This window comes from Elephas maximus, chromosome 3 (assembly GCF_024166365.1).
Source record: "Elephas maximus indicus isolate mEleMax1 chromosome 3, mEleMax1 primary haplotype, whole genome shotgun sequence".
In the NCBI taxonomy this organism is placed as follows: domain Eukaryota; kingdom Metazoa; phylum Chordata; class Mammalia; order Proboscidea; family Elephantidae; genus Elephas; species Elephas maximus.
The window spans coordinates 155,948,142-156,020,230 of NC_064821.1; the positions used below are offsets into that span (position 1 = coordinate 155,948,142).

The window sequence follows — 72,089 nt, forward strand, 5'->3', positions numbered from 1 at the left end:
GGTGGCCTCTCATCCCTCCACCTGCCTCCCCATTCTGGGAATGTTATCATTTTCTACTGCACCTGCCCAGCCTAAGCCCAGTCCTCTCTAACAGGACCAGTGTTGGTGCTTTACAGGTCTCCTTTTGCTAATCCTCTCTCTTGTGGTCCTAGGAGAGTTAGAAGTATTGAATTATCCCCAGATGACAGGATATTCAGCCTAGGTATTGTGAGACCATCATGCTGAAAGTAAACCCAGCAGTCCCAGGTCATTTTTTATTGTACTCATTAAGAAAATAAAAAGAAAATCCTTGGTCCAGGTCTTTTGTAAATGTGGAAAGTGATGCTCAAATTATTTTGAAATCAGTAACACATGTGATTAAACCCTCATTTGCAAAGGCACTGACAAGAATCCATGTGGAAAAGCCACTGTTTTAAAGGTGGTCTGCTGAAGCCTGTGCACCGCTCTGTTCGCCTGTAGCTATGACGTAGTAACTCCTCCCAAATTAGTCTTCTTCCTTTAAATAACCATAAAAAAGACCAAATATATGAGGCTCCAGTTTACAGACGTTGGACAGAAGCAGTGCAAGAGTGTGATCACTGAGAGAGGGTTTGGGAGAATTCCTGATGGTGGTACAGCAAGCTGAAATCCCAGCAGAGCATGGTGTTCACATGAGGAGGCAGAGACCAGAGTAAGGAAAGATTAGAGCACCAGAAGGGAGAAAACCATTTAGAGGTCAATTTTCAGAATTCCATATGGGGGTCCTCTACAGGCTATTTGCTGAGTCCTGGGCTGCTCATGTGCAGGAAAGTACTACCCAGGCTCGCCAGAGGACAGATGCTACAGGGTGGAGAACTGAACAGAGGTCCTAGAGATCAGTACCAGGTAATGTTGGAATTCAAGCTTTGTTAACTCTTTACCACTGAGCATCCAGCTGAGACTCTCTCCAGAAGACTGTACTTGAAGAGCACAACCCATACCCTAATATAAGGTTTACTTATATGACAGGCCCTAACAAAGTGCAAACCAACCCCTGAGAAGAGCTGCAGAGGAGTCACAGTTTGGAGGTGGAGTTCCAACAAGGTGAGGGTTTTGGTAAACACCTTGAACTTTCCACAGATTCATCTTAAAGCCTAAATCCAGTCTTCTACAAATGTAAGGTAATCAGCCAGTAATCAAAATGCTTGTTGTTGTCGTCGTGTGCCATCAAATCAATTCCAACTCATAGTGACCCTATATGACAGAATAGAACTGCCCATAAGGTATCCTAGAACAAAAATTGATACTCTGGAGAAAGATATCAGAACACACTACAATGTATCATTCAAAGTATCTAATAATTAAAAAATACTATACATTCAAAGAAACATGTGACTCATATTCAAAGCAAAAATAAGTCAATAGAAACCAACTCTCAGCTCAAAAATGTCCCAGATGTTAGATTTAGCAGACTTCAAAGCAGGTATTGCACACACACACACACAGAAAACATGATTTCAATGAGTGACCTGATAGATAATGGAGCTTTGAAAACCATCAAAAGAAACCAAATGGAAATTCTAGGACTGCTCAAAGGGCTCATAAAGTGGCCTAGCAGTGGTGATAGAAATTATGCATGGGCTCAGTGACATGGGCTTCCACTCACCAAGGCTAATCTAGCTACAGCCACTACTGAGTGCCCAAAACCAACAGTGGAAAACAACTCTGAGTCCCTGATATGACACCAGTGCCCAATGGAGGTGGGACTATCAGCCAGCCACATGATGGCAGGTTGAGGACATACGACCCATGATGGTTACTATTATGTGTCAACTTGATTAGGTTATGATTCTCAGTGGTTTGGCTATGCTGGACATACTGCTTTTTCATAATGTAATATATTGTATTCACTTCCATGATGTGATCTCATGTGATTGGCCAATTAGTTGTAAGAGTTTTTTGAGGGGTGTGGCCTGTATCCACTGTAATGGATGTTCCAGCAAAACTTACCGACCTCCCCCAAAATTGGCTGATAACAGGAGGTGGTCTTTCTAGGTTGGCCAGCCCCCATCTGAGTTGCTTTATTAGCATAAACCTTCAGGTGTGGTCTGGAGGCCTATAGTAAACAAACCTGTTGTCCATTCCGACTCACAGCGACCCTATAGGACACAGTAGAACTGTCCCATAGAGTTTCCAAGGAGTGCCTGCTGGATCCAAATTGCTGACCTTTTGGTTAGCAGCCTTAGCACTTAAACACTACACCACCAGGGCTTCATAGTAAACAAAGGAATCTCAATTACTTAGCAAATTCCAAGAGTTTAGAGTTATCTCGAGAAGCCCTGGTGGGACAGTGGGTAAGTGCTGGGCTGCTAACCCAAAGGTCAGTGGTTTCAATCCACTAGCACTCTACTGGAGAAAGTTGTGTCAATCTGCTTCCCTAAGGACTTACATCCTCGGAAAATCTATTGGGCAGGTCTGCCCTGTACTACATAAATGTATGTATGAGTTGGAATTGACTTGACAGCAATAGTTTGCCGTTTTGTTTTGGTTTTGGGTTTAGAGTTATCTCTTAGAAACCAAGGACAAAGATAAAATTCCTTGGATAAAGTTAAATTCTTTACACTACATTTTAGAAAACATCTAAAAAACAATGAATGACATATTGAGAAATTGCAATGTGATGGACGTGGCCAAGCTCTTAGAAAACAGACTGTGGCTGTATAAGTGTCAGACCTCTGACTTTACAGCCTCAAGAGCATGTGATCAATTATGAGTCACAGCAGATGAGGTTAGTTTGGTTTGTCTAAGTGTGTAAATGTTAAGCATTGTTAATTGTTTTATTGTAAATCTGACAAATAGATGCTTGTTGTAAGAAAACTTACCAAAAAAAAAGAAGTGTATAAAGAAGAAAATGAAAGTTATCCTGCCTCCTGAACCCACTTCCAGATAAACCACTGCTGACACACCTTTCTATACTCTACATAGGAAGCTGTGGTGGCTTTGGAGTGTAATGGGAGCTGTTTGCCCAAGGAACACACAAAGTCCCAAGTCCTGCCCTGACAATCATCTGCCCTCCCTGGGCAATGAGAAATGGGTGAAGGCAGAGAAAAGGAAATAACACTATTGTTTGCAGAAATTTCACCTTGGGACAGGAAACTCTGGCAAATGAGGCAGAGTTTGTGGTTTATGATGGAGACTTAAAGAGCTGTGCTATTGCCCTAAACCCAAAGTGAATTTTACCTCATTTCCTGAGATGTGAATGATTTTTTGCGATCCATCCAGCTGAAAGTGACCCTATATTACAGAGTAGAACTGCTCCCATAAGGTTTCCAAGGAGCGATTGTTGAATTCAAACTTCCAGCCTTTTCAGTTACCAGCCAAACTCTTAAGCACTGGGCCACCAGGGCTCTGAATGAAATGATGGAAGTCAATAAAAGGAGAGAGGCAGAGAGAAAGCAAGACCTGTGAGCCCACTCACACACGTCAACGGTATTCAAGTCCTGTCTGACAGAGGACTGCCTTGAGATTAGTCTGTGGAAACTATGGATGCTAAATTAGTATTTACACACCTCTATTGAAATCCTAGGAAACTCTACGGGCAGTTCTACTCTGTCCTATAAGGTGCTATGAGTCGGAATCGACTCGACGGCACTGGGTCTGGGCTATTGAGATGAGCCGTAAACAACTTGATGGCAACGGGTTTGTTGTTTTTGGTTTTTATTGAGATAGTCATATATATCAGTTGGAATCAACTTGACAGTAGTGTTATTGGGTCTGGGTTTTCACTGCAATACTCATAGGTAGGAGACAAAATCCCCTGGACAGCAATGGAAATCAGGCCTGGTGTTGGGATGCAGTCGTCAACTTCTGAGGGGGTTCCACGGTGTAATGGTGAGCACTCTGGACTCTGAATACAGAGGGTTTAATTAAAGCTTTTTTTTTTTTTTAACTGTTTAGTGAATAAAACTCCTTACCCCCTTTTCCATGTCCCCCTCCTGATGGTCATTTAGGAGCCAGAAAGGTTTCAGACTGGAAGGCAAGAAGCAGGAGGGGAGCCACAGGCTCCGCAGAGCACTGAGCTGCTCCAGATATCCCTCTTGCTCCCCGTGGCCTTTTAGGCCTCGCAGCCTGTCCCTTCATCCTCTTCTCTCCTCCTCAGAAACTGAGATTCCGGAAACCCTCAGAAAATAGCTGAGTAAGGAGGAAAGACAGGAAAAAACAAAGGGGAGAATAGGAAAAAAAAAAAAAAAACATGATAAAGTAGGGAGGGGAAGGCAGAGGAACTGGGCATTCACAGCAGCAGTTTCAGTTGCTGGGTGTGGACCACCGTGCTCCTCACTCAGGAGCGATCCCATCCCTTCCTGACCCACCCGAAAACCCAAACCCGGTTCCACCGATAAACCTCAAAGCAGCTTTCCTGGCATTTGTTCTTGCGAAGTTTCCTTTCACTGTGGAAGGGTGAGGTGGATTAAATCGATTGGCAACTGAGTGGAAGCCAAGTGAAGCGCCTTGTTGGCTCCCTTGGTGTTGACTAGCAGTTGATGCAGGCACCAACTCAGATGCACTCCTTTTTTCACCTTGCAGGTTGTCTGCAGGGGGTAGACTGGAAAATCAAGGCATAACAATGTTTCTTTAAAGAGAGAAATAGCCAGATAATTGGTTATATGGGTTGAAAGTGGTTTTCTCTGGAGAACAGAAAATGTAGAAAGGGATCAGGGAACTGCAGTTTTTCATAACAAACTTTTGGGCGTATATTACTTTGATAAAAATACATACTAAAAAAAGGTCATCGAAAAAGAGGAAGACCCTCAACAGAACAGATTAACACAGTGGCTACAACAATGGGCACAAGCATAATGATTGTGAGGATGGCGCAGAACTGGGCAGTGTTTCACTCTGTTTTAAGTAGGGCTGCTATGAGTCAGAACCGACTCAGTGGCACCTAACAACAGCAACAATGAAAAGAAAAATAATTTCATTATGTAGAATGTTTTTAAAGTTCGTCATTTGTATTTGAATTGAAACTTAGATGTGGTCATATGTATCACTCTTTAAAGGTTCTGGGGTTTGTGTCATCTGTAGAATTTGTTAGACGGCAAGGCTTCCCAGCTCGGGACTAAGCCCTGCATGACCAGGAATGACCAGGAGAGGCTCAGAGGTTCCACGTGAGCAAGTTTATTAGGGACAGAAAGAAAGTAAAAGGCTCCCGATGGAGAGAGGGAGAGGGATTTCTACCTAGCTAGCCTCCAGTCTTTTTTTAGCCTCCAGTCTCTCAATGAAGAAAGGATTCCCTGGGGCTTATAAAAGTTTTTTGGGGGAGGGGAGAAGGCATTATCTTTATTCATTAGATGGGCTAAGATTTCCAGGAGAAGGGGAGGGATTATGAAAATCAAATGCACAGGAAGTGAGAATTCAAGATGGACTTCCTCACAGAGGTTGCTGGAATCAAGATGGAGTCTGTCACAAAGGCTGCCAGGAAGTCCAACAGGACTTATTTGAATCTCTATTTTTTATTTCTCTCCTCATGAAGCTCATGCTTTCTTCCATTTTTCTGAACCTATACAGTGTGTTTATAATAGCTGTTTTAATATCTTGTCTACGGATTCTGTCATCTGTTATTTCTGTTAATTGATTTTTCTCATGCTTATGGATCATATTTTCCTACATCAGGGTTACTAAAAAGTTTTTTTTCATATACTCCTTTAAATATTTTAGGACTTTGCTCTGGGATGCTGTGAAGTGACTTGCAAACAATTTCATTCTTTCCAGGCTTGCTTTTAAGCTTTGTTGGGGCAAGTTCAGAACATTCTAGGCTAATGTGGACAGGGTATTGAGGCATTACCCTTCTGAAGACTCTCATTCCTGCCACATGTGTTAGATGCTCTTTCCATTCAGCCTGGTGGAAACACACGCTGTTACTGCCTTAGTCTGAGCTCTGTCATATACTTTCTGTGGTACAGTGCCTCCAAAGAGCTATTTCACATATTTTGTCTTGTCTTCTAGTGGTTTAAGGTAGAACAGTAAATACCATTTTCTCTAACACCAACATGGCTCAAAGCAGAAACCTGTATGCTTTTCTTATATTTCACAATTAAGGGGGAAAAAAAACCTATCTTCGATGTTATTTCCTATCTCCCATACCTAATATGCAAAGTGTGGTGGCATAGTGCTGAAGTGCTAAGTCTCCTCACAAAACAGGTCCACAATTCAAATCCACCAGGCACTCCCTGGAAACTTTATGCGCCACTTCTGTTCTGTCCTATAGGGTCCCATTTCTTCTCAATCAATGCCCTCACTTTAACTTCAGACACCATTCAAAGTTGGGAATTCATTGGCATTGTAATTCAGCCACTCTTACAATAAGATTCTGTGTTAGATTTCCGGCTATATCAGCTCTGTTACTACAAGAAATAAGGCTTTCTTTCAGGGCACAAGTTGCAACTTTGAGGTGTTTTATATGGCACTTGAACTGTAACTCTGAAGCCCTGAGCTCCTCTCTCTTATCACTTTGTCTAATGTAAGGAGGACCAACCAACCAGCTTCCGTACTTCTCATTCTGACAAAACTGTAGAAAATTTTGAAACGTGTGATCACCCAGAGGCTCGCTTCTCACCAATACATGATGTATTTCTCTTGATATTTGGCATATTAAAATTGCCACCTCATGCCGTGGATTAGCATCACACTCTTTACTATTGGAGGTAGAGTTGTCAGCACTTTTAGGACTAGCCAGACTTGAGAATGAATTTAGAAAACTCATCCTTATGATTCTGTTGCTATGGAGCCACTCTCAGTACCAAATGTCTCAGGCCGGACACTCAAGAGAAGCAAAACCAGCGAAGCATGTGTATGCGTGAGTGTGTGTGAGTGTATGCATACATAACTGTGTGTGTGTGTGTGTGCATATATATATACATATATATATATATATATATATATATATATAGCTATATATGGGTATAAAGAGAGAAGTTTATCTCAAGGAAATTGCACACATGGTTGTACGGGATAGCAAGTCCCAAGTCCATGGGTCAGACATCAGGCTGGAGGCTTCTCCCATCTCATGTACCTGCAAGGGGTTGTGAACCCAAGATTGGCAGGTAAGGTGGCAGGCTTCTAGCTAAAGTCCCAAGAACTGGACGTCAGACGATGACCAGCTAGATGCAGGATCCAGAGCAAGCAAGCAAGATTTGGCAAAACACCTATATATATATTGGATGCAGGCCACACCCCTAAAGAAAATCCCCTTACCACTGATTGGCTTATCATGTCAGATCACATCATGCAGGATGACTACATCACTATTTAACTGCCAGATTACTTCATTACATGATTGTCAAACCACTGAGAATCATGGCCCAGCCAAGCTGACACACAGTCTTAACTGCCACACATTACCAACCCAGTGATTACCTTAATAATTTTCCCAATCGGTAACTAAAATAACCTATAAATAATTTTATCTACTCCTATAAAAATGTTAAGTCCTGTTTCAATACACATTAATATAGTTTTCCTTCCTAGGAAAGGTAAATCTTATGATAGTCAAAGTCAAATAGATGTTCATATTCTAAACTTGCCTCACTCTAGTTTCACTGATGATCAACCCTGATGACAACCCTTCTAAAATATTTTTTGCTTATGAAAATGAACTAATAACACACCTAAGTACTTATACTATTATGGTGTAAATTCCAAATATTCTGCTATAAAATAATATTTACTAAGAGGTCATCCTACTCAGATAACTTTGGTGGGAATACACCATTTAGGTAAAACCCTAAGAGAATTGATTTTTGACTGTATAAACAGGTTCTTCCTTGAGGGGATCTAACTCTCTGTTGTTCAAAGAGCTCTGTGCTTGTAAATTTGTTGAGGGTCTGTGACTGTCTATTGCTGTGATTCAAGTCAGACTATGTTCACCAGACTTAGTGTGTTTCTGCTTATGCAAATCAAGTAAGACTTTAATAGGTTGCCCATCTATTGCATTTCTAGAGACACCAACCAAGGAGTTAATGCCAAAGAGCTTTGAGGGACAGACCATTCTGATTACTGCTTCAGCTCTGTAGTCAACGTAGTAACTGAGGTCACCTTGTCCTTTAAGGTTAAATGTTGTGACTTGACCCTTCCAATCCCATCTTCCCATCATCCCCATTCATTTCAATGATCTCAGTTCCATGGTAGCAGTTCCCACTGTCTTTCATCAAATGACCACCACAGAGTTCTTTGAGGATGTGAAAACAGTTCTGTAGGATCTATTTCTCACAGCCTTGTTGAAGGCAGTGTCTTCTGACCTATCCAGGGGATAAAAGTAGGGGCGAATGAGCATGTCTGTGGAGTGTACAATTAATTTTTACTCAAAGGATTTGGACTTTTTCCCTGGTTTCTGAGAGAGAATCTCTAAACACCTGAGATTTTCCCAGGGATTGGAGTCTTTGTAATTTCTGGAGGGGCTCCAGGTCACACCTGAGACTTTATGCTCAAGGAGCAAGAGGGACCTCTTTGAGAGGATAAAGTGGAGAAGTCCCCAAGAGGCTGGTTTAGAGGGGTATTGCCAAAAGAAAGGAGTTACCAAAGGATCCTGAGATATCTGCAAGTTACTCTGAAATGGGGTAGAAAATACATACATTTGGAGAGATGGACAAAGCTAATGTGGAAAATGTTCATTGGTAAATGCGTGAAGCATAAATTCACTACTCTTTCAACTTTATGTTTGCAATTGTTTTGAAAAAGGAGATTTGGAGCTCTTGTCACAGGTTCTACTTTGTTCTCTGGAGGTGAACATTCTGAAAGCGAAAGGTTAAGTTTCTAAGATGAGAACCACAGGAGCGGTGAAGGTTCCTGGTGGCCCAGAGCAGGATACAGCTGTTGGGAGCCGGAAGCCGCTGTACGGTTGTTCATCGCCTCTCACCTCTCCAAGCCTGGGCAATTCTGGGACTCTTCTGCATCAAACAAGGCGGAGGAGAGAGGGCGCAAAACAACTTGCCCTGACCGGGAATTGAACCCTGGCCGCGGCGGTGAAAGCGCCAAATCCTAGCCACTAGACAACCTGGGAACTCCGGGACTGGGGTAATCCCTTGCCTCCAGATAGTACATCTGTTCTCACCAAAGTCGGGGAAGCCAGGACGCCTACCTCGTCGGATGCTGCCCTCTCCTCCGGCCATCGTCCCCCAAGGCCCTTTCCTCCTTGTCTTCTCCAAAACGCCAGTCAGCCTGCAGCACGCCGAGGGCTGTCAGGTCTCCGCAAGTTTCGGAGTCAACTGGCTCTTCCTCGCTGCCGCACTTGAGACCTGACATAGAGATGCGCCTTTGCGCGGCGGCAGCGTGTGAAGAGACGGTGGCTGGGGTCCAGCGGAGGGCACTAGACTGCAGGGAGGAGGTGCGTAGGGTGCAAAGAGGGCCGAGCATGAGCGCCCAAGAACTCCAACATCAAAAAGGGTTCAGATGGATGCAAAAACGGAGACAGCCTGGATGAGTAACTCCTTGAACCAGGACCCCGGGACCCCTTATTGAACTCCAGATTTCCCCCCAAAATTCCGCTGCCCCTGCCTTTTTCCCATCTTTGTTGATTTCCTTCCATATGCTCAGGCAAAAAGTGTGAGCTCTCCTTGGCGAAGGTCTTTTCCTCACACTCCACATCTAATTACTAGGGAATTTTCGTGTTCTCCATGGTAGTACAGTGGTTGAGAGCTCAGGCTGCTATGTAAAGAGTCCGTAGTTGGAATCCACCAGCCCATCTTTGGAAACACTTTAGGGCTGTTCTACTGTGCTCCCTGTGAGTCTGAATAGACTCGACCGCAGTAGACCTTTTGGTTTTTTGTCCGTCAAATGTGGACGTTGGTCTATACAGTTCCTCCCTTTCCTGAGCTATGAATTTGGACGAAGGACTCTCCTGATAAAGGTGGGAGATCAGTTTAAGGCGTGGCCCTCCGCTCGCTCAGAACTTAGGGTTCGAGACCCTTAATTGCAAGGCCTGGGGTTGGGCTGCCTTTGCCCCTTTTATTTGGCTCTGTCCCTCAAAATCAGCCTGTTCCTGCCCTGTCTTGGGAAGTAGGGGACATGCCTGAGACCCCTTGCTCGACTGGCCTCTCCGGATCAAGAAACCACCTCCCTTCCTGTTCTGTCTGCAGACAAGCTTCAGAAAGCGCTTTTTTTCCGTTTCTTGAACTGGGCCCTACCCAGGTGTGCGATATGCGGGGGCGCACGCCGTGAGTTTGTGGTTCTCCAGTAGCCAGCTCTTCTCTGCCTCTGTAAAGAATCCAATGCAGGTCTTCAAGGCTGGCTTCGCCTGTGTTGCTTGTTAGATATTTTCAAAGAGCCAAGTGCCCTAAGACGCATGTTTCAGCCTTTGGTAAGGTACAGCAAAAACATGAAGGTGTGATTAAAGTAGTGGACTGAAATTGAGTGGCACAGAACAAGAGATTCCACAAGTGTCAGAGGAGGGACAGGGCGGAGGAGCTGAGGGAAAAGGGCTTCTGAGGAAAGAGTGCAGGTCAAGCCCCAGGGAAAGTGCAGGGTAGGGCCTGGAGGGAGGCTTCTAGTGTTCCTGGGTGGACCGGACGTGTGGATCATTTTGAGTGTGTGCGTGTGTGATAAAATACATAACAAAACACTTGCTATTTCAACCACTTATGTGCACAATTCAGTGACAGTAATTACATTCGCCATGTTGCGGAACCATCACCACTATCCGTTTCTAATTTTTTTCCACATCCTTAACAGAAATTCAGTGCCCCTTAAGCAATCTTTCCTGCCTTTTCCCTCCCACCCGCCCCTGGTAACTACTAATAAACTTTGGTCTCTACCCATTTGCTATTTTAGAGATTCCAAGTAAGTGGGATCATAAAATGTTTGTCCTTTTGTATCTGGCTTCTTTCATACAGCATAATTTTTCTAGGTTCTTCCATGTCTTAACATGTATCACGACTTCCTGTTTATGGCTGAATAATATTCCATTGTATGGATATGCCATATTTTGTTTATCCATTCATCTGCTGATGGACACTTGGGTTGTTTACACCTTTTGGATAATGTGAATAATGCTACAGTGAACACTGGTGTACAAATATCTGTTTGCATTCTTGCTTTCAATTTTGGGGGGCATATGCCTTTTTTTCTATGCCTAGATGGCATTTTTTTTTAGTAGTGGAGGTGTTGGGTCATCTGGGAATTCGATGGTTAACTCTTGAGGAACTGCCAAACGGATTTGCAGAGGCTGTACCACTTTACAATCCCTTCAGCAATGGGTGCGGGTTCCAATTTTCCACATCCTCAGCAATGCATGTTTTCTGGTTTTCTGCCAAACGTTTGATCACTCGGCTACTAACTGAAAGGTTTGTGTTTGGAACCCACGCAGAGGCGCTTCGTTGCCATCCAGTCGATTCTGACTCATAGCGACCCTATAGGACAGAATAGAACCGCCCCATAGGGTTTCCAAGGCTGTGATCTTTACAGAAGCAGGTTGCCACATCTTTCTCCCGCACAGCGGCTCCTGGATTCTAATTGCTGACCTTTCAGTTAGCAGTCAAGCGCTTTAACCACTGCAGCACCAAATTACAGCCTTGAAACCCTATGGGGAAGTTCTGCACTGCACTCATGTGGTCTCTTGAGTCCTAACCAACTCCATGGCAACTACCAGTAAGTGGGGGGATGAATAACATTGCACATCTTTTCATGGAACCAGCGCCATTAAAGGGGCCACCGAGGCGCTGGTCCGAAGCCCCGGGGTGAGAGCCTTCACAGCTCCTGGGCTGTGGGGAGCTGGAGAGCCCGAGAGGAGCTTAGTTCTGAAAATGGAAACTCTAATGAGCTGTCCAAGTCCTAGCTTAACGGATAGGCGCAGAAAACTACATTATGTCCTAACTGAAGCAGCAGACCCCTTTGCCTGAGGGATTGTTGGTGCTTTCCCGAGGGCTTTCTCCAGCACTTTGCTGCTGGCAGTCGAATTTCAAATGTAGTTGAATTTCCTGTGCTGGAAGCCAAAGTACTTGAAAACTGCAGGTCCTACAATTTTCATGGACAAGTTCTTAGGTTAGCTCACTCGTCTGGTTCCCGTAGTGCAGTGCTTATCACCTTCACCTTACGCGCGAAAGGTCCCTGCTTAGAAACCGGGCGAAAACAGGTTTTCTTTTGCGGATAGACAAGTGTTCCAAAATAGCCTTGTAAGGAAAATAATAATAATAACATTGCAAGAAGACTTCCAATTACTCAGCATCTTGAGCCAGACCTCATTTCTCTGCTCTAAATCAGATGGCAGACCAGAACACAATTCTCATCTGGTTCTTGGGAGGCGGGGCACCAAACGAGACATGCTTTTTGTTAGTTTTAGTTCCTGAGAGTTCTAATGGTTCTCTTTATTCTCTTCGATCACCTGAACCTTCTCCACCGGCTGACACTGAAAAAGAAAAGGGCCTCAGAAAGCACCGAGCGACCCCTTCGGGCAAAGGAGACTGAGCCTCCCGATATTCCCTGGCTTAGGGTTCCTCGCCTACCCTCGAAACAAGGACAGTGGGGCCCCACACGTTTGCTTTGAGTTCTCACACCAAAAGCAAACGAAAGTGGCAGGAACAAGAGAAAGAGATGACAAAGAGCATTAAAGCTAAGCCTTGAGAGAAATGACCAGTCAAGGCAAATGCAGTGAGCCTTGGTTCGCTTGGTGCTTACTGAGGCCCTTTCCAGGACTTTGCTGCTGGCAGGGGAATTTCGAACTGGGATTGAATTTCGTCCACTGAAAGACACAAAGGTTAAAGAAGAGCAGCATAGAGTTTTCCCGGGTGTTTCTGTAGTGTAGTGGTTATCACGTTCTCCTCACACGCGAAAGGTCCCCGGTTCCAAAACCGGGCTGAAACAGTTGGTCTTTGCTCCTCAAATCGGAGTGCTACTTTTTCTCATTACTTTAGATCTAGAATCAGACTCAAGTCCCAGTAAGTCCCAGAGGGAAATGCACAAACTGTGATGACCCATAGGAAGGTGCAATACAAGCAGAAGTACTGCAAGATTGATGCCACTTTATATGAACCTAAATCCTGGGGTGTATCTATGGAAATGGATCCTAAGGGGGTAGAAGCAGGGCGGAAGGAACATAATGTTGGATACGGCTAGGTTTACTTATTGACATAGGTGCACTAGATAGAAATTCTGGAGCCACTGTGTTTTGAGCAGTTGCCAGCAATTCTAAATTGTTCACTTGAAGCAGTTGACTGAAAACTTGCACCCAAAGGTGGCCTACAGTACATGAACTTGAAATGCCAGAGCGTCTTTGATGCATTTATTGTAGAGGAAAATACCGAAAGCCTTAGGGGGATTAAAAAGCTACAGGAAATTTATCACGTAAGACATGTTCATTCACCCATATCTACAGCCCCAGGTACGGTCAGGAAGACATTACCTTTAACAAGTATGTGAGAAATACATTTAAGGGACCTGTCCTTGCATCCTCAAAGCATTCTGTGGTGGCGATTTTATGAAGGATAGTGGGAACCCTGCCATTGACCTGGGATTTCTCAAATTAATGGGAGTCTTAGTGAGGGTTGCTAAAGAAACAGAACGAGGGATTATAAATAGATAGCTATATAACTAATGGTGATTACAACTTTATTTGTAATTATAAAACCATAGAACCAATTTAATTTCCAAAGTACATGGCGAGGGCTAAATACATAATGCTAAAACCAAACCTGTTCTGTCGAGTCGATTCGGACTCATAGCGAAATATAGGACACAGAACTGCCCCACAGGGTTTCCAAGGAGCGCCTGGTGGATTCAAACTGCTGACCTTTTGGTTAGCAGCCATAGCACTGAACCACTACACCAACCCAAACCAAAAACCCAGGGCGGTCAAGTCCATTCCGACTCATAGCGACCCTATAGGGCAGAGTAGAGCTGCCCCATAGAGTTTCCAAGGCGCACCTGGCGGATTCGAACTGCCGACTCTTTTCTTAGCAGTCGTAGCACTTAAACACGACGCCACCAGGGATTCCAACCACTACACCACCGGGGCTTAAATAAATAACACTTCAAATAAATAATATGGAGGGGGGAAACTTCTTAGTCAAAAACAACTCCCATGATTCTTTCAGTCATTTCCGAGTTCTCAGTTTCCAAGCAAAGAGGATAGAATGGAGACTACCATTTCTCTCTGCCTTTCCCTAGTAAGATTTATGGAGCAGAAACGCTGGGAATATCTTAACACGTGCAAAACCTGGGGACCGTCCTTGGGTGGGCTCAAACCACCAACCTTTCGGTTAACAGGCGAACGCGCTAACCAACTGCGCCACAGAGACCACTAGTAACCACACCTGTTTGTACAAGGAGTGAACACCTCTGAACCACTGGACAGAGCCAGCGGCTTTCTGCAGTAAGACCTGCACAAACCCTCGGAAAATCCGGCAGGTTGGGGTGACAAATGGTGTTGTTGATCGCGTTAAAATCAGTGCGTTGGGTGAGTCTGAAGCTAGGAGGGCAGCCGAATGGCCTTCGCCCCTCCTTGCTCCTCCTCCGCCTCAGGTGCCTGCGACCCCCGGAGACCCCGGGTCTGCAACCCCTGCCTGACCCCAGTAGGGTCCAAGACACTGCTGCTCCGCCTTCGCCCGCCCGCACGCACCATGGAAGTCCCTCGCTCGCCTCGTTTGCGGTAGGTGGGGCCGGAGCGCGGAAAATGAGTGCGGAAAGGGGAGCGGTGAAGAGGGGCGAAGGAAAGCAGGGAGGCGTGGGCGAGAACAAGACCTCCAGGAGGCAGGTGCAGAGACTCGGGCCAGGTGCTGGGGAGGAGAGAAAGAAAGGTTTCTATCTTGTACCACAATGGGGAGGGAGGAGCTGAGAGATGGCAAGAAGTGAGAGAAAAGCAGAGCACCTGTGGCTGTTCAAGAACAAAACAGTGTGAATGCTTTTACGTCAATAAAGTTTAAAGACCAGTGAGCGCTGACGGGTTTGCGGTGCGCCGTGATCGTATAGTGGTTAGCACTCTGCGTTGTGGCCGCAGCAACCTCGGTTCGAATCCGAGTCACGGTAGTATCTGCTGCTAATTTTGTCACTCACTGGCGCGCTTCGTTTGGTTTGCAGTTCATTCCCGCACGGGCATCGCTCCCTATCTGCGCCTAGAAGGCAGCGGGCCTTACAGCTAGAGGTCAGAAGGGAAGGGACCCTGAGAGCGTGCATACCTGGAGCCAGGTCTAAGGGAAAACTTGAGTGCGCCCCACATCCGGGCAAAAGGTGAAATGCCTCTCACTCAGCCTAACAAGTACTTTCCACTGTTGAGATGATGTGGTCATAACCGTTTTCCTGGTAAAGGTACTTCAAATACCAGCTGGGCTTTTGTACACGAAACCAGAATAAACTTTTAATGCGTGTACAGTAAAATCCAAACCTCCTGCCATAGTCCGTTTGCCGGCCATGTCCCTCACCGCTTGTCCCTCCGTTTTTATGCTAACAGTACATTATTGAAGTGTATTAGTATCACTTATTAATGAAGATCAAAGACCACAGCCTCCAGTGTGGATTACACCTCAACAACAACAACAACAAAAAAAAAAACACAAAAATCCTCACAACTGGACCAATGAGCAACATCATGATAAACAGAGAAAAGATTGAAGTTGTCAAGGATTTCATTTTACTTGGATCCACAATCAACAGCCATGGAAGCAGCAGTCAATAAATCAAAAGACGCGCTGCATTGATTGGGTACATCTGCGGCAAAGGACCTCTTTAAAGTGTTGAAGAGCAAAGATGTCACCTTGAAGACTAAGGTGCGCCTGACCCAAGCCATGGTATTTTCAATTGCATCATATGCATGTGACAGCTGGACAATGCATAAGGAAGACCAAAGAACTGATGCCTTTGAATTGTGGTGTTGGCAAAGAATATTGAATATATCATGGACTGCCAGAAGAACGAATAACTCTGTCTTGGAAAAAGTACAACCGGAATGCTCCTAAGAAGCAAGGATGGCGTGACTGCATCTTACATACTTTGGACATGTTATCAGGAGGGATCAGTATCTCGAGAAGGACATCATGCTTGGCAAAGTACAGGGTCAGCAGAAAAGAGGAAGACCCTAAACAAGGTGGATTGACACACTGGCTGCAACAACGGGCTCAAGCATACCGATTGTAAGGATGGTGCAGGACCGGGCAGTGTATCCTTCTGTTGTGCATAGAGTCAGTACGAGTCAGAGCCGACTCGACAGCACCTAACAACAATAATACAGAAATCTTTAGTGAACAATTACTGAATTTTGACAAATGTAATCAAGTTACAGAAAGTTTCCATCATCCCACCAAGGTCCAAGGAGCTCCTTTCTGGGTAATCCCCATCCCCTACCCCCTCCTGGTTTAATTAATCACTCTTCTGAGGTCTCTCACCAGAGATTAGTTTTGCCTGTTCTTGAAATGCACATGAATGAATGCACATTTTTTGTGACTGATTCTATTTCTTTTTTCCACACATTATGTTTTCAAGATATGTCTATGTTGTTCGTCTATCACTTCTTCATTGTAGTATTGTTGATGTTATTCCAATGTGTGAGTAAACCACAGTCGATGGACATTTGGGCTATTTCCAGTTTCGGCTATTGTGAAAACGCTCCTATGAGTATGCTCACCTGAGTCTTTGTGTGGACATGTGCATCCATTTCCGTTTAAGTACTGGAACTCCTGGATCAAAGGATAGGTACCAGTTAAACCTTGATAGAAGATGCCAAAGGGTCCCCTATGATGGTTTCTCACCAGCAAAGCTGGTTGCAGTTGTTCCACATTCTTGTCAGCACTTGGTGTTCTCTGCCTTTTAAATGCACCATTCTGATGGGTTTGTAAGGGTACATTTTCATGGTTTAAATTTGTGTTTCCCTAATGAGTAATGACATGGGTCTTGTTTTCCTAAGCCTTTTGGCCATTTAGAAATCCTCCTTTGTGGAGAAAGTTTATTCAATATTTTGCACACTGTTATTTGAGTTGACTTTTTATTACCGATCTCTAAAAGTTCTGTATACAAGATTTGAGTCACTTTGCAGATAATCATGCTGTAAATATTTTCTCCCAGTCCATCGTTTGCCTTTTCACTTTCTTGGGTGGTTTTTCATGAACAGAAGCTTTTAATATCAATGAAATCTAATGTATCTTTAAAAAACTTTTTTTCTTTTTATATAAGGCCTATTGTGTTCTCTAAGAAAAATCTTTTTACCCCAGGATGGTGAATGTATTCTCCCCAATTTTCTTCTAGGGACTTTACCATTGTTGTTTTAATTTTTGAATCTCTGACATCTCAGATTCCTCTCCTGATCACAATAAGCTTGTCTTGGCCTCACAGGAATCTTCTCTATATTGCAAAAACATTCACAATAGTTACCTGCTTTGCTCTCTGACAGCTACAGGAGCCAAGTGTCCCTCCATCTCCCCCTTATTACCCCTCCATCTCTGACATTCTCTCTCTCCTTTCCTGTAGCTGAGAAACCCCGAAAAAACTGAAACAGAGAATTGGAGAGGCCTAGTCTAATCTGTGTTCAAGAATGCAGGCTCTGGGTTAGAAATCTGATTCAGCCCTTGTATGGCCTGGAAAAGTGTGTTAAACTTCATGTGCCTCAGCATTTTCATCCTTTGAAAGTTAAGTTTTAACAAACAAAGAAAAAGCAAAAACGAACAAACGAACAAAAACCACCAGTTGGGAAGATCGTGCCCTTTCTTCTAGCAGTTGCTGTTCTTGGTGCAGTGCTTACCATGTTGCATTCAAGTGTTCCCACTCTGGGAAAGGCGAGGACTTGCCTGCTCACTGGAAGCCAGGACACAGTGCTTGGCATTGTTCTGCTTTGGTTCAAACTGGAGACAGGGATACAACTGGACTAGATCACCTGTCCCCCTGCCCTCAGCTACTGAGAGCCCAGTTCTAGAGGACTCTGACTTCACTGTAGCTTTAAAAAAAAAGTAGCTTTAGATCAGGAAATTTCATAACTTGTTTTTTTCCCTTTCCTTCCTTCTTTGATCTGTCTCCTGCACCTCTTCCCCTGCCCACCCAGAGGAAAGGATTCACTGCTATTCTATCCTGGTGTCCCTTTGATGTTCTTTTGGACAGGATGAAGGGGCCAGTTGTCCTTCCCCTACAGGAGCAGAAAGAGCAGCCGGCCCCAGGGGAACCACAGCTCACCCAGTGCGCCCTTTCGCATCACACGTGTGTGCTTGGCAGGGTTCAGAATACAGCTCAGCCTTAAGCTTCTCTGCAGGTTGAACCAGAAGGGTGTGGGGGTTCCAGATCGCCAAGGCAAGATAACTGGGACCTCCTAAAAATCAAACACCTATGCTCATCCAAAGACTTCACCAAAAGAGTAAGATGATTACCTACAGACTGGGAAAAAGTTTTCAGATGTCTAAAATCTTCGTGGTACTGCGAAAACTCAACTACAAAAAGACAAATAACCCAAAGAAAAAATGGGCAAAAAATATGAACAGGCATCACTAAAGAAGACATTCAGGTAGCTAACAGATACATGAAGAAATGCTCAGGATCATTCGCCAGTAGAGAAATGCAAATCAAAACTACAGTGAGATTCCATCGCACTCCAACTAGGCTGACATTCATCCAAAACACACAAAATAATAAATGTTGGAGAGGTTGTGGAGAGACTGGAACGCTTAAACACTGCTGGTGGGAATGGAAAATGGTACAAGCACTGTGGAAATCAATTTGGTGCTTCCTTAAAAAACTAGAAATAGAACGACCATAGGATCCAACATTCCCACTCCTTGGAATATATCCTAGAGAAATAAAACCTTTACATGAACAGATATATGCACACCCATGTTCACTGCAGCACTGGAAGCAACCAAGGTGCCCATAAATGGATGAATGGATAAACTATGGTATATTTACATAGTGGAATACTACGCATTGACAAAGAACAGCGATGGATCTGTGAAACATTTCATAACATGGATGAATCTGGAAGCCATTTTTCTGAGTGACATTAGTCAGTTGCAAGAGAACAAATATTGTATAAGAGCACTATTATAAGAACAGAGAAAAATATTCTTTGATTCTTACTAAAGGAGGAGGGAGGAAGGGAGGGAGGGAGGGAGAGAGGTATTCACTAATTAGATAGTAGGTAAGAACTACTTTAGGTGAAGGGAAAGACAACACACAATACAGGCGAGGTCAGCACAACTAGACTAAACCAAAAGCAAAGACGTTTCCTGAATAAACTGAATGCTTCTAAGGCCAGCGTAGCAGGGGTAGGAGTTTGGAAACCATGGTTTCAGGGGACATCTAAGTCAATTGGCGTAATAAAGTCTATTAAGAAAACATTCTGCATCCTACTTTGGAGAGCAGCTTCTGAGGTCTTAAACGCTAGCAAGCAGCCTTCTAAGATTCATCAATTGGTCTCAACCCACCTGGACCAAAGGAGAATGAAGAATACCAAGGACACAAGGTAATTATGAGCCCAAGAGACAGAAAGAGCCACACAAACCAGAGACTACATCAGCCTGAGACCAGAAGAACTAGGTGGTGCCTGGCTTCAACGGATGACTGCCCTGACAGGGAACACAACAGAGAGACCCTGAGGGACTAGGAGAGCAGTGGGATGCAGACCCCAAATTCTTGTAAAAAGACCAGACTTAATGGTCTGACTGAGACTAGAAGGACCCCAGAGTTCATGGTCCCCAGACCTTCTGTTAGCCCAAGACAGGAACCATTCCTGACGACAACTCTTCAGACAGGGATTGGACTGGACAATGGGTTGGAGAGGGATGCTGCTGAGGAGTGAGCTTCTTGGATCAGGTGGACACTTGAGGCTCTGTTGGCATCTCCTGCCCGGAGGGGAGATGAGAGGGTGGAGGGGGTTAGAACCTGGCGAAATGGACACAAAAAGAGAGTGGAGGGAGAGAGTGGGATGTCTCACTAGGGGGAGAGTAACTGGGAGTGTGTAGCAAGTTGTATATGGGTTTATGTGTGAGATACTGACTTGATTTGTAAACTTTCACTTAAACCACAATAAAAATTATTTAAAAAAAAAAAGTAAATTCTGGTTTCGTGTACAAAAGCCCAGCTGGTATTTGAAATACCTTTACCAGGAAAACGGTTATGACCACATCATATCAACAGTGGAAGGTGCTGAGTGAGAGGCATTTCACCTTTTGCCCGGATATGGGGCGCACGCAAGGCTTCCCTTAGACCAGGCTCCAGGTATGCTCACTGTCAGGATTCCTGTTCTTCTGACCCCTAGCTGGAAGGTTTACTGCCTTCTATCCGCAGGTGGGGAGCCAGGCAGTGCGGGAATGAAATGCAAACCAAGCTATAAGAAGCGCGCTGGGACCTGACAAAACACGTGCCAGAAACTGCGGTGACTTGGATTCGAACCGAGGGTACTGCGGCACAACGGGGAGTATTCACCACTATACCATCACGGCGCACCGGAAGCCTACTAGCGCTTGCTGTTTTCTTAACTGTGTTGACAGAAAAACATTCACACTGTTCTGTCGTTTTGTTCTTGAACAGCCACAGGTGCGCCGCTTTTCTCCCATTTCCTGCCGTCTCTCAGCTCCTCCTTCCCCGTTGTGCTACACCCTAAAAACCTTTCTCTTCTCCCAAGGACCTCGCCTGAGTCTCTGCACAGGCCTCCTGGAGGTCTGGTTCTCCTCCACGCCGCCCAGCTTTCCTTCGCTCCTCTTCACCAATCCCCTTTCCCCGTTTATTTTCCGCGCTCCCGCCACACCGACCGCAACCGAGGCGAGAGGGTGGCGTCCACGGCGCGGGCCGGCGGGCGAAGGCGGAGCAGCGCTGTCGTGGACCCCACTGGGCTCAGGCGGGGGTTGCAGACCCAGGGGTCTCCGGGGGTCGCTGGCATCTGAGGCGGACGAGGGGCAAGGAGCGGCGAAGGCCATTCGGCTGCCCTCCTAGCTTCAGACTCACCCAAACGCACTGCTTTCAACGCGACGAACAACAGGATTTGTCGCCTCAACGTGCCGCGTTTTTCGCGGTTTTGCGCCTTTGAGTCCGCAGAAAGCGTCTGGCACCGCCTAGAGCTTTACAGACGTTCACCCCTTGTTGAGAAGAAAACATTAATCTGTGGTCTCTGTGGCGAAATCGGTTAGCGCGTTTGGCTGTTAACTGAAAGGTTGGTGTTTCGAGCCCACCCAGGGACGCACCTTAAATTTTATGTGTTAAGATGTCCCCAGAGCTTCTGCTCCTTACATCTTACTATATAAAGGCAGAGAGCAACTTAGTTAGCCTTCTATCCTCTTTGCTTGGAAACTGAGAACTCATTAATGATTGAAAGTGAGGAATCATCGGAGTTGCTTTTTGTTTTGTTTTTACAAAGAATGTAACCAATATCATTTAATGGTACATGGTTGAACTGGTGTATGTTTTGCTGTGTATATTCTCAACAACAAAATAAATAAAATTATATTAAAAATTGGAATTTGATATTTAAAACACATTTCTGTTAGCATGAAAATGAAATATTAGGTATAAATCTAACAAAAATATGTAGCAGATCTATATGAGGAAAACTACAAAACTTTGGTGAAACAAATACAAGGAAATCTAAATAAATGGAGAGTTATTCCATGTTTATTCTTAAAAGGAAGACTTAATATTATTAATACGACAATTTTCCCCAATTTGATCTACAGATTCAATACAATTCCAATCAAAATCCCAGCAAATTATTATTTTTTAAAATAATTTTTATTGCGCTTTAAGTGAAAGTTTACAAATCAAGTCAGTCTGTCACATATAAGCTTATATACACCTTACTCCATACTCCCACTTACTCTCCCCCTAATGAGTCAGCCCGCTCCCTCCTTCCAGCCTCTCCTTTTGTGCCGGTTTTGCCAGTTTCTAACCCTCTCTACCCTCCCATCTCCCCTCCAGACAGGAGACACCAACACAGCCTCAAGTGTCCACCTGATACAAGTAGCTCACTCTTCGTCAGCATCTCTCTCCAACCCATTGCCCAGTCCCTTCGATGTCTGATGAGTTGTCTTCAGGAATGGTTCCTGTCCTGGGCCAACAGAATGTTGGGGACCATGACCACCGGGATTCTTCTAGTCTCAGTCAGACCGTTAAGTCTGGTCTTTTTATGAGAATTTGGGGTCTGCATCCCACTGTTCTCCTGCCCCCTCAGGGGTTCTCTGTTGTGCTCCCTGTCAGGGCAGTCATCAGTTGTGGCTGGGCACCATCTAGTTCTTCTGGTCTCGGGATGATGTAAGTCTCTGGTTCATGTGGCCCTTTCTGTCTCTTGGGCTCATAGTTATCGTGTGACCTTGGTGTTCTTCATTCTCCTTTGATCCAGGTGGGTTGAGACCAATTGATGCATCTTAGATGGCCGCTTGTTAGCATTTAAGACCCCAGACGCCACACTTCAAAGTGGGGTGCAGAATCTTTTCATAATAGAATTATTTTTGCCAGTTGAGTTAGAAGTCCTCTTAAGCCGTAGTCCCCAAACCTCCGCCCTTGCTCCGCTGACCTTCGAAGCATTCAGTTTATCCCGGAAACTTCTTTGCTTTTGGTCAAGTCCACTTGAGCTGACCTTCGCTGTATTGAGTATTGTCCTTCCCTTCACCTAAAGTAGTCCTTATCTACTAACTAATCAGTAAATTACCCTCTCCCACCCTCCCTCCCCCACCTCGTAACCACAAAAGAATGTGTTCTTCTCAGTTTATACTATTTCTCAAGATCTTATAATAGTGGTCTTATACAATATTTGTCCTTCTGCATCTGACTAATTTCACTCAGCATAATGCCTTCCAGGTTCCTCCATGTTATGAAATGTTTCACACATTCGTCACTGTTCTTTATCAACGTGTAGTGTTCCATTGTGTGAATATACCACAATTTATGTAACCATTCATCCGTCGATGGACACCTTGGTTGCTTCCAGCTCTTTGCTATTGTAAACAGAGCTGCAAGAAACATGGGTGTGCATATATCTGTTCATGTAAAGGCTCTTATTTCTCTAGAGTATATTCCGAGGAGTGGGATTTCTGGGTTGTATGGTAGTTCTATTTCTGTTTAAGATAATGCCAGATAGATTTCCAAAGTGGTTGTACCATTTTACATTCCCACCAGCAGTGTATAAGAGTTCTAATCTCTCCGCAGCCTTGCCAACATTTATTATTTTGTGTTTTTTGGATTAATGCCAGCCCTGTTGCAGTGAGATGGAATCTCATCGTAGTTTTAATTTGCATTTCTCTAATGGCTAATGATCGAGACCATTTCCTCATGTATCTGTTGGCTGCCTGAATATCTTCTTTAGTGAAATGTGTGTTCATATCCTTTGCCCACTTTTTGACTGGGTTGTTTGTCTTTTTGCGGTTGAATTGTAACAGAATCATATAGATTTTAGGGATCAGGCGCTGGCCGGAGATGTCACAGTTGAAAATTTTTTCCCAATCTGTAGGTGGTCTTTTTACTGTTTTGGTGAAGTCTTTAGATGAGCATAGGTGTTTGATTTTTAGGAGCTCCCAGTTATCTGGTTTCTCTTTGTCATTTTTGGTAATGTTTTGTATTCTGTTTATGCCTTGTATTAGGGCTCCTAAGGTTGTCCCTATTTTTTCTTCCATGATCTTTATTGTTTTAGTCTTTATGTTTAGGTCTTTGATCCACTTGGAGTTAGTTTTTGTGCATGGTGTGAGGTATGGATCCTGTTTCATTTTTTTGCAAAGGGATATCCAGTTATGCCAGCACCATTTGTTAAAAAGATTATCTTTTCCCCAATTAACTGACACTGGGCCCTTGTCAAATATCAGCTGCTCATATGTGGATAGATTTATATCCGGGTTCTCAATTCTGTTCCATTGGTCTATGTGCCTGTTGTACCCGTACCAGGCTGTTTTGACTACTGCGGCTGTATAATATGTTCTAAAATCAGGTAGAGTGAGGCCTCCCACTTTCTTCTTCTTTTTCAGGAATGCTTTACTTCTCCGGGGCTTCTTTCCCTTCCATATGAAGTTGGTGATTTGTTTCTCCATCACATTAAAAAATGTCATTGGAATTTGGATCAGAAGTGCATTGTATGCATAGGTGACTTTTGGTAGAATAGACATTTTTACTATGTTAAGTCTTCCTGTCCATGATCAAGGTATGTTTTTCCACTTATGTAGGTCCTTTTTAGTTTCTTGCACTAGTACTTTGTAGTTTTCTTTGTATAGGTCTTTTACATCTTTGGTAAGATTTATTCCTAAGTATTTTATCTTCTTGGGGGCTACTGTGAATGGTATTGATTTGGTGATTTCCTCCTCGATGTTCTTTTTGTTGATGTAGAGGAATCCAAGTGATTTTTGTATGTTTATTTTATAACCTGAGACTCTGCCAAACTCTTCTATTAGTTTCAGTAGTTTTCTGGAGGATTCCTTAGGGTTTTCTGTGTATAAGATCATGTCATCTGCAAATAGAGATAATTTTACTTCTTCCTTGCCAATCTGGATGCTCTTTATTTCTGTGTCTAGCCTAATTGCTCTGGCTAGGACCTCTAGCACAATGTTGAATAAGAGCGGTGATAAAGGGCATCCTTGTCTGGTTCCCGTTCTCAAGGGGAATGCTTTCAGGCTCTCTCCATTTAGAGTGATGTTGGCTGTTGGCTTTGTATAGATGCCCTTTATTATGTTGAGGTATTTTCCTTCAATTCCTATTTTGCTGAGAGTTTTTATCATGAATGTGTGTCAAATGCCTTTTCTGCATCAATTGATAAGATCATGTGGTTTTTGTCTTTTGTTTTATTTATATGGTGGATTACATTAATGGTTTTTCTAATACTAAACCAGCCTTGCATACCTGCTATAAATCCCTCTTGGTCGTGGTGAATTATTTTTTCGATATGTTGTTGAATTCTATTCGCTAGAATTTTGTTGAGGATTTTTGCATTTATGTTCATGAGGGAAATAGGTGTGTAATTTTCTTTTTTTGTAATATCTTTACCTGGTTTTGGTATCAGGGAGATGGTGGCTTCATAGAATAGGTTAGGTAGTATTCTGTCATTTTCTATGCTTTGAAATACCTTTAGTAGGAGTGGTGTTATCTGTTCTGTGAAAGTTTGGTAGAAATCTGCAGTATAGCCATTCGGGCCAGGGCTTTTTTTTGTTGGGAGTTTTTTGATTACCGTTTCAATCTCTTTTTTTGTTGTGGGTCTATTTAGTTGTTCTCCTTCTGATTGTGTTAGTTTAGGTAGGTAGTGTTTTTCCAGGAATTCATCCATTTCTTCTAGGTTTGCAAATTTGTTCGAGTACAATTTTTCGTAATAATCTGATAGGATTCTTTTAATTTCAGTTGGGTCTGTTGTGATGTGGCCCTTCTCGTTTCTTATTTGGGTTATTTGTTTCCTTTCCTGTATTTCTTTAGTCAGTCTAGCCAATGGTTTCTCAATTTTGTTAATTTTTTCAAAGAACCAGCTTTTGGCTTTGTTAATTCTTTCAATTGTTTTTCTGTTCTCTAATTCATTTAGTTCAGCTCTAATTTTTATTATTTGTTTTCTTCTGGTGCTTGATGGGTTCTTTTGTTGTTCACTTTCTATTTGTTCAAGTTGTAGGGACAGTTCTCTGATATTGGCTCTTTCTTCTTTATGTATGTGTGCATTTATCGATATAAATTGGCCTCTGAGTACTGCTTTTGCTGTGTCCCAGAGGTTTTGATAGGAAGTATTTTCATTCTCTTTGCATTCTATGAATTTCCTTATTCCCTCCTTAATGTCTTCTATAACCCAGTCTTTTTTCAGGAGGGTATTGTTCAGTTTTCAAGTATTTGATTTCTTTTCCCTAGTTTTTCTGTTATTGATTTCTACTTTTATGGCTTTGTGGTCTGAGAAGATGCTTTGTAATATTTCGATGTTTTGGATTCTGCAAAGGTTTGTTTTATGACCTAATATGTGGTCTATTCTAGAGAATGTTCCATGTGCGCTAGAAAAAAAAGTATACTTTGCAGCAGTTGGGTGGAGAGTTCTGTATAAGTCAATGAGGTCAAGTTGGTTGATTGTTGTAATTAGGTCTTCCGTGTCTCTATTGAGCTTCTACTGGATGTCCTGTCCTTCTCCGAAAGTGGTGTGTTGAAGTCTCCTACTATAATCTGGAGGTGTCTATCTCACTTTTCAGTTCTGTTAAAATTTGATTTATGTATCTTGCAGCCCTGTCATTGGGTGCATAAATATTTAATATGGTTATAGCTTCCTGATCAATTGTCCCTTTTATCATTATGTAGTGTCCTTCTTTATCCTTTGTGGTGGATTTAAGTCTAAAGTCTATTTTGTCAGAAATTAATATTGCTACTCCTCTTCTTTTTTGCTTATTGTTTGCTTGATATATTTTTTTCCATCCTTTGAGTTTTAGTTTGTTTGTGTCTCTAAGTCTAAGTTGTGTCTCTTGTAGGCAGCATTATAGACAGATCGTGTTTCTTTATCCAGTCCAAGACTCTCTGTCTCTTTATTGGTGCATTTAGTCCATTTACATTCAGCGTAACTATAGATAAGTAAGTGTTTAGTGTTCTCATTTTGATGGCTTTTTATGTGTGTTGTTGACAATTTCATTTTTCCACTTACTTTTTTATGCTGAGACGTTTTTCTTTGTAAATTGTGAGATCCTCATTTTCATAGTATTTGACTTTATGTTTGTTGAGTCGTTACGTTTTTCTTGGCTTTTATTTTGAGTTATGGAGTTGTTATATCTCTTTGTGGTTACCTTAATATTTACCCGTATTGTTCTAAGTAAAAACCTAACTTGTATCATCCTATTTCACCTTGTTTTCCTCTGCATATGGCAGTTCTGTGCCTCCTGTATTTAGTCCCTCTTTTTGATCATTGTGGTCTTCTACATATCGACTTCAATGATTCCCTGTTTTGAGCGTTTTTTTCTTTTTAAAAATTAATCTTAATTTGTTTTCGTGATTTCCCTATTTGACTTGATATCAGGATGTTCTGTTCTGTGACCTTGTGTTGTGCTGGTATCTGATATTATTGGTTTTCTGACCAAACAATTTCCTTTAGTATTTCTTCTAGCTTTGGTTTGGTTTTTGCAAATTCTCTAAGCTTGTGTTTATCTGTAAATCTTTTAATTTCACCTTCATATTTCAGAGAGAGTTTTGCTGGATATATGATCCTTGGCTGGCAGTTTTTCTCCTTCAGTGCTCTATATATGTCATCCCATTGCCTTCTTGACTGCATGGTTTCTGCTGAGTAGTCTGAGTTTATTCTTATTGATTCTCCTTTGTAGGAGACCTTTTTTTTTATCCCTGGCTGCTTTTAACATTTTCCCTTTATCTTTGGTTTTGGCAAGTTTGATGATAATATGTCTTGGTGATCTTTTTGGATCAACCTTATACGGGGTTCGATGAGCATCTTGGATAGATATCCTTTCGTCTTTCATGATGTCAGGGAAGATTTCAGCCAACAGATCTTCAACTATTTTCTCGGTATTTTCTATTATCCCTCCCTGTTCTGGAACTCCAATCACTTCCAAGTTATTCTTCTTGATAGAGTCCCACATGATTCTTAGGGTTCCTTCATTTTTTAAAATTCTTTTATCTGATTTTTGTCAGATGTCAATTCTGATGTCAATTCCCTTATCCTCCAGGTTCCCCACTCTGCATTCCAATTGCTTGATTCTGCTTCTCTGACTTCCTATTGAGTTGTCTAATTCTGCAATTTTACTGTTAATCTTTTGGATTTCTGAATGCTGTCTCTCTATGGATTCTTGCAGCTTATGAATTTCTCCACTATGTTCTTGAATAACCTTTATGATTTCTTCAACTGCTGTATCAGTGTATTCCTTGGCTTTTTCTGTATGTTGCCTTATTTCATTTCTGAGGTCATACCTGATGTCTTGAAGCATTCTGTAAATTAGTTTTTTATATTCTGCATCTGGCATTTTCAAGATTGTATCTTCATTTGGGAAAGATTTTGATTCTCTAATTTGGGGAGTTGTAGAAACAATTATGGTCTGCTTCTTTATGTGGTTTGATATCAACTGCTGTCTCCACGCCATCTATAAGATATTGTAGTGATTTATTTTATATTTGCTCACCGAGTCTTATCTTGTTTTGTTTTCTTTCAATATACGTAGATGGGCTACTAGATTGTGCTCTCTTGATTGTTGCAGCCCTTGAATCACTTATGTCCTATTACCAGATGATTTGGGCTGTTGCCACAAATATAAGCCTAAGAGTCCATTCACTATTCTTCAGTAGAATCTGATTTTGGGTCACCAAGTGTTTGGTGCAGACTGTCACCTATCCACCTAGAGGAGTAGTGGTGCTAGTTGTGTGCACCAGATTCTAGTAGCAGCAGGGAGTCACTCTCCAGAGGGAGCAGAATGCTGACATGCTTCCCCCAAGTGCCAGTGAGGTAGGTGTGTCTCTATTCCTCAAGCACTTTGGTGGGTGGGCTCTGCAGCTGTACCTTAGGCACCCAGTGCATGTACCTCTACAGATTGGTAGGTATCACCATCCTCAGACAGCTAAGGCACAAGGCTAGGTGGCCTGGGGGGAGCTTCAGTCCTCAGTTCTCCGTTGTGGGTCAGTGAGGGGTCTGTTTAATATGAAGAGATATCAGACCTGGGAAACTTGTCTTTCCAGTAATCTGCTAAAACAATTACAGTCAGATGACTATCAGAATTGTCTTTGGATTATAATAGCCACCTTGTTCCCTGTAGGCATGAAAGCCCAATACATTGGATATCATATGCTTGGCTGGAGCTGGTTCTGTATTTTTAGTCCAACTTCAGGAAGTCAGGGAAGGATTTTTATTCCCTGGGTTTTTTGTAGCTGCTTCTCTCAGGTCAAGAGAATGGGTTAGGAAAAGACCAAAAAAACAGAAACAAAAACTGCAGAGCACTTCACTCTCTGGCTCAGGAAATTCCAATGTTAATGAAGACCCCTGGGAAGGGGAGGGGAGGGATCAGATAGATAAGAGAGAGTAGCACCCTGGAATATAGACAAAGTTATTTATCTTGTTTGGTGATGACTGTTTTATCTGAGATTCCCGAGGGGTGTGTAGCCTATGCGATTTGGCTGGGTCCAGATTGTCCCCGAGGTTCAGGCCTGAGTCCTTTGCTTGTGCTGTCTCAGAAGGTGTTGTCTGTTCCTCCACTCCCAGTCCAAAGCCCAGCGCCAAGGTTCCCTGGTTGGGACGCCACACTCCAGGCTCCAAAACCAGTCGCTGCCTCCCGGTAACTTCTCCTGTCAGCCGCGTCGCTGCGCTGCCTGCGCGCACTGGCTGGGCTTCCCCCGAGGTCACTTCTGGGGGCTAGGGCTGCACCCCGTGTTTGTCCCCTCTCAAGATGCCGTGCTCAGCTCCCCTGCACCCAGTCCAAAGCCCGGTGCCAAGGTTTTCTGACTGGACACTGGCTCCGGGTTCTGAAAACAGTCGTTGCTTCCCCATGGTTGCTGGTTCTCAGACTCTGTCACTCAGGTGAACTCTTTAGATCTGTGTTTGATGGTCAGGATTCGTAGATTGTCACGTATGTGATCGACTCACTTGTTTTTCCGAGTCCTGTTGCAAGAGGGATCCAAGGTAGCTTCTACCTAGTCAGCCATCTTGGCCCCGCCTCTCCTGGAGTTGCTTGTGACTAACAAGTTTTTTTTTTATTTATTTTTTCCACTTTGTTTACTTGTACTATTATCTGTTTAAATCCTGGTGCTATAGTGGTTAAGTGCTACGGCTGCTAACTAAAAGGTCAGCAGTTTGAATCCACCAGGCGCTCCTTGGAAACCCTGTGTTGCAGTTCTACTGTGTCCTGTAGGGTCGCTATGAGTCAGAATCCACTCAACAGCAACAGGTATTATTTATTTAACCCTTTCCATATACTTTGGAAATTAAGTTGGGTCTATGGTTTTATGAATACAAAAAAAAGTTGTAATCACCATTAGCTATCTACCTATCTATTTATACTCGCTCGTTCTGTGTCTTTAGCAACCCTGACTAAGACACTCTCATTAATTTCAGAAATCCCGGGAAATGGCAGCGGTTCCCACTGTCCTTCATAAAATCGACACTACAGAATGCTTTCAGTATGCAAGGACAGTTCCCATAAGTATATTTCTCACAGACTTGTTGAAGGTTATGTCTTCCTGATAATACCTGGGGCTATAGATGTGGGCGAATGAACGTGTCTTACATGATAAATTTACTGTGGCTTTCTCATCCCCCTAAGGCTTTAGATATTTTGCACTACAAGAAATGTATCAAAGACATTGTGGCATTTAGAGTTCATTTCCTGTAGGCCACCTTTGGGTGCAAGTTTTCAGTGAACTGGTTCAAGTGAACAATGTAGAATTGCTGACAGCTGGTCAAACTAATACAGTGGCTCCAGAATTTCTACCTAGTGCACCTGTATCAATAAGTAAACCTAGCCCTATCCAACACTATATTCCTTCTGCCCTGATTCTACTCCCTTAGGATCCATTTCCACAGATTAATCCTACGATTTAGGTTCATATAGAGTGACAAAAATCTTGCACCTTACTATGGGTCATCACAGTTTGTGCATTTCCCTCTGGGACTTTCCGGGACTTGTGTCTGATTCTAGATCTAAAGCAATGGGAAAAAGTAGCAATGGGCTCTGAGGAGTAAAAAAAGCAAATGTTTCCGCTGGGTTCCAACCGGGGACCTTTTGCGTGTGAGGCCAACATGGTCACCACTACACTACCGAAACCAAGAGGTTCACATAACTTAAGGAACATCCGTGAAAACTTTATGGCGGCCTTCTTGAACTTTTGTGACTTTCAGTGTACCAAATTCAATCCCATTTCGAAATTCGATTGCCAGCAGCAAAGTCCTGGAAAGGGCCTCGTTAAGCACCAAGGGAACCAAGGCTCACTGCATTTGCCTTGCCTAGTCATTTCTCGCAAGACTTAGCTTTAACGCCTCTTTCTTATCTCTTTCTCTTGTTCCTGCCACTTCAGTTTGCTTTTGATGTGAGATGTCAAATCCAGCGTGTGGGGCCCCATGGTCCTTGTTTCCAGGGTAGGGGAGGAACCCTAAGCCAGGGTATATCCGGAGTCTCAGTCTCCTCTGTCTGTAGGGTTCGCTGGGTGCATCCTGAGGCCGTTTTCTTCTTCAGTGTCAGCCTGTGGAGAAGGTTCAGGTGATAGAAGAGAACAAAGAGAACCTTTACAACTCTCTGGAACTAAAACTAACATAAAGAATGTCTCGTTTGGTGCCCCGCCTCCCAAGAACCAGATGAGAATTGTGTCCTGGTCTCCCATCTGACTTAGCGCAGAGAAATGAGTTCTGGCTTAGGTATTCAGTAATGAAGTCCTCCTGTCATTTTTTTTTTTTCTTTTCTCCTTAAAGGCTATTGGCAAACGCTTAACCCTTCAGAAAAAGAAACCTGTTTTATCCCGCCCTCTAAACAGGGACCCTTCCCTCCTGAGCCGAAAGTGATAACCACTACACTACGGAAACCATGTGACTGAGCTAGCCTAAGAATTTTTTTTTTTTTTTAATCTTAAGCCCTGCAGTCTCCAAGTACTTTGGCTTGCAGAATACAAAATTCAACTACATTTGAAATTCAACTGCCTGCAGCAAAGGGATGGAGAAAGCCCTCGGGAAAACACCAACAATCCCTTCAGGCAAAGGAGCCTGTGGCTTCCGTTAGGCCTTAAACAAATTTTCTGCGCCTATCCCGGAAGCTAGGACTTCGGGGGGGGAGGTGTGGGGTGGGGTGCTCTTACTGGCTTCGGGAACCCTAAGTTCGCTAGAGATTCCGTTTTCAGAACTAAGCTCCTCTCGGGCTCTCCAGCTCCCCACAGCCCAGGAGCTGTGAAGGCTCTCATCCTGGGGCTTCGGACCAGCGCCTCGGTGGCACCTTTAAGGGCACTAGTGTTCCAGACAAATGATCCCTGTTTCCATGAAAAGATGTTCAATGTCATTACTCCTTATTCATTCCCCCACTTGGTGTTAGTTGCCATGGAGTCGATTAGGACTCATGACCATCTCATGAGCGCAGTGCAGAACTAACTGCTCCATAGGGTTCTGAAGGCTGTGACTTGGTGGTGCACTGGCTAAAGCGCTCGGCTGCTAACTGAAAGGTCAGCAGTTTGAATCCACCAGCCCCTGTGTGGGAGAAAGATGTGGCGGCCTGCTTCTGTAAAGATCACAGCCTCGGAAACCCTAAGGGGCAGCGGCTTGGAGTATTGGATCTTTCAGGAGAAGATCACCAGACTTGCCTTCCGAGGCACCTCTGCGTGGGTTCCAAGCACAAACCTTTCAGGTAGTAGTTGAGGGCTCAACCTTTTGGCACAAAACTGGAAAACAAACATTGCTGAGGATGTGGGAAATTGGAACTCTCACCCATTGCTGGTGGGATTGTAAAATGGTACAGCCTCTGTGGAAATCCGTTTGATGGTTCCTTAGAAAAGTTAACCATAGAATTCGCAAATGACCCAATACCTACATTACTAGGTATATACCCCCAAAGAATTAAAAGCAGAAATGCAAACAGATCCTTGTACACCAGTGCTCATTGCAGCATTATTCACAATAGCCAAAAGGTGTAAACAACCCAAGTGTCCATCAACCGAGGAGTGGATAAACAAAATGTGGTATATCCATACAATGGAATATTATTCAGCCGTAAAGAGAAAGGAGATTCTGATATATGTTAAGACATGGATGAACCTAGAAAAATTATGCTGAATGAAATAAGCCAGACGAGAAAAGACAAATATTATATGATCCCACCTACTTGGAATCTCTAGAACAGCAAATGGATAGAGGCCAAAGTTTACTAATGGTTACCAGGGGCAGGTGGGAGGGAAAAGGCAGGAATGACTGCTTAAGGGGCACTGGATTTCTGTTAAGGGTGATGAAATCTGCGGCAACGGATAGTGGTGATGGTTCCACAACATGGTGAACTAAGCACTGTCATTAAATTGTGCACATAAAGTGGTTGAAATGCCAAGTGTTTTGTTACCTATTTTATCATAAAATGATCCACAGTTCCCGTCCACCCAGGAACAGTAGAACCCTCCCTGCAGGCCCTACCGTGCACTCTCCCTGGGGCCTGACCTGGGGTCTTTCCTCTGAAGCCCTTTTGCCTCAGCACCTCTCCACTGTGCGGCTGGATTTCAGTCCACTACTCTAATCACGCCTTCATGTTTTAGCCGTACCTTACAAAGGCTGAAACATGTGTCTTAGGACATTTGGCTCTTTGGAAAATATCGAACAACCAACATAGGCCAAGTCAGCCTTGAAGACCTGCACTGGATTCTTTTGGACACCAGACCAAGAAGACCAGTATAAACCGCAGGACCCAGGGGATGCTCACGCAGAATTCACAATCGCTTGATTTCTCCCTCCTCACTCTTGGAGATTCTTCTTGAAGGGAAGTTTTATTTCAATACTGGAAACTCATCTTCGTTTGCCTTTTTTATTTTTCTGCTCAGCAGATCATGGAGTGCGAAAGTTAACCGAGGCGGTTTGCGCAGGTTTTTCACCTTCGCCTCAGGACAACCGCCAATAGGCAAAGAGTTTCTGTAGCTCACAGGCTTTAATGTTATTCCCCATAGGATTTCCTTTGGAAATCAAGATTTAAAAAAAGGGAAAAGTTTGGGGGCAAGAATGTGCCCTTTTCTCCTGCAGTTGCTGCTCTAGGTGCTGAGGTTACCTCGCTGCCTTCACACCCAAAGTTCAAGTGCTCCCTCACCCTGGGGAGGGCGCAGGTTCCTTGCTCACTGGAAACCAGGACTCCGTGCTCGACTTTGTTTTTTGGCTCAAAGTGGAGACGGGGACACAACTGGACTACGTTAGGCTCTTCAGCGACCTAGGACCCTGTTCCAGACGAGGCTGCCTTCCAGGTAGCTTTAGATCAGGAAATTTCATAAGGTGCATTTCCCCTTCCCTTCTGGATCAATCTCCCGTCTCCCCGCCCACCCAGAGGAGAGGGTTCACCGCCTTTCTGTCGGGTCACGACCCTTTTTGGATAGCTCCTGAACTGGACCAAGGGGCAGGTTGCCCTTCCCTTACACAGGGGGACAGAAGGGAAGGCTGCTGGAGAACCACAAACTCATCGCGTGCGCCCCTGCGTATCGCACACCTGGGGCGCGCGCACTTCAAGACAGGAAAAAAAAAAAAAGCGCCTTCCTAAGCTTCTCTGCAGGAGGAACCCGAAGGGAGTTGGTTTCCTAACCTGGAGAGAGGAGAGGAGCAGAGGGGTCCCAGGTATGTCCGCAACTCTCCAAGACAGGCCAGAAACAGGCTGATTTTGAGGGATAGACCCAAAGAAAAGGGGCAAATGCAGCCGAACCCCACGTCCTGAAATTAACGGTTTCGAACCCTAAAAAAAAACATTTTTTTTAACCGTAAGGTCTGAGCAAGCCGAGGGCTACGCCTTAAATTGACCTCCTGCCTTTATCAGGAAAGTCGTCGGTGCAAATTCAGAGCTCAGGAAAGGGAGGGACTGCGTACACCAACGTCCACATTTGACGGACAAAATCATAAGATCCGTTGCGAAGGAGTCTATTACGACTTAAAGCGAGCACAGTAGAAAAGCCCCATAGGGTTTCCACGGAGCGGCTGGTGGATTCGAGCTACGGACTCTTCACCATTGTACCACCAAGAAGAACACGTAAATCCCTCAGTAATTAGACGTGGAGTCTGAGGAAAAGACCGTCGCTAAGGAGAACTCGCAGTTTCTTGCCTGAGCATAGGGAAGGATGGAGTGGCCATCAACAATGAGGTGGAAATGGCAGGGGCAGAGGACTTTAGAGGGAAAATCCGGAGTTCAATTTGGGGTCCCGGGGCCCTGGTTCCAAGAGTTATTCATCCAGGCTGCCTCCGTTTCTGCATCCGTCTGAGCCCTTTTTGATAGTGGAGTTCTCGCGGGCTCGTGCTCGGCCCCCTTCCCACCCTGGGCGCCTCCTCCCTGAAGGCTTGTCCCCTGCGCTGGACCGGGCCACCGTCTCTCCACACGCTGCAGCGCGCAAAGGCGCATCTCTAGGTCAGGTCTGAGGTGCGGCAGGGCAGAGCCACCTGGCTCCGAAACTTGGGAAGACCAGACAGCGCTCGGCGTGTGGCAGGCTGTCTCGCGTTTTGGAGAAGGCGAGGAGGAAAGGGCCATGGGGGAGGATCGCTGGAGGAGAGGGCAGCGTGCAGGAAGGTAGGCGTCCAGGCTTCCCCGAGTTGGGTGGAAAGAGGCGTACCTTCTGAAGGATGCAGATGACAGGTCTTTGGATAAACCCCTGGTGGTCTAGTGGCTAGCATTCGGCGCTTTCACAGACGCGGCCCAGGTTCGATTCGCGCTTAGGGAAAGCTGTTTTGCTCCGTCTCTCCTCCGCAGGAATCTTCTTTAGCCTTGTTTGATGCAGAAGAGTCCCAGCATGGCCCAGGCTTGGAGAGGTGAGAGACGATGAGCAGCTCTTCAGCGGCTTGGAGCCCCCAACAGCTGTATCCTGCTCTGGGCCACGAGGAACAGTCACCACTCCTGTGGTTCTCATCTTTCAGAATGTTCATCTCAAGAGAACAAAGTAAAACCTGGGACAAGAGCTCCCAATCTTCCTTTTCAAAAGAATTAGAAACATAAAAAAGTTGGAAGAGTAATGACTTTATATATTCTTCATGTCCATTTACCAATGAACATTTTGTACATGTGCTTTGTCCAACCCTCCATATATATGTATCTGCTACCCCATTTCGGAGTAACTTGCTGATATCTCAAGATCCTTTGGTTACTCCTTTCTTTTGGCAATATCACTCTAAACCAGCCTCTTAGGGACTTTTCGTCTTTGTCCCGTCAATGAGGCCCCCTTGTCCCTTCAGCATAAACTCTCAGGTGTGACCTGGAGCCCCTCCAGAAATTACAAAGACTCTAGTCACTGGGAAAATCTCAGGTGTTTAGAGATTACCTCTCAGAAACCAGGGGAAAAGTCCAAATCCTTTGAGTAAAAATTAATTGTACACTCCACAGACATGCTCATTCGCCCCTACTTTTATCCCCTGGAAAGGTCTAGAAGAGACTACCTTCAGCAAGGCTGTGAGAAATAGATCCTACAGAACTATTTTCACATCCTCAAAGAACTCTGTGGTGGCTATTTTATGAAGGACAGTGGGAACTGCTACCATGGAACTGGGATCATTGAAATGAATGGGAATGATGGGAAGAAGGCATTGGAAGGGTCAAGTCACATTTATGCCTAAAAGACAAGGTGACCTTACTTCTTACATTGAATACAGGGCTGAAGCAGTAATCAGAATGGTCTGTCCATCAAAACTCTTTGGCATGAACCCCTTGGTCAGTATCTCTAGAAATGCAATGATGGGCAACCTATTAAAGTCTTACTTGATTTGTATAAGCAGAAACACTCTTGGTCTGGTGAACATAGTCTGACTTGAATCACAGCAATAGACAGTCTCAGACCCTCAACAAATTCACAAGCACAGAGGTCTTCGAACAAAAAAGAGGTAGATCCCCTCAAGGAAGAACCTGTTTATACAGTCAGAAAGAAATTGTCTTAGGCCTTTAGCCAAATGGTGTTCTCCCACCAAAGTTACCTGAGTAAAATGACCTCTTAGTAAATATCATTTAATACCAGAATATTTGGAATTTACACAATAATAGTATAAACACTTCGGTGTGCTATTAGTTCATTTTCATAATCCAAAAATATTTCAGAAGGATTGTGGTCAGTTTTGATCATCAGTGAAACCAGAATGAGGCAAATTTACAATGTGAACATCTATTTGACTTCGACTGTCATTAGATTTACCTTTCCTAGGAAACAAAAGTAGAGTAGATAAATGTATATTTAAACAGGACTTAAGACTTTTAGAGGAGTAGATAAAATTATTTATAGGCTGTTTTAGCTACCATTTGGGAAAATTCTTAAGGTAATCACTGGGCTTGTAACGTGTGGTGGTTAACATTGTGTGTCAGCTTGGCTGGGCCATGATTCTCACTGGTTTGGCAGTTATATAGTGATGTAGTCATCCTGCATGATGTGATCTGATATGATCAGCCAATCAGTTGTAAGGGGATTTTCCTCGGAGGTGTGGTCTGCATCCAATATATGTATAGAAGTTTTCACAAATCTTACTGGATTGCTCTGGATCCTGCATCCAACTGGTTATCATCTGACATACAGTTCTTTGGACTTTAGCCAGCAGCCTGCTTCCTTTCCTGGCGAACTTGGGTTCCTCTGCCCCTGCAGGTACGTGAGACAGGAGAAGTCTCCAACCTGATATCTGACCCATGGACTTGGGACTTGCTAGCTCTACAGCCATGTGAGCAATTTACTTCAGATAAAGCTCTCTCTCTCTCTCTCTACACATGTATATAGTTATATGTACATACACACACCCAAACACACACACACACACACACATCCATACATTTGCTCCACTAGTTTTGCTTCTCTTGAGAACCTGGCCCAAGAGACTTGGTACTGAGAGTGGTTCCAGAGAAACAGAATCATAAGGATGAGTTTTCTCAATTGGTTCTCAAGTTTGACTAGTCCTAGAAGTGCTGACGACTCTACCTCCAATAGTAAAAAGAGTGCTACTAATCCATGGCAAGAAGTGGCAATTTTAATATGCCAAGTATCATCAGAAATAGATCAAGTACTGATGAGAAGCGAGTCCTTGGGTGATCACATGTTTGAAAATTTTTCACAATTTTGTCAGGAATTAAGGAAGCTGGTTTTTTGGTCCTACTTTCATTGGACAAAGTGGTGAGAGAGACGAGCTCAGGGATTCAGAGTCACAGTACAAGCACCTTATGAAATACCTCAAAGTTGCAACATCTGCCCTGAAAGAAAGCCTTATTTCTTGCAGTAACTGAGCTGATATTGCTGAAAATCTAACTCAGATTCTTATTGTAAGAGTGGCTGAGTAACAATGTAATTAACTTCCCAACCTCAAATGGTGTCTGAAGTTAAAGCGAGGCCATTGATTGAGGTGAAATGAGACCCCCAAACTTGGAATGGGAACATATGGGCAGATAATCAGGGACCTGGGGACCCCGAGTCTCTAAATTCTGTTGAGTCATTGCTACCAGGAGAATCAGCACTCTTACTCCAATCTGAAGAGATTACTCCATCTTCTGTAAGCCACCAAAACAAACAGAACCCATTTCCGTCTAATAGGAGGTGATTCTGACTCATAGTGACCCCATACAACAGAATAGAATGATCCCATAGGGTTTTCAAGGAGCTTCTGGTAGATTTGAACTAATGGTCTATTGGTTAGCAGCCAACTCTTAACGGCTATGGCACCAGGGTTTCGGCAAAGCCACTGCCCTGCAGTAAAACCGTTATACCTTCCACCCCCATTTGATGAGATTAACCCAACTGTTTCTAAAGAGTCTTTGATATATCACCTGCGGAGGCAGCTGGTGCTTTGCCTGAGGCATCCCCTTATGTAGATGCCTTTCAAGACATTTCTGAATATTCCCAGGACTCACCCCCACTACCCATTTTTCTTCTAGGTCTATAACTAGACTGAAGTCCCAAAAGGTGAAGTACAAAGTGTGAACAAGGAGGAGGCAAACCACACTCCAAAGGAACTGCTTGACTTTCCTAATATGTACAAACAGAAACCTGGGGAATATGTGTGCAAATGGCTATTAAGGGTCTGGGATAATGGTGCAAGGAACATAAACATGGGTAAGTCTCAGTTTATCAATATGGGCCCACTAAGCACAGGTTCTTCATTCAGTATTTCTGCTCAAGAGGTTAGGAAAAGATCTAATAGTTTATTTGGTTGGGTCGATGAAGTACAGATTACATGGTGGCCTACAGTAAATCAGGTTGAAGTACAAGACCTGCCCTGGTATACTGTAGGATAAGGTATTGAAAGACTTAGGGAAAAAAAAAAGTGTATTTATCAGGTTAGACCCACATGCCCACACATGGGGTGCCAGAGGACACACTATCTGCCACAATAGTGAGAAACAAATTTGCTAGGGGGGTCACAGCATTCTTGAAGACTGCTGTGATTGCCCTTCTATGTGAGTAAGACTTGACAGTGAGAACTGCCCTAACTGAATTAAAACACTTAACCTCAATGGGGCTGATTGGCCCGTGCTGTTAGGAGCCAAGTGGCAGCACTCAATTGACAAAGCAAGGTGGGAGTGGTTAGCGGTTACTACAATCCACAGCAGAGTCAAAACAGTAATCAGAATAGTGTGACTTGTATGGAATTATGGTGTTGGCTAATGAGTCAAGTGTCCTAGGGGTGAAATATGCAAAAAATATACTAAATGTTTACTTGATCTCTACAAGCAGAAGAATTCCAGGTCAAGTGAATGGTAATCTATCTTGAATCACCAGAATAGAGAGTTGCAGCCTCTCAATCAATTCGCAGCCTAGAGCTAGTTTACTGACCCACAACCCCTTGAATGAAGGGGAAGCCAGGTCCCCTTGAGGAAAGACCCCCTACACTGCCAAAAATTTATGCTGTGAAATTTCTCCCAGCCTCCCGCAAAGTGATCTACAGGCTTTTATGAGAGTGACTATTCACTGGGGAAAGGAAATAATCAGAATTTTCTGACATTACTGGATACTGGTTCTAAACACACACTAATTCCAGGAGACTCAAAACATCACTGAGGCCCACCAGTCAGAGTAGAGGCATATGAAGGTAAGATTCTTACTGCACCTTTAGCTCAGATTCGTCTCACAGTGGGTCTGGTGTGTCCCCAAACCCATCCTCTAGTGATTTCCCCAGTTCCAAAATGCATAATCAGAATTCTTTTACTCAGCAACTCCCAGAACCTCCACACTGGATACGTGACAAGAGGAATAGGGGCTCTCAGGGTAAGAAAAGCCAAGATGAAGCCATTAGAACTGCCCCTATCTAGGAAAATAGTAAACCAGAAGCAATACCGCATTCTTGGAGGAATTGCCGAGAGTACTGCCACCATCAAGGGCTTGAAGAATGCAGGGCTAGTGATTCCCACCACATCCCCATTCTACTTGCCTATTGGGCCTGTGCAATAAACAGATGGACCTTGCTGAATGGCAGCAGATTACCATAAACTTAACCAAGTGGTGACTCTAATTGTAGCTGCTGTTCCAGATGTGGTTTCATTGCTTGAGCAAATTAATGTATCTCCTGGTACCTGGTATCCAGCTATTGGTCTGACCAATGTTGTTTTCCTATTTTCAGTTTCGAAGAAACATCAGAAATAGCTTCTCCTCAGCTGGAAAGACAAGCAATACACCTCCACTTTCCTACCTCAGTGATGTATCAGCTCTCCAGCCCTATTTCTTAATTTCGACTTCAGGGACATTGATTGCATTTCCATTCCTCAGGCCATCATACCGGTCCATTGCATTGATGACCCTATGCTGATTGAACATAGTAAGGACGAAGTGTCAAAGACTCTGGACTTATTGGTAGAATACTTGCGTGCTAGGAGTTGGGAAATAAATCCCACAAATATTAAGGCTCCTTGCACCTCAGTGAAATTTCTAGGAGTTCAGTGGTGTGGGGCAGTGGTGTGGCTCATGCAGGAAGAACTGTCCTTGTCAGTAGTCCCTGGATATCTCCTGGCGTTCATTGGTCTGTGAGAGACCCTCACATGTTGTCTACGTCCCGTGCCTGACCCTCACTACACGTCTCTTCTCTTTTATGAAACAGCACTCAGAAAGGATTAGGACTAGGACCCACCCTCCTCAGGTATTACTTAACTGATACTCTCTTCAAAGAGCAGAAGAAAGATGTGGCAGTTGGCTTCTACTCTGTCCTACGGGGCTGCTGTGAGTCAAAATTGAGTCCACCCACAGTGGATTTATCTTGAATGAAAAACTCTATTACCCCAAAAAAGGTCACATTCACAGGTACAGTGGTTAGGAGTGTGATCTTTCCCTTCGGGGGACACAATTCAATCCCTAATACTAGAAAAAAAAAAAATTTTTTTTTTGAGAGAATTCCATGGCGGATGCCCCTTTTTTTTTTTTAATTAATTTTTCTTGTGCCTTAAGTGAAAGTTTACAAATCAACTCAGTCTCTCACATAAAAACCTCTATACACCTTGCTACATATTCCCAATTACTCTCCCAGCTCCCCCGTGAGACAGCCTGCTCCCTCCTTCCACTCTCTCTTTTCCTGACCACTTTTGATGATCTTCTTAATGTTGGTAAAAAAAAAAAAAATCTTCTGTTTTCACAGCCAGGTGATCCTGAAACAACTTCTACTTGACAAAAAGCATTTCTTCCCCGGCTGTGAGTGCCCCTGATTTATCTGATTTTTCATCAAATATATTGGTGCCAAGAGTTTTATCTTTGATATCACTAACTCTGACCTCCATTTCCTCAATTCTGCTCCTCTGATTTTCTTTGAGTTGTCTAATTCCAAAATTTTGTTAATGTTCTGAATTTCTGATTGCTGTCTCTCTATGGATTCTTGCAGCCTGTTAAATTTGTCATTATGCTCTTCAATTACGTTCTTTATTTCCTCGAGCACGTTATCTGTGGGATCTTTGGTTTGTTCTGCATTTTGTCTGCTCTCCTTCCTGACCGCTTGAAGAGTTCTCTATATTAATCTTTTGTATTCTAACTCTGGTAATTCCAGGAATATATCTTTGTCCAGAAGATTCCTTGATTCTTTGTTTTGGGAGCTTGCTCAAGCGAACATGTTCTCCTTCTTTATGTGATTTAATTTTGACTATTGTTTCTGAGTCATGTATAAATTATTGTCTTAATTTATTTTATGTTAGCTTACTGTGTCTTATCTTCTTGCTTGGTTTTGTTTTGATATGCCCAAGTAGGCTGCTCAAGTGAGCTAGCTTGATTATTGGTGCCTTTGAAGCTCTAACGCCCTGTAACCAGATGGCTAGAGCTGTTACCATGTATATAAGCCTAGGAGTCCATTCACTTTTTTTCTTGTATGGTTTCAGCTGAGGTGTCCAAGTAGTTGGTGCAGTCTCTTACCTACAGTCTCAGAGGAGCAGGGGTGATTGGTGTAGGCGCAGATATCTGGTTGCAGCAGGGGGTCACACTCTGAGCAAGGGAGGGGCTGGCAACTGTCCCCCGAGTGTCTGTGAGGAATGGGAATCTCTGTGCCCTAGAGCTCACAGGTGGGTGGGGTCTGTAGCTGGACAATGGGGACCCAGTGCTTTTGGCTGTAAGGATTAGCAGGCAGCACTTATCCTTGGGCCCCTGTTGTGGGTGGCTAGGTGCTGTGGGTGAGCCACCAATCCTTGGGCCCCTGATTTGAGTAGGTGAGGACCCTGCTTAATAGGCAGAGCGGTGTCAAATGTCAAAATTCAGCCTCTCTGCCCCACAGCTGAAACAGTTGAAATCAGACCTCAGGCATGTGCACTGTTGCACTATGCCAACAAGGGCCTAAACTGCTGAAATGGGCCCACACAAGTCCACCCAGTGGGGAAAGGCATTCAAAGTCCATAGACTGCTTGTGCCTGGATAGGAGCTGCTTCTGCCCTGAGTTCCCAGGTTAGGGGAACTGGCAGGTTGTTTTTCCTCCATTTGTTAATTTATTCCTTCTCCAAGGCCAGGAGAATGGCTCATGGTGCACAGCAGAACCTATCTCAGGCCCAGGGAAATCGGGTACCGCTGAAGCCGACTCAAGGGCTGGGGTAGTGGGGAGAGGGTTTAGATAAATGGGAGAGGTTTCTTTCAAAATGGATGCTTTTTAAAATTTTTTTATTGTGTTTTAAGTAAAAGTTTACCAATTCAAGTCAGTCTCTCATAGAAAAATTTATAGACACATTGCTATATCCTCCTAGTTGCTGCTCTCCCTGTAATGAGACAGCACACTCCTTCTTTCCACTCTCTATTTTTGTGTCCATTCGGCCAGCTTCTGACCCCCTCTGCCCTCTCACCTCCCATCCAGACAGGAGCTGCACACATAGTCTCTTGTGTCTACTTGATCCAAGAAGCTCACTCCTCACCAGTATCATTTTCTATTCTATAATCCAATCCAATCCCTGTCTGAACAGTTGGCTTTGGGAATGGTTCCTGTCTTGGGCTAACAGAAGGTCTGGAGACCATGACCCCCGGGGTTCCTCTAGTCTCAGTCAGACCATTAAGTCTGGCCTTTTTACGTAAGTTAGAGGTCTAAATGCCACTGCTCTCCTGCCCCTTCAGGGGTTCTCTGCTCTGTTCCCTGTCAGGGCAGTCATGGGTTATAACCAGGCGCCGTCTAGTTCTTCTGGTGTCAGGCTGATGGAGTCTCTGGTTTATGTGGCCCAGTCTCTTTGTGGGGCTCATAATTACCTTGTGTGTTTGGTGTTCTTCATTCTCCTTTGCTCTAGTTTGTTTGAGACCGATTGATGCATCTTTGATGGCCCTGTGCTAGCATTTAAGACCCCAAATGCCACTTTCCAAAGTGGGATGCAAAATGCTTTCTGAATAGATTTTATTATGCCAATTGACCTAGATGTCCTCTGAAGCCATGGTCCCCAAACCCCCTCCCCTGCTACGCTGGCCTTCAAAGCATTCACTTTATTCAGGAAACTTCTTTACTTTTGGTTTAATCTTGTTGTGCTGGACTCTCCTGTATTGTGTAGTATCTTTTCTTTCACCTAAAATAGTTCTTGTCTACTATCTAAGTAGTGAATACCCCTCTCCCTCCACACTCTCCTAAGCATCAAAGAATATCCTCTTCTGTATGTAAACTTTTTCTTGAGCTCCTGTAAGAGTGGTCTCATACAATATTTGTCCCTTTGCAACTGAATACTTCCACTCAGCATAATGCCTTCCAGATTCCTCCATGTTATGAAATGTTTCACAGATTCATCATGGTTCTGACCAATGCATAGTATTCCATTGTGTGAATATACCATAATTTATTTATCCATTCATCCGTTGATGGGCAGCTTGGTTGCTTCCATCTTTTTGCTATTGTAAACAGTGCTGCAATGAACATGGGTGTGCATATATCTGTTCATATAAAGGGTCTTATTTCTCTAGGCTATATTTCAAGGAATGGGATTGCTGGATCATACAGTAGTTCTATTTCTAGCTTTTTAAGGAAGCGCCAAAAGGATTTCCTTCATGGTTATAGCATTTTCCACTCCCACCAGCAGTGTATAAGTGTCCCAGTCTCTCCACAACCTCTCCAACATTCATTATTTTGTGTTTTTTGGATTAATGCCAGCCTTGTTGGAGTGATATGGAATCTCATTGTAGTTTTGGTTTGCATTTCTCAAATGGCTAATGATCGTGAGCATTTCCTCATGTATCTGTTAGCTGCCTGAATGTCTTCTTTACAGATGTGCCTGTTCATATCCTTTGCCCATTTTTTAATAGAGTTATTTGTCTTTTTGTAGTTGAGTTTTTGCAGTATCATGTAGATTTTAGAGATCAGATGATGATTGGGAATGTCATAGCTAAAAACTTTTGCCCAATTTTTATGTAATCTTTTTACACCTTTGTTGAAGTCTTTGTGTGAGTATAGGTGTTTGATTTTTAGGAGCTCCCAGTTATCTAATTTCTCTTCTGGTGTTTGTGCATTGCTTGTAATGTTTTGTATACTGTTTATGCTGTGTATTAGGACTCCTAGTGCCGTCCCTATTTTATTCTTCCATGATCTTTATCGTTGTAGATTTTACATTTACGTCTTTCATCCATTTGTAGTTAGTTTTTGTGCATGGTGTGAGGTATGGGTCTTGTTTCATTTTTTGCAGATGGACATCCAGTTATGCCAGCATGATTGTTAAAGAGACTGTCTTTTCCCCATTTAACTGATTTTGGGCCGCTGTCAAATATCAGGTGCTCATACGTGGTTGAATTTCTGTTTGGAATCTCAACTCTGTTCCATTGGTCTATGTATCTGTTGTTGTACCAGTAGCAGGCTGTTTTGACCATTGTGGCGGTAAAATAGTTTCTAAAATCAGGTAGAGTAAGGCCTCTCACGTTGCTCTTTTTTTTCAGTAATGCTTTACTTATCCAGGGCCTCTTTACCTTGCATATGAAGCTGGTGATTTGCTTCTCCGTCTCAGTAAAAAACTTCATTAGAATTTGGATGGGAATTGCATTGTGTGTATACATCGCTTTTGGTAGAATAGACAATTGTACAATGTTAAGCCTTCCTATCCATGATCATGGTATGTTTTTCCACTTGTAGATCTCTTTTCGTCTTGCAGTAGCTTCTAGTACTTTTCTTGGTATAGGTCTTTTACGTCTCTGGTATGATTTATTCCTAAGCATTTTATCTTTTTGGAGGCTACTTTAAATGGTATTGATTTGGTGATTTCCTGTTGGATGTTCTTTTTATTGGTGTAGAGGAATCCACCTAATTCTTGTATATTTATCTTGTATCCTGACAATCTGCTGAACTCTCAGCTTCAGTAGTTTTCTTGAGGATTCTTTAGGGTTTTCTGTGTATAAGATCATGCAATCTGCAAATAGAGATACTTTTTCTTCTTCCTTACCAATCTGGATGCCCTTTATTTCTTTAGCTAGCCTAATTGCTCTGGCTAGGACCTCTAGCACACTGTTGAATAAGACTGGTGATAAAGGGCATCCTTGTCTGGTTCCCAATGGCAAGGGGAATGCTACAGACTCTCTGCATTTAGGGTGATGTTGGGTGTTGGGCTTGTATAAATGCTCTTTATTATATTGAGGAAGTTTTCTTTTATTCCTATTTTTCTGAGAGTTTCTATCATGAATGGGTATTGGACTTTGTCAAATACATCTGCATTAATTGATAAGAACATGTGGTTCTTCTCTTTTTTTTATGATTTTTTTTTTTTGGTATGATTCTTTGCATTAATTGTTTTTCTTGTGTTGACCCATCCATGCACATCTTGTATGAATCTCACATGGTCATGGTGAATTATTTTTCTAATATGTTGCTGAAGTCTTTTGGCTAGAATTTTGTGGAGGATTTTTGCATCTAAGTTCATGGGGGATATAGGTGTGTAATTTTGTGCGTGTGTGTGTGTGTGTGTGTGTGTGTGTGTATCTTTTGGTATCAAGGATATGCTGGCTCTATAGAATCAGTTTGGGAGTATAGCGTCCTTCTTTACGCTCTGAAATACCTCGAATAGTAGTGGTGTTAACTCTTCTCTGAAAGTTTGGTAGAACTCTGTAGTGAAGCCGTTCGGGCCAGGGCTTTTATTCTTTGGGAGTTATTTTTATTCTTATTATTACCTTTTCAATCTCTTCATTATGGGTTTATTTAATTGTTCAACCTCTGGTTGTATTAGTTTCGGTAGGCAGTATATTTCCAGAAATTAATCCATCTCTTCGAGGTTTTCAAATTTGCTAGAGTACAATTTTTTGAAGTAATTTGATATCATTCTTTTAATTTCAGTTGGGTCTATTGTAATATCGCCCATCTCATGTCTTATTCGGGTTATTTGCTTCCTCTCCTGTTTTTCTTTTGTCAGTCTGGCCAGTGGTTTATCAATTTTGTTGATTTTTTGAAAGAACCATATTTTGGTCTTGTTAACCCTTTCAATTGTTTTTCTGTTGTCTATTTCATTTAATTCTGCTCTAAGTTTTATTATTTGCTTTCTTGTGCTGTCTGCGAGTTTCTTTTGCTTCTCTCTTTCTATGTATTCAAGTTGTAGGGATAATTCCTTGATTTCGGCTCTTTCATCTTTTTTTCTGTGTGTGCCTTTATTGATATAAATTGACCTCTGAGCACTTCTTTTGCTGTGTCCCAAAGTTTCTGATAGGAAATGTTTTCATTCTCATTGGTTTCCATGAATTTCTTTATTCCATCCGTAACGTCTTCTATAACCCAGTTGTTTTTGAGCTGGGTATTGTTCAGTTTGCAAGTGTTTGATTTCTTTTCCTTGCTTTTTCTGTTATTGATTTCTACTTTTATGGCCTTATGGTCAGAGAAGATGCTTTGTAATATTTCGATATTTTGGATTCTGCTAAGGCTTGCTTTATGACCTAATATGTGGCGTATTCTAGAGAATGTTCCATGTGCAGTAGAAAGAAAAGTATACTTGGCTGCTGTTTAGTGGAGTGTTCTGTATGTGTCTATGAGGTCAAATCGGTTGATTGTGGCATTTAGATCTTTTGTGTCTTTATTGAGCTTCTTTCTGGATGTTCTGTCCTTCACCGAGAGTGGCGTGTTGAAGTCTCCTACTATAATTGTGGAGCTGTCTATCTCACTTTTCAACGCTGTTGGAGCGTGTTTTATGTATCTTGCGGCCCTGTCATTGGGTGCATAAATATGTAATATGGCTATATCCTCCTGGTATATTGTCCTTTTAATAATGATATAGTGTCCTTCCTCATTCTTTGTGGTAGATTTGACTTTAAAGTCTATTGTTTCAGAAATTAATACTGCCACACCTGCTCTCCTTTGATTGTTGTTTGCTCGATATATTTTTTTCCATCCTTTGAATTTTTGTTTGTTTGTGTCTCTAAGTCTAAGGTGTGTCTCTTATAGGCAGCATAGAGACTCATGTTACTTTTTAATCCATTCTTCCACTCTCTGTCTCTTTATTGGTACATTAATCCATTTACATTTAGCATTATTATGGATAGGCATGAGCTTAGTAAAATGCACAAATCTTATGTACACAGTCCAATGAATTTTGATAAACATAACCATTACCTCAATCAAGTTACAGAAGGTCTCCATCAGCTCACAAAGATCCTTTGAACACTTTTCCAGTCAATCCCTACCTCACTCCCTCTTAGGCAATCACCATTCTGTTTTCTCTGTCCATAGATAAGTTTTGACTTATAAATGACTACACTTTTTTGTGTTTGTCTTTTTTTTTTTAATTCAACCTAAGGTTTTTGAGATATATCGCTGCATGCATGTGTGTGTGTTGTTTTGGTGTTATTGATGAGTGTAATTTCAACGTGTGAACAAGAGACAGTTGATGAAGAATTGGGTCATTTCTAGTTTTGGCTACTGTGACTAAGGCTGGTATGAAAATTCTTGTACAAGTCTTTTTGTGAATATGTGAATTCATTTCTTTCGGGTATGTCCCTATTATTGGAATCACTGGGTTTTGGAGTTTTCCAGAATGGTTGAGCTTTTTAACTGCCTCAACATGAACAAGAGATACATTGATCTACATTCTTGTCAGCAATTGGTGGTTTTGTTACAGCAAATCGTGGATTTGAGCCGGCTGCCCCAAAGCCAATACTGAGACAGGAGGACGTAAGCAGCAAGAGGCCTTTAATGAACACTGGCATACGAGAGAAAGAGGGGATTAAATTTCTCTCAAATTCTAAGCCTAGACAACTAATTGGAGGGTTTTTATAGGGGGAAGGTCAGGGTTTAGAGGTTTTCAGGAATGTTGGTTTTTCTTTTATGTAGACACGATGATAAAGTGATCTGTTATTGAAGTTCTGCAAGTCTCTTCAAGCCATCCTGGAGTCCTGCAAGTCTCCTCATGCCGTCCTGGTTTCTCTTACAAGATGATGCTTATAAGCTTTGTTCAGCTACCTCGGTTTTGGGTATTTTTTTCCTTGGGAGAGGCACATAGCTTAATCAGCAATTAAAAATTGATTACCTTATTTTTCTTTAAAGGACCAATCATGAAACAGACTTTAGAAGAAGGAATTATGTCTCAAAAACTAGAAATTAATCACAGTTTATACAGGTATACTAAAACACTAGAAAAATATATTTTCTCTATTCCAATACTAAAACTCCAAAGGAAATATATTTTCTCTACTTCATTTTCTGTGTTTTACGTTTCACCCATTTTGATGGGTGTATGATGGTATACCACGGTGTCGTGGGTTGAATTGTATCCCCCCCAAAATGTGTGTATCAACTTGATTAGGCCATGATTCGCAGCATTGTGTGGGTGTCCTCTATTTTGTGATTGTAATTTTATGTTGAGTGGATTAGTGTGGGATTGTAACACCACCCTTACTCAGGTCACCTCCCTGACCAAAGGTAAAGGGAGTTTCCCTGGGGTGTGGTCTCCACCACCTTTTATCTTTCAAGAGATAAAAGGAAAGGGAAGCAAGCAAAGAGTTGGGGACCTCATACCACCAACAAAGCAGCATTAGGTATAGAACGTGTGCTATGGACACAGGGTCACTTTGCCCGAGAAGCTCCTCGACCAGGGGAAGGTTGAGGACAAGGAATCTTCCTCCAGAGCCCACAGAGAGTGAAAGCCACCTCCTGGAGCTGATACCCTGAATTGGGACTTGTAACCTGCTAGACTGTGAGAGAATGTACTTCTCTTTGTTAAAGCCATTCACTTGTGGTATTTCTGTTATGGCAGCACTAGATAACTAAGACAGAATTTTGTACTGAGAGAGTGGGATGCTGCTCTTTCAGATACCAAAAATGTGGAAGCGGTTTTGAAACTGTGATTAGATTGAGTTGTGAAAGCAGCAGAGGACCAGGACAGCAGAGAACCTGCAGCAGCAGGAAGGGGCAACAGCAGAGAACCAACAGCAGCAGAACCTGGAGACCAGCACGAGAGGGTGCTGGAGCAGACCCACGGAGTCAGAGAGCTGAGCGCCTCGGATCAGGAGGCTTCCTGGTGGAGTGGGGTGCCTCCAGGCACTTATAGGTGGAGCTACAGAGCTTTGGAACACTTGCCCCAGCAGGGCAGATGTGAATGTGAGGCCCAGGAGCCAAGAGGCCAAGAAACCAAGAAGCAGAAGCTGAAGAGACAACACAAGAATTTGAGCTGCCTCGGTCAGTCTCAAAAGGTATGGCCATGACCTCAGAGGTTTCAAAGGGTGGACCCATGGCCTCTGGTGTTTTTTAAGGGTAGAGTTGCCACTCAGATGGTTGAGGAAAAGGGTGCGCCTACAGCCGAGGGAGCAGAGTGGCTGTCCCAGTGAGCCTGGAAGGCAGAGTTGAAGCCCAGGGTCGAGGGGTCTCCATTCAGAATCCGGAGAGTGTGGCCAATACCTAGAGGCAGGAGGGCAGGGTTATTGTGGAAATTGTCTTGGAGAACAGAGGATCATTTTCAAAGCTTTGACGGCTAATATAGTGTTTCTGCGACTTACTTGGTGCCTGTTATCCCTTCTTTCCTCCAGTTTCCTCCATTCGTAATGGCAATGTCTAGCTTGTGCCTGTTCTGCCCTTGTACCTTTAGAAGCAGATAATTAGTATTCTAGATTTCACAGTTGAAAAGGAATGTTTGGATTTTAGACTTGGAGTTAAGATTTTGCTATGATATGTTGGAATAGATACGACTTGTTTGCTGCAAGGATGTGATTTTTGGGGGCTCAAAGGGTGGAATGTCATGGATTGAATTGTGTCCCCCCAAAAAGTATTTATGTCAACTTGGTTAGGTCATGATTCCCAGTATTGTGTGGTTGTCCTTCATTTTGTGATTGTAATTTTATGTTGAGAGGATTGGGGTGGGATTTTAACACCACCCTTACTCAGGTCACCTCTCTGATCCAAGGTAAAGGGACTTTCCCTGGGGTGAGGCCTACACCATCTTTTATCTCTCAAAAGATCAAGGGAAAGGGAAGCAAGCAGACAGCTGGGGACTTCATACCACCAGGAAAGTAGCACCGGGAGCAGAGCGCATCCTTTGGTCAGGGAGTCCCTTCACCTGAGAAGCTCTTCGATGACGGGAAGATTGAGGACATGGACCTTCCTCCAGAGCTGAGAGAGAAAGAGAAAGCCTTCCCCTGGAGCCGATGCCCTGAACTTGGACTTATAATCTACTAGACTGTGACAAATAAATTTCTGTTTGTGAAAGCCATCCACTTGTAGTATTTCTTTTATGGCAGCACTAGATGACTAAGACACATGGTGACCTAAATTTTTGTTTCCCTTATGAGTGATGATGTTGGAGATTTTTTCTTATGCCTTTTGGGTATTAAAAAATCCTCTTTTGGGAAGAAGGCCACATGAAGATGCATCCACAAGCCAAGGAACGTCAATGAATGCTTGGGGATACCCGAAAGTAAAAGAGAGACAAGGATGATTTTTTACTAGAGCCTTCAGAGAGCTTGGCTCTGCTGACACTCTGAATTTGGGCTCTTAGCCTCCAGAACTGTGAAAGAATAAATTTCTCATCTTATACAAAAAAAAAAAAAGTCCTCTTTTGTCAAGAGAGCCTCTTCAATTTTAATTGACTTAACTTTTATTTTTTTAACTTTTTAAATAAACATTTTATCTTAGGATACATTTATACGTAAAGTTTAGATGATACCACTGAAATTTCACTTAAATTTCACAACCAGTTTCCCCTGTTATTAATATCTTAGATGGTACATTTGACGCAATGAATGAGCTAATGTGGATACTTTATTAATTAACTCAAGTACATGTTTTATTCAGGTATCCTTAGCTTTTGCTTGATATCGTTTTCCTCTTCCAGGATACATCATCATATTTAGTTGTCATGTCTCCTTAAGCGCCTCTTAACTGTGACAATTCCTCTAACTTCCCTTGTGTGTGATGGCTTGGCAATTCTGAGGAGTATTGGTCAGGTATTTTGAAGAATGTCCCTCCAATGGGAATTGTCTGATGTTTTTCTCATGATTAGACTGGGGTATGGGTTTGGGGAGGTAAAATGCTATTCCATCACATGATATCAACATGACTTAGCACTGTTGATGTTAATCTTGGTCACCTGGTTGAGGTAGTGTTCCTCAGGTCTTTGTTGTAAAGGTGCTCTTCCCCCACCCTCCCCTTCCAGGCTGTTTCTTTGGAAGGAAGTCAGTATGAGTAGCCACATTCAAGTAGTGGGTTTTTTACCACACCTCTTTGAGCCCAGAGTACCAAAAGTATTTGGGATTCTTCTGCAAGGGACGTTAATCTATTCTTATGACAACGGGGGGCATTTATATTCATTTATTCAATCATTTGTTTATATTAATATGAACTTGGGAATGTGTATTTTGTACTTTGGGTTAATCTAATATTACTGTGTTTATATTGTTGCTAAAATTATGTTAGTTTGGACATTAGGAGCTCTTTCAATCGACTCCTTTGTCTCTTTGATCTACCCCCATCATTTTGTTCTTTTTTAAAGGAGTCCCTGGTTGGAGCAAAGAGCTGAGTGTTCAACTAGGCAGTTTGAACCCAGCCAGAGGCACCTCAGAACACAGCTGATCTGCTTCCCAAAGGTCACAGCATTGAAAACCCTATGGAGCTGTTCTGCTCTGCATACATGGGGTCGCCACGAGTCATAATCAACTCCACAGCAACTAATAAACACCGTACTTAAAGCCAATACTTACATTTACTCCCGTTAAAAGCTTAATTTAGATTTCTACCAACAAACATGAACTGACAATTAAATAATTGCATTTATGGTATGTGGTGTACAGATCAAGGCAGATTCTCACTGCTTCTGCCTACCCTTCTCTCCCGCTTTTTCTCTGCACATTCTTATTTCTGTCTAGATCCCAGCCACTGCAGCTGCCATTGCTTTGCTCAGCTTCACACCTACTTGGATGTCCCACTCCTCTCTGGCATCAAATGACACTGCTGAGGGCAGCTGAGCACAGGAAGCTGGTGTAGTTGAAGATCACAGGATCTTGATTCATCCAGGCTCTGGCCTAAGGGTCCTACTGACTGCTTCCTGCCAACTCTATTCGGATTATTACCCACAATCCTCACCCTTCCCGGAACCCTAAGCCCATGGTCACTAACATCTTTACCACCACTGGGTATCTGTACCACCTCACAGCTACTCTTTTTCCTGCAGGTTCAGTTCCTTGATTCCCCACTGTGTGGTGAGCACAGTGCCCAGTCCAAGGCCCAGCATGCATATCACAGATCAACAGTGATGTTATGATTCTTTGCCTGGGCTCCTCACATATGCCAGAAAAATAGGGAAGTGTGACAAGAATATTATTTCTAAATGTTTCATACCACTGTAACACAGCAGAACTTCTTTTCCAGCTTGTAAGACCTGCTGCAGGGTTGGTTATTGCACTTATCGCTTTAGTGATACGTTCAACATGGAACGGAACTACGTAAATAGTTTAGCCCTTTCAGTGGCTCTAAGGAAAACTATTTGTAAGTAAGTAATTGTGGTTTTTTCTACCACCCCCCCATCTAGTTTTCTAGTTCTGGGCCAGATTCTGGTCTGAGGGTACAAAGATGACACTACAATCTGTACCTTCAAAAAGGTCACACTCTAGTGATTGATGTATAAGTTGAAGAATGTGGTCTTTGCTCCCCAAACCGTTTATTATACAAAACTCTACACGATTCTTTAATTCACATGTGCTCTGCAATTACCAGAGTGTTTTGGGGAGAAATTCCTGGGCTCCACTTCCAGTGATTTCATAGCCCGTGAGGCCATAGAATCTGCATTTTCTTTTTAATTTAATTTCTTGTTGGTGTTGAGAATATGTACAGCAAAACATATACCAATTCCACAGTTTCTGCATGTACAATTTAGTGAAACGGGTTACATTCTTTCAGGTGTGCAACCCTCCTTTCTGAGTTGTTCCTTCCTCATTAACGTTAACTCACTGCCTACCAAGTTTCCTATCTAATCTTTTAAGTTGCTGTTGTCAATTTGTTTCCGTAGAAATGGATCCTAAGAGAGCATAATGCTCAAGGCAGACATTCTTTACTGGTTAAGCTAAACTATTTTTTGGTTTTAAGAAGTCTTCAGGGGATATTTTTATCGAAGTATTAAAGATGATCTGAGGGCAATAGTTTCAGGGGTTTATCTAGTCTCCATGGTTCCAGAAAATCTGAACCATGAGAATCTGAAATTCTGTTCCTCGTTCTCTCAGTCATCTAGTGCTACCATAACAGAAATATCACAAGTGGATGGCTTTAACAAAAAGAAATTAATTTTCTCACAGTCTAGTAGGTTCCAAGTTCAAATTCAAGGCCTCGGCTCCAGGGGGAGGCTTTCTCTCATTGTTGGTTCTGGAGGAAGGTCCTTGTCCTCAATCTTCCCCTGGTCAAGGAGCTTCTCAGACACAGGGACCCCGTGCCCAAAGGACGTGCTCTTCTCTCGGTGCTGCTTTCTTGGTGGTATGAGGTCCCCAACTCTCTGCTTGCTTCCCTTTCCTTTGCTCTCTTGAGAGATAAAAGGTGGTGTGGGCCACACCCCAGGGAAACTCCCTTTGCACTGGATCAGGGGTGAGTCCTGGGTAAGGGGAGTGTTATAATCCCATCCTATTCCTCTCAACATAAAAGTACAATCACAAAATGGAGGACAACCACAGAACACTGGGAATCATGGCCCATCCAAATTGATACACACATTTTTGTGGGGACATAACTCAATACATAACATGCATTTTTCCCCTTTGATCAGAATCCTTTTATACAATCTTTGATCAAAATGTACAGTATAGTTAGGCACAATAGTTTTCTTCTGGTCTCAATGCGAAGGAGGCAGTATGTTCACGGAGGCAATTAGCCACACATTCTATTTTGTCCTCTTATTCCTAACTCTCCTTTTTCCTTTGTTGCTGCAGGCAAATAAAGACCAATCCTTGTGTCTGGAATCTTTACTTTTTACCAAGCTATCTGGTGATTGTAATGCATGTAGACAGCAGAAGAGTTTGAAAAAACAGTGCTTTAGGCAATTGATTCATGCGTGACTAAATATAATAATTATTTTTTAAATTAAATTGAGAAGCTTTTATTGAAAATTGCATAATAAAAAAACACTCAATACTATTGTTTGAGGAAAATTAACCATGTTTTTGTATTCTGGAAATAAATCTAAAATCAAAAAACCAAACATGTTTCTGTCGAGTCAATTCCGACTCATAACTACCCTGTAGGACAGAGTAGAACTTTCTGGAGGGGTTTCCAAGGAGCAGCAGGTGGACTTGAAGTGCCAACCTCTGTTTAGCAGCCGAGCTCTTAACCTCTGTGCCACCAGGGCTCCAAAATAAAGCTACTACTCCCTAAGTCTTTCCTAGATACAGTCATAGAAAAACGAAAAAATTGAAAGAATAAAAAGAAAACCCATCAAATACATAGAAATAAGTCTATCAGCAAACTAAAACCTTAGTTATAGATGGACTCCCCTTTAACACTATACCTTCAGCTATTCAAACACTGACTTGAATGAGACTTCAGTTATCATATGTAAATGAAACGATAGGCATACACTGGTAAGTGAGTGGGTCCAGCTGCCTCTCTTCCCACTACATCGTTCTTAAACTTTTCCTGGTTTCTCTCTTTCTTTTCTTCTTTCCTCCCTGCTGCTCCTCCTACTTTTTTCTCTGGCTCTTCTCTGCACACTAGTGCAAGCCACCGGAATATCTGAATACACTGCCACGATCTGAGAGGATGAGGAACTAGTTTTCACCAGTGGAAGTGCATTTTTCTCTAGGCAGGGCTTTTTATTTAGAGCTTCCCTCTGCATTCTTATTTTATTATAGCACTTCCCTCCCCAATCTTAGATTCTATGAACTCGTGACTTCTTTTTTTTACTTCAATGTGTTGTTATGCATTACCGTTATTGTTTTTGATGCTCAAATTGTCTCAATTTGGACCAGTCTGGATCTGTTCAAGTTGGTTCCTGTGATCTTTTGACTGGCTTCCAAGAATCAAGGAGCACATTCTTCCTTTCTGGTATGAGAAATTCCAAGCTCAGCTTGTGCTTTCCTTTTCCAAAATCAGTCATTTCTCCTAGGAATATGGTTCTTTTGGTGGAGAATGGCATTCGCAGCAAAGGTGTAGCCACTAGGTAGCATTGCTTCTAGGCTCTGTAAATGGACATAGTGAGCAAATATTCGTTTTTAATTCATGAGCTTATACTGACACTTTCAATCCCAATCCAACACCAAGAGGTTCTTCCTCCACTTCCCCTAGTCCATATTTTTATCTCCTCTCTCATGTTGATAACCCTGGTTCCAAACAATTTTTAATACATTTACTCATGTGCTCCCTTCTAAAATACACAGAGAATTGTTTCCAAATTATTCCATCAATATGACTACCAACAACAAATCTACAAAGTTAAGTTCAAAATTTCTTTGCAGATGCTTCTGACATAAGAACATACCCCTCTATGGATCACAGTCAGAGAACTGTGTTTAAAATTGACATGAATATTTTCTGTGTGATTGTATTATCATTTTGACATATGGTTCAATTTAAAATTTTCTACTTCTTTTCATCAATTGTAGTGTTTTCTTTTTCGGAAAATGCAGTACATCACATTGTTTAAAATCAAAACTACATAAAAAAGATAATACTTAGCAAAGTCTCACCATCATTTCTATCGCTTAAACCACATTCCCTAGATGAAAACATTTTTATTACCTTCTGGCTTATCCTTCCTGAAAAATCAGCAAGTATTAATAATGAGTACAAACATGTCTATCCTCTCCTTTCTTCGAGAAAAGGTAGAATACTGTATACATTTTTTCACTTCTTGCTTTCCTTTTTTTCACATAATCTATCCTAGCAATAACTCAGCAGCAGTCCATAGAGACCCTCACATTTTGGCCACGTAGAACTCCATTATGTGTATGCATGACCAGGTCGTTCTTTAATGTCTTATATGCAGTCTAACCATTTTGAAATCATTAGCCCAAGAGATTCAACTCACAAACTAGCCTTGGGAAGAAGAGGTAATTTTGAGTGCCAAAGGAATGTATGATAATAATCTCTTCGTAAGGTATGAAACTATGTGTATAATTTAAAGACAAAGTTTACATCTATTATGCACATATTTAGTGTTATGGTATTTTGTGCACATAAATGAAATAATGAGACAATACTGTAAGGCAACTTGGATACACCTACCCTGTGACACAAATGGGTGTCCCTGGATATCTTGATATATTTACATGATGGAAAAGCCCAAATCAATTCCAACTTCTCTAACACCAAATATTTGTTGATCAACCCAAATCTACCTACATCAATCCAATTCTCTTCCACTCTTGTTCTGACATCAGGTGCACATGCAGCATCTTCCACTGACCCTAAACTTCTGGAGCTAGAGCAGACCTCACAAGTAAAGCGCACAGACACCAGCTGTAACCTTGGGAGTTGTCGTGACCCACTCACATCTGACCCGCTGGCTACATACTCAGAAGTTCTCTCTACCCCTCAGGATACCAGCCATAAGCTCAGAGATGCTCATTCCCCTCACTTCTGACCTGCTGGTTCTCACTAGTCCCTTGGGTTTCATAATTGACTGGAATGACTCACAGAAAGTCCTATACTTACAATTACAGTTTTAAAGCATAAAGAATACAAATGAAGAGACACATAGGGCAAGGACTGGGAAGATTCTAAACATGGCGAGTCCCTGTCTCAAAAAGGGCTGAATTACCCTTCCATGTGCATAGTTGTCTCCATCAACAAGGAAGCCTGCAGAGCTTTTCTGTTCAGAGCCTTTTTCTGAACCTCATTTCTTAGGCATGACTGAATGAAGTTTTCCCCAACCTCTGTACCCCTCGCCCTAGGTTGGCCTACATCAGAAGGTCCTCTTTCTAGCCTTGCCAGCCCCAACTTGAGTCATCTTATTAGCATAAACCCTCAAGTGTGGTCTGGAGGCCTATAGGAAACAAAGGCACCTCTATTACTCAGCAAGTTCCAAGCATTTAGATTTATCTCAAGGAGGACTGGAGACACGGTTTTTAAGTGCTGGGCTTCGAAGCAAAAGCTCCATGGTTTGACCCACCAGCCACTCCGAGGGAGAAAGATATAGGAAAGGGTGTCTGTAAAGATTTCCATCCTTGGAAGCCCTACTGGGCTGTTCTACCCTGTCCTACAGTTACTAGGAGTCAGAATCAACCTGAGAGCGAAGGGGCTTAGTGTTTTGTTTTTTTTGTTGTTGTTGTTTTTTTCCGAGTTATCTCTGAGAAACAAAGGACAAAGATGAATTTCTTTGGATGGAGTTAAATCTTTACTGCACTTCAAAAAACAAATAAAAAACTGTGAAGTTTCTAGGTCATGATATATATAGAAATTGGAATGTAATGGACATGGCCAAGCTCTCAGAAAACAGCCTGGGGCTGAATAAGTGTCAGAGCCCTGTGTTGTAGACTCAACAGCACGTGGTCGATTTTGAGTCACAGCAGATGAGGTTAGTCTGGTTTGTCAGAGTGTATAAATGTTAGACAAGGTTAATTGTTTTTTGTTGTGTATCTAACAAATACATGATTTTTGTAAGAAAAACTTACCAAAAAAAGAAATCTATAAAGAAGAAAATGAGAGTTCTCCTGTCTGCAGAACTCACTCCCCAGATAAAACACTGCTGAGACACCTTTCTACATTACACATGGGAAGCCGTGGTGGCTTTGGAGTGTAATAGATGCTATTTGGACAAGGCACCCCGGAAGTCCCAAGTCGTGCCCTGACAATTATCTGCTCTCCTTGGGCAGTGAGTAATGGGTGAAGGCAATGAAAAGGAAAATAACACTGTTGTTTGCAGAAATTTCACCTTGGGGCAGGGAATGCTGGTAAATGAGGCCACTGTGTGATTTATGACACAGACTTAAAGAGCTGTGCTATAGCTCTAAACCAAAAGTGGATTTTACCTCAATTTCCTAAGATACGAATGAAATGATAGAAGTCAATAAAAAGAGAGGTGCAGAGAGAAAGCAAGATGGATGAGTCCACTCACACAGGTCAATGGTCATCAAGTCCCGTCTGATAGAGGACTGCCTTGAGATTAGTCGTCGAAACAATGGATGCTAAATGAGATTCACACACCTCTATTGAGATGCTCATACGGGGTTCCTAGAAGTCAGAATCCATTGGACAGCAAGAGGTTTTTTCTTCTTTTTAACAGAAATGATCATAGATATGAGTCAGAATCTACTGCCCCGGGGCAGTGGATTTGGGGATTCCTACCGCCATACCGTTGCAAAGGCTTGTGGTTCCATGGTGTAATGGTGAGCACTCTGGACTCTGAATCCAGCGATCCGAGTTCAAGTCTCCGTGGAATCTTAGTGTTTCCTTTAAGTGAAGGATTGGAAAAACACCTTAAATTGTGAATGAAACTTGTTACTCCCCTTTAGGCGTCCCGCCTCTGATCCTCATATAGGAGCTAGAAAGGTTTCAGGCCCCCAAGGAGGAATCCTGAGCTGCTGAAGATCCCTGCTCTTCTCCTGCTCCCTGTGACCTTGGCCCGGCACCCTTTTCCTCACGTCTCCTCCTCAGGAACTGAGGTCCCAGAAACCCTCAGAAAATACCTGAGGAAGGAGGAGAGACTGGAAAGAACAGAGAAGAGAACTGGAAAGAAAAAGGGGGGAAGTAGGGAATGGTAGCCAGAGGAACTGGGCATTCACAGCAGCGGTTTCTTCAGTTGCTGGGTGTGGACCACCGCTGCTCCTCACTCAAGAGCGCTCCCATCGCTTCCTGTCCCACCCGAGAAGCCGGTTCCACCGATAAACCTCAAAGCTGCTTGCCTGGCATTTGTTCTTGCAAAGTTTCCTTTCACTGTGTGGACTGGTGAAGTGGATTAAGTTGATTGGCAAGTGAGTGGAAGCCAAGTGAAGGGCCTTGTGGACTTCCTTAGTGTTGACTAGCAGGTGGTGCACCCATGCACCCATATGCACAGCGTTTTTCCCTTTGCAGGCTGTCTGCAGGGCCTGGAGTGGAAAACTGGAATATCAAGGCCTAACAATGTTTCTTTAGAGGTAAAGAGAGATCGAGACAGATAATTGGTTATATGGGTTGAAACTGGTTATCTCTGGAGAACAGGGAATGTAGAAAATGATCAGGGCACTACTGTTTTTCATAACAAACTATTGGGCATACAGTAGAGTACTTTGCTAAAAAATACATACAAAATAAAAATAACTTCTTTGTTATGTAGAATGTTTTTTATTTGAATTTAACTTTTGATGTACTCTTATGTATCATCACTCTTTAAAGATTCTGGAGTTTGAGTCACGTTCTACAGTCCTTTCACTGTAAGATTATAAAAATTTTATTGGGGTAATTTTGAAGCAAATGACCAACCATTGTTCCCCTTTTCATGAGCTGAGCAGATGGACTAACAGACTTGAAGATCGTCCCACATGTAACCATCTCTATGGCTCATGCTCTGAAGCATCAGCAACTGAGAGGACTGGACGTGATTTAGTGCTAAACAGTCCTGAGACCAAGGAAATCCATTAACCTCTGCAAATCTCAGCTTCCTCATCAGCAACACACCAAACCTTGCCTTCAGTGTTGGCTCAGCTATAACTGGGCAATATTCCATGCTAAGGAGAAGAGAAGCTCTCAGCTCTTAATCATCAAGTAGCTCAGGCCATAGGCATTGCAACTTCTCATTTTAAGGTCCTGCACATTGCCTAGTTTTCTTTGTATCTACCCTTGATCCACTGCTTTGCTATCCTCTTTGGTATGCGGTGGCCCCTCAGGTTGTACTGATAGATCCTTACCTGCTGTCTCCACAGCGGCCACAAGGAGGGGCCAGGACCTTTCCCCTTGGGACTATTGTTATCTCTTCAAACTCTTTTTCTGTCACTCCAGCTGCTCTGTTGGGAGGACTCTAGTTACATGGACATTAGACCACTTGATGCTTTCTCGCAGGTCAATGATGCTCTGTTCTTTTCATTTTTAGTTGTTTTTTCCCTCTGGGTTTCATTTTAGACAATTTATGGTCTACAGTGTCCAATTAACTGATAAAGTCATTTAGTGTATTTTTCAATTCTAGAAGTTCTATTTGAGTCATATATATATATGTGTCTTTCATTTCTCTCCTCATGAAGCTCATGCTTTCCTCCATTTTTCTGAATGAATACAGTCTGTTCATAATAGCTTTTTAAATATTTTGTCTATTGATTCTATCAACTAGGTTATTTCTGTTGACTTTTCTCATGGTTATAGATCATATCATCTGGCACCAGGACTCCAGTATTGGCATACCTAAAAATTTTTATTAGATGCTAGACATTAAGAATTTTATGTTAAGTATTAAAAAAATATTTTTGTATAATCCTTTAAATATTTTTGGACTCTGCTCTAGGATGACATTAAGTTGCTTGGAAACAGTCTGACTCTTTCCAGGCTGTTTTTAAGCTTTGTTTGGTGGGGTCAGAAAATCCTTAGTCTAAGGCTAATGTGGACACAGTGTTGAGGTATTACTCTTTTGAAGACTCTCCTTCATACCACATGTGTTAGATGCTCTTTCCATTCAGGCTGGTGGGAGCACACACTCCTAGGGGCTCAGTCTGAGCTCTGTCCTACACTTCCTGTGGTTCAGTTTCTCCAGAGAGCTCTTTCACATATATTTTATCTGGTCTTATAGTGGTTTAAGGTAGAAAAGTAAATACCATCTCTGTTACTCCATTATGGCCCAAAGCAGAAACGTGTACTCTTTTCTTATATTTGAACAATTAAGGGGGAAAAACTTATCTTCGATGTTATTTCCTATCTCCTATACCTGATATTCAAAGTGTGGTGGCATAGTATTGAAGTGCTCAGGCTCCTCACAAAAGGGTCCACAGTTCAAATCCACCAGGTGTTCCCTAGGAACTTTATGCGGCAGTTCTACCCTGTCCTATAGGATCACTATGAGCTGGAATCGACTTGATGGCAATAGGTTTGGATTTTCTTTGGTATACCTAATATGTGCCATACACTATGTTATGTGTATTATTATATCATCCCATTAATCTATACAATAACTCTACGAGACAGTTAATACTATTATTTTCATATGAGACTTAAAACACTGAAGGAGCTGGCCCAAGGTCAAACAGAAGGCAAGTAGTGGTGCCAGGACTGGAAGGGAGGCCTTCCCAGAGGTAGTGCCCCTAGCCACAGACCAGATCAAAGATCTTTGTAATAACCTTGGAATATCTGATATGCCTGGAATCCAGTATCCAAGGAGTTCCTAGCCACTGTGTCGATAGGCTCCTTTTGGTTGGAAACTCCTACCTCAGGGAGCCACAGCATAACTCAGACCTTAAGCTCTGACTCAGGAAAGCCCTTAAACTCTCTGCAAAGCCATTTTTTTTTTCATTGGAAAGGCATAGAAAATGGACTTCGGTCTTAATTCAGGTATTTTATATTTGGGCAAGGAAAACTATTGCTCTGGGGAGAAAAGTTCACAGCTCTTCTTCATCGAGCTGTATCACTCTGTAGGATGCACGGCTTGTAGTTCAATGTCGTGAACAATCACTTGGCATCCTTCACGTTTTAGCTGGTTTTCTTTGGCCCTGCCCTTGTCTTCTCCCCTGTCTCCCAGCCCTACACTCCCTAGCATCTACTGGGGTCTTGCAGATCTCTCTGTGCTGTGCCCGCAGTAGCCACCAGGGGGCGCCATGGCCCTTCTTCCCTTTTCTCAGTTTAGTTTGTGAAGAAGGATTCCAGAGTATTTCAATTTACTAGGACACTGTGGCTCAGGAGACTGAGGTGAGGACACACCCTGGGAAGGGGTGGCAGACCGCCCACACCTGCCAACACAAGACCTAGGATTTTCTTCTATAGTTTAATATTCAGCATTTTCAGAGAAGTAAAAATCTAAACTTATTTCTGACAGTGAGAAGATAATGTCCTATTTATTTAAATTCCCCGAGGCCCTGGGTGGCAAAAGCAGTTAAACGCTTGACTACTAGCCCAAAGGTTGGTGTTTCAAATCCACCCAGAGGCATCTTGGAAGACACACCTGGCAACCTGCTTCCTAAAGATCACAGCTTTGAAAACTCTATGGAGCAGTTCCACTCTGCACACAGGGCGTCGTGATGAGTAGGAATCGACTTGACAGCAACTAGCAACAACAGCATTTACAGTCTCCACCAGCATTGAAAGAGAGGGCAGCTGAAGGGATCTTCCTAATTTTCCAATCTTCTGATGCATGTCAGGTGCAAATCCGAGGCAGAGAGAGAGCTAATGCTGTCTGCCCATGAAGGAGGTAAGAGAGGCCTTGAGGAAAGGGGTGGGGGAAGAGGAAACTGAAGCCACCAACTCATAGCTTCCTGTCAAGCAGACTAGCAAATTGAAGTCAGCCAGACACAGGGTTGAAAGTTTTCTTCACAGTTGCAAACTGGGAGATAGGCAGAGTCTCCTGACCTAAGGCTGCCAGCTCCCTGAGCCAGGGCAGATTTGTTCCTCTTATAGGGAGTGACATACATATGTATGAACAGTGAGGGGAGGATCCTCAGTCTTTCCATGCATCCTCAGTCCACATAATTTTGGTGAATTGGTTTTTGCACAGGGCTCTAAAAATACTGCGCATAACCCTGAAAAAATGGCTATGGCTGGCTACTGCCACCCCGGGAAGGTCATATAGTGGATAGATTCAGAGTCAGTGCGCCTGCACATTGGTCTCCTGCCAAAAGAAGACAAGAAATCTGGGAATTTGACTAATCATGGTGAAGTGCTGTAAAAGTTTTAACAAAAATCTAGCAAAGGTAGGCGTTTCTGAAAAACAACTATTACGGGATGGTTAATAACCCTTAATAACCCTTTCATGACTGCCTGTTTCAAAACTGGAGCCAGAAAAAAAAAAAGAGGCTGCTTTAGAGGGCACGGATGTTGTAAAAAGGTGGGAATACTAGCATTGGCGTCAGAACCTTTCAGAATTTAAGGGGGACAATGAGCAGGATCAGCCCAAACCTGATTTCCATGAAGTGGCAGGCAGATATACCTCCACCCTCCAAACTTTTCACCAATTCTGACACCAGCCATCCCTCCCACAGCATGCTCTACTTCTCTTCTGGGGTCAATGATCTGTTCCCATGTCCACACAGAACCACACTTACAGTTTAGTGGTTTATTAAGGAAGTAACAGGGTACAACTCGGGATCAGGATCAACAGGCTGCAATTCAGGGTCAAGATCAGGAACCATGTAGGCAAGTCTCCCTTCTTCAGTGTAGGAGATCTCTCTCAGCTCCTCTCAGCCATTCAAGGATCCTCTCAGCCCCCTCAGGACAGGCTTCTCTTGGCTCTGCTGTGTATCACCACTGATTCTGCCACTGGGCCCCTTCCAGGCCTGTCACCATCTTCAATGTTACAAGCCTTGACCTGTGTTACAGCTCTTTTAAGAACTTCTTTACCTCTTCTCTCTCCCTCTCTCTCTCTCTGTGCTCCTTCTTTCTTCTTTCTTCCTTCTGCTTCTTCCCGTCCAAAAAACCTCTGGGGGGTTTACTGTATGTATATATGTATATATACAAATTCCTCATCAGTTTCAAGGCATGGCCCTCCCACCAAGGCCATGAATTGAACAATCCCCTCTTGGTAGGCCACAGACACTTCATTTGCATAATAGCCTACAGCTACTCCATTTGCATAGTAACATACAGATATTCCTATAGTCACTGCATTTGCCTGGTGTATTGACCAATCCAGCAAGGTGCATACTAATTACAGGGCAGACTGCAAGCAGGTCAGGGCCAGACAAAAAGTATCAAACATCAACTTGTTTACAGCTTACTCAGTAAATGTCAATCAGCCTGAAAAAGAGTAACAAACCCTTTGGGAATAGAAAACTAGGGCAAACGTAATGCCTCAGGCTTCAGGGGGAAAAAATCTCTAAAGCTGTTTTACCAAAGAACCAAGGCAAAAGGTCACTTAAAGGATCTCATGTCAGCACAGGTGTGTTGGGGTGGTATCTGGGAAAGTTGTACAGCAATAGATGTAGGACTCCGGAGCACGACAACAAGCAGGACAGCTGTCATTCAAGGAAAGAAGTCTGAGGAGAGTTTAGATGTGGAAAGGGCATCTGATGAAGTGTTGCCACCAGGCTTGTGATACCAACGCTCTTTCTCATCTCTACAAAGAAGGCATCAAAGTGGGCTTGATGTGCTTGTTATGCATGTTGGGTATGAGTATGGAATTAGATACATACTTATTCATATTAAAATACTCATCACTCATCGTTGTACCACCTAAAATTATCTCAAGTACTACCAGTGCTACCCATACCACATACAGGGAAACTGCCTATTGAAAAGTAAAAAAGGAGCCCACCTGGGGGTAAAAACTTATTTATTGTGATGGAATCTCCTAACGCAATCTCTCAGGCCAAGGGCACAAAAAACCCACTAAGTCCCAAGGAAACACAGCCAATAATAATTCTTCAGAGAATTATTAGAGAGCCTGAGGAATCTCTAGAAACTATGGCAGACACCCTCTTATTTACAGAGAACATGGTTCTGAGTTGAGGTCCAACTCTACCCCAAGACATGTGTCAAGGGTGACGCAGATGGAGCAGGTTCTTGGTCCCCCAGAGTCTGGGAAGATGTAGCTCAGAGGTGCATGAATACACTCAGGACAAGGCCACAACATGATAGCCTACTGGTGGGACTTGTGAATGAGGCCCAGGGCTATATATTTCCAGAGTGATCCTACCAGAGAGTCCATTGTTATACTCTTAGGTCAATGAGGAATTCCAGGTCTTTATCCTTTTGCTAAGTTTGGTGTTCCAATCTCCAAATCCTGGCATTTTTCCTACCTCACACCTCTTTCGTTAGGTTTTTAAGCTGATTTTGGTATGGGAAATTCTCAAGCATAAAGGGAGTGCAGCTAATTTACTTCTACATTGACTGAATTCAACTGATGTCTTCACAGGCTGGTTGGGATCCACATTCTCTTCTTTCCTTCTTTCTGTATCTTTTTGCCTGACTGTAGGCTGAAACCCTGGTGGCATAACGGTTAAGTGATACAGCTGCTAACCAGAAGGTGGGCAGTTTGAATCTCCTAGGAGCTCTTTGGAAACTCTAGGGAGCAGTTCTACCCTGTCCTATAGGGTCACTATGAATTGGCATCAACTCAATGGCGATGGGGTTTTTTGGGTAGGCTGCAACTCCACAGCAATATCAATATCAGTTTCTCTGTGGAAAAGAATAGCTAAGCAATGTAGAAATGGGTATAAATTGCAGGACTTTAATGGACTAGAAGTCTCACAAGGAAACAAAATGCTTTGACTGTCCAGAAGCTGACCACCAATCTCTGAGTGTCTTCATGTGACTTGGGGGTCTGGAATTTAATTCAACAGGATCTGGAGTTATTGAAGCTAGAAATCTTATGAAGAATAAACCTCTTCCTGCTACTGAGGACTGTGGGTCCCAGGTAAATTAAAAAAATAGAAGCCCGAAAGTCATTGACTAAGTCTGGTTTGAAATAATGGATAAAGTCAGAGACCACACGTCTCAATTAGTAGTAAATGAGGACTTTGAAAGAGAGTGAAAGCTGTATGCGAAGGTATTATCCACCTGTCATCTCCCATAGGCTCTGGTTCTCTTGGCAGTCGTGTTCTGTGGCGGCTTCTCTACTCCCTGAGGGTGTTTGAACTCTTATCGGCGCCTGGCCTCGGGCCCTATACAGGGCCAACTTCATGGGCATGTGACCTGTACACTCACAGATGGCCCTACACTCAAAATTCTCACACTCGATTTAATGTTCTGCTGTCATCGTCTTGGAATTATTTATGATTTTAACTTTGAATATATGTTTTGTAAGTGAAGTTCAATGGGAAAGGAAGCATGCATGAAGAAGAGGAAATGTGCACAATACATACGTCCGCTGCAGTTCCTCGCTGGTTCGTTACATACCACATTCTTGATAACCCCATGAGCGCAGAATTAAAGAAAACTGAAAATGCATGGAGGTTCAGCCAGAATCAAAGTGAGTACAAGATGTCAAACACAAGAGAAAGTAAAGTCAAAGCATAACAGATTCAGATGGTTTAAAAAAATTCTTTTTTTGGATTTAGATACTTTATTACTTACACAAGCAGTAAAAAGAAAAATTGTCAAAGGTGCCAACCCCTCATGGCTGTCTCATCAGACAACACTAAAAGAGGGCCAGATGAGTGCAACATAATTATTAGGACACTGTTGCAGAGGAGACAATGCCTTGCTTCAGCTAAGCTGTTTTATATCCTGTGGCAGGGCCCTAAGGAGAGCTAGGTGGAAAATTCCACACCTCACTAGAAACAGGGAGGTGGATGTAAAAACTGTCTAGTGGCAGCCCCCCACAAGAAAGAGAGGCAGATGTGAAAATGTCAAGCTCCTCACAAGACCATCTATCTTATATTCCTGGGTGTAGGGCAGGGTATTCCACCAAGACATGGGTTCTGACCTGCATGGCCTATGCAGATATGTAGGAGATGGCCCGAACACCATGGCAGAGCCGTTTCCCTGCAAAAGGTATGTCTAAAACTGACGGGGGGAGGGGGGAGGTGAGGCCAGGATGGTGGAGTAGTCAGATGCTTCTGGTGGTCCCTCTTACAACAAAGATCAAAAAAAACAAGTGAGTCAATAATATATATGACAAGCAAAGAGCCCTGAACATCAAAGGCAAAGTTAAGAAATCAGACTGAGCAGCATGGAGAAAGAGTGACAGTTCAGAAGAAGTGAGGAGTTGCCGGACCTGACTCGGTAGACACCAGCACCCCTCAACCCTGATCCCCTGGTAGGACCGCGGTGGGGTTGGTGGTAATATCTGCGATACATTTTCCACAGTGAGAGAGAGAGCGCAACCTGCAGAGTCTACTCACTCTCCAAAATCAGGGAAGAACAGCGCTCTCAGCAAAAGATAAGTGCTTGTGTCTAATTTACCCTGTGGATCAAATAGCACACCTTGGAGGTGGGGCCAAGATGGCGCGGAGTATTCAGACCATTCCGGCGATCCCTCTTACAACAAAGACCTGAAAAAACAAGTGAAACACCTATATTTATGACAAGCTTGCAGCTCTGAACATCAAAGTCAAAGAAATCAGACTGAGTGGCAGGGGGAGGGAGACATGATTCAGAAGTGGAGAGGAGTTGCCGGAACTTAATTGCCTGGAAGCCTCAGGAACCATTCCTGGAAGTGACTGGGGCAGGCTGGTGGTAGCATTCAGCTACAGCTTCCCCAGGGAGAAACAGCCAGCCACAAAGCCTACTCACACCTCCAGAACCAGAGAAGAATGGTGCTTTCAGCAAAAGTTAAGTACTAAAGAAATAAAGGGCATCTAGATTGGTAAGGAAGAAGTAAAAGTATCTCTATTTGCAGATGACATGATCGTATATGCAGAAAACCCTAAAAAATCCTCAACAAAACTACTGAAACTAATAGTTCAGCAGAGTATCAGAATACTAGATAAACATACACAAATCAGTTGGATTCCTCTATACCAACAGAAAGAACATCAAAGAGGAAATCACCAAACCAATACCATTTACACTGGCCCCAAGAAAATAAAATACTTAAGAATAAATCTTCCCAGAGATGTAGAAGACCTATACAAGGAAAACTACAAGACACTACTGCAAGAAATCAAAAGACACCTACAGAATTGGAAAAAAATACTTGCTCATGGATAGGAAGACTTAACATTGTAAAAATGTCCATTCTACCGAAAGCAATGCATAGATACAATATTTTCGATCCAAATTCCAAGGACATTTTTTAATGAGATGGAGAAACAAATCACCAACTTCATATGGAAGAGAAAGACGCCCTGGATAAGTAATGCATTGCTGAAAAAGAAGAACAAAGTGGGAGGCCTCATTCTACCCAATTTCAGAACCTATTATATGGCCACAGTAGTTAAAACAGACTGCTACTAGTACAACAACAGATACATAGAACAATGGAACAGAATTGAGAATCGAGACATAATTCCATCTACCTATGAGCAGCTGATGTTTGACAAAGGTCCAAAGTCAGTTAAATGTGGAAAAGACAGTCTCTTTAACAAACGGGGCTGGCATAACTGGATACGCATCTGCTAAAAAATGGAAACGAAACCCACACCTCACACCATGCACAAAAATGAACTCAAAGTGGATCAAAGACCAAACTATAAAATCTAAAACAATAAAGATCATGGAAGAAAAAGTAGGGACTATGCTAGGAGCCCTAATACATGGCATAAACAGTATACAAAACATTATTAACAATGTACAAACACCAGAAGGGAAAGTAGATAACTGGGAGCCCCTAAAAATCAAACATCTATGCTCATCCAAAGACTTCACTAAAAAGAGTAAAAAGATTACCTACGGACATGGAAAAAGTTTTTAGCTATGACATTCCTGATCAGCATCTGATCTGATCTCTAAAATCTACACGATACTGCAAAAACTGAACTACAAAAAGACCAATAAGCCAATTAAAAAATGAGCAAAGGATACAAACAGGCATGTCACTAAAGAAGACATTCAGGTAGCTAACAGATACATGAGGAAATACGATCATTAGCCAGTAGAGAAATGCAATTCGAAATTATAATGAGATTCCATCTGACCCCAACAAGGCTGGCATTAATCTAAAAAACACACAATAATAAATGCTGGAGAGGTTGTGGAGAGACTGGAACATTTATACACTGCTGGTGGGAACGGAAAATGGTATAAGCACTTTGGAAATCAATTTGGCGCTTCCTTAAAAAAACTGGAAATAGAACTACCATAGAATCCAACAATCCTACTTCTTGGAATATATCTAGAGAAATAAGAGCGTTTACATGAACAGATATATGCACACCCATGTTCACTGCAGCACTGTTTACGATAGCAGAAAGATGAAAGCAACCAAGATGCCCATCAACGGATGAATGGATTAATAAATTATGGTACATTCACACAATGCAATACTATGCATCCACAAGAACAATGATGAATCTGTGAAACATTTCATAATGTGGAGGAATCAGGAAGACATTATGCCGACTGAAATTAGTTGCAAAAGGAAAATATTGTATGAGTCCACTATTATGAGAACTCAAGAAAAAGTTTGAACACACAAGAAAATATTCTTTGACTGTTAGAATAGTGGGGAGGGAAGGAGGGAAGGAGGGAAGGAGAGGGGTATTAACTAATTAGATAGTGGACAAGAACTATTTTAGGTAAAGAGAAAGACAAACACAACAAACAAGGGGTCAGCATAACTGCATTACACCAAAAGCAAAGAATTTCCTGAATAAACTGAACACTTTGAAGGCCAGCATAGCAGGGGTAGGAGTTTGGGCCATGGTTTCAGGGTACATGTAGGTCAATTGACATAATAATATCTATTAAGAAAATATTCTGCATCCCACTTTGAAGAGTGGAGTCTGGGGTGTTAAACACTAGCAAGGGGCCATCTAAGATGCGTCAATTGGTCTCAACCAACCCGCAGCAAAGGAGAATGAAGAACACCAAACACACAAGGTAATTATGAGCCCCAGAGACAGAAAGGGCCAGATAAACCAGAGACTACATCAGCCTGAGACCAGAAGAACTAGATGGTGCCCGGCTACAACTGATGACTGCCTGACAGGGAACAGAACAGAGAAACCCTGAGGGAGCAGGATAGCACTGGGATGCAGACCTAAAATTCTCATAAAAAGACCAGACTGAATGGTCTGACTCAGACTAGAAGGACCCCGGAGGTCATGGTCCCCAGAACTTCTGTTAGCCCAACACAGGAACCATTCCCAAAACCAACTCTTTGGACAGGGATTGGATTGGACTATGGGATAGAAAATGATGCTGGTGAGGAGTGAGCTTCTTCAATCAAGTAGACGCATGAGACTATGTGGGCAGCTCCTGTCTAGATGGGAGAAGAGAGGGCAGAGGGGCATAAATTGGCCCAGTGGACACAAAAATAGACAGTAGAGAGGAGTGTGCAGTCTCATGAGGGAAAGAGCAACTAGGAGCATATAGCAAGGTGTATATAAATTTTTGTATGAAAAACTGACCTGATTTGTAAACTTTCACTTAAAGCACAATAAAAGGTTTAAAAAAAAAAAAAAAAAAGCACCCCTTTCAAAAAAACACTCCCCTTTATCTGACCCCTCCTCCCTCTGCCCCAGGCCTCAAGCTAGCTTCAGTAGCATTTGATTTGCCTGTGCCTGAGACAGGTCCTGCTGTGCACTCCAAACCGTTCTCTCAGACTTGGAGAAGGAACAAATTAGCAAATGGGGGAAAAATAATCTGCCAGCTCCCCTAAGCTGGGAACTCAGGGCAGAAGAAGCTCCTATCCAGGCACAAGCAGTCTTTGGACTTTGAGTGCCTTGAACCCCTGCATGGAACTGTGTGGGCCCATTTCAGCAGATTAGACCCTTGCTGGTGTTCAGCTTGGGTGTATGTGCCCCAGGTCTGACTTCAACTGTTTCAGCTGTGCAGTGGAGAGGCAAGTTTTTGACATTTGACACTGCTCATCATGTTGTTCATTGCCTTAAAATCAGTGCATTGGGTGAGTCTGAAGCTAGGAGGGCAGCTGAATGGCCTTCACCCCTCCTTGCTCCTCATCCACCTCAGGTGGCAGCGACGCCCAGAGACCCCCGGGTCTCCAACCTTCCCGGAGCCCAAGGAGGCCCACAACATGGCTGCTCTGCCTTAGCCCACCTGCCCGTGCCATGGACGCCCCACGTTTGCCCCGGTTGCGGTCGGTGGGGCACAACCGTGGAAATTAAGTGAGGAATGGGGAATGGTGAAGAAGAGCAAAGGAAAGCAGGGAGGCGTGGGTGAGAACGAGACCTCCAGGAAGCCGTGCAGACAGTCAAGCAAGGTGCTGGGGAGAAAAGAATGGTTTCTACTGTGTAGCACAATGGGGAGGGAGGAGCCGAGAAACCCCAAGAAGTGGGACAAAAGCAAAGCAGCAGTGGCTGTTCAAGAACAAAACAGTAAATTAAGACAATAATTTATACATGGCTCAAAAACAATAGTCAATATCAAGTCACATAAAGAAGCAGAACATGATCGCTTCAACAAGCTCCCAAAACAAAGAATGAAGAAGTCTTCTGGACAAAGACATATTACTGGAATTACCAGAGGCTGAATACGAAAGATGAATACACAGAACTCTTCAACAGATCAGGAAGGAGATCAGGCAAAATGCAGAGCAAGCCAAGTATCACACAGATAACGCAGTGGAGAAAATTAAGAAGGTTATGAAGAGCATAATCACAACTTTAATAGGCTGCAAGAATCCATAGAGAGACAGCAATCAGAAATTCAGAAGATTAACAATAACATTTCAGAATTAGAGAACTCAATAGAAAGTCAGAGGAGCAGAATTCAGGAAATGGAAGTCAGAATTAGTGAGACCAAAGATAAGACACTTGGCACCAATACATTTGAAGAAAAATCAGATAAAACTGATGGAGGCACTAATAGCCCTGGAAGAAATGCTTTCTTTTCAACTAGAACTTGTTTCAGGATCTTCAGGCTATAAAAACAGGATTTCTTCCTGATATTAAGAGGAGCATCAGCCGTGGTATCCTCTCTCCCTCTAGTGTTAGGGATTGAATCGTGTCCCCCAAACGGAAATGTCAAAGTCCTAACCCCTATACCTATAATGTTACCTTCTTTGGGGAATAGAGTATTTCTTTGAAAATAAATCCACAGTGGGTAGACACAATTCCGACTCACAGTGACTGTATACGACAGAGTAGAAGCCGACTACCACATCTTTCTCCAGCTCTTTGAATAGAGTATCAGTTAAGTAATACCAGAGAAGGGTGGGTCTTAG

General features: G+C 43.0%; 3 non-coding genes across 3 annotated transcripts; 2 read left to right on the forward strand and 1 right to left on the reverse strand.

Annotated features, from left to right (window-relative positions):
* Positions 1-12,733: 12,733 nt before the first annotated feature.
* TRNAV-CAC (transfer RNA valine (anticodon CAC)) lies at positions 12,734-12,807 on the forward strand. The gene has a single exon. It is a non-coding gene; the product is annotated as a tRNA-Val (tRNA).
* Positions 12,808-14,166: 1,359 nt separating this feature from the next.
* On the reverse strand, positions 14,167-14,240 carry TRNAN-GUU (transfer RNA asparagine (anticodon GUU)). The gene has a single exon. It is a non-coding gene; the product is annotated as a tRNA-Asn (tRNA).
* A 44,327-nt stretch (positions 14,241-58,567) lies between these two features.
* Positions 58,568-58,639, forward strand: TRNAQ-CUG (transfer RNA glutamine (anticodon CUG)). Its single transcript has one exon. It is a non-coding gene; the product is annotated as a tRNA-Gln (tRNA).
* The last annotated feature ends 13,450 nt before the right edge of the window (positions 58,640-72,089 follow it).